Raw genomic sequence first — 67,196 nt, 5'->3', positions numbered from 1 at the left:
TCTCTAATTTTCTCCTTCTCTCTTTCTTTCTCTCGGAGGACCTGGGCCCTAGGACCATGCGTCGGGACTGCCGCCCGTGGTGACTCCTTGCTGTCCCCAGTCCGCCTGGCCTTGCTGCTATTCCAGTTTCAGCTGTTCTGCCTGCGGTTATGGAACCGCCACCTGTCCCAGACCTGTTGTTTTTCAACTCTTAATGATCAGCTATGAAAAGCCAACTGAAAATTATTCATGATTATTATTTGACCATGCTTGTCACTTATGAACATTTTTGAACATCTTGGCATAGTTCTGTTATAATCTCCACCCGGCACAGCCAGAAGAGGACTGGCCACCCCTCATAGCCTGGTTCCTCTCTAGGTTTCTTCCTAGGTTTTGGCCTTTCTAGGGAGTTTTTCCTAGCCACCGTGCTTCTACACCTGCATTCTAGCTGTTTGGGGTTTTAGGCTGGGTTTCTGTACAGCACTTCGAGATATTATCTGATGTACGAAGGGCTATATAAAATAAAATTGATTGATTGATTGATTGACTACCATAAAGACAGGCACAATAATAAAGACCACCATAAAGACTGTCATAATGAAGACCACCATAAAGACTGTCATAATAAAGACTACCATAAAGACTGTCATAATAAAGACTACCATAAAGACTGTTATAATAAAGACTACCATAAAGACAGTCACAATAATGAAGACTACCATGAAGACAGTCACCATAATAAAGATTACCATAAAGACAGTCACCATAATAAAGATTACCATAAAGACAGTCACAATAATAAAGACCACCATAAAGACAGTCACCATAATAAAGATTACCATAAAGACAGTCACCATAATAAAGATTACCATAAAGACAGTCACCATAATAAAGACTACCATAAATACAGTCACAATAATAAAGATTACCATAAATACAGTCACAATAATAAAGACCACCATAAAGACAGTCACAATAATAAAGACCACCATAAAGACAGTTATAGTAAAGACTACCATAAAGACAGTCACCATAATAAAGATTACCATAAAGACAGTCACCATAATAATGATTACCATAAATACAGTCACAATAATAAAGATTACCATAAATACAGTCACAATAATAAAGACTACCATAAAGACAGTCACAATAATAAAGACCACCATAAAGACAGTTATAGTAAAGACTACCATAAAGACAGTCACAATAATAAAGACTACCATAAAGACAGTCACCATAATAAAGATTACCATAAATACAGTCACAATAATAAAGATTACCATAAATACAGTCACAATAATAAAGACTACCATAAAGACAGTCACAATAATAAAGACCACCATAAAGACAGTTATAGTAAAGACTACCATAAAGACAGTCACAATAATAAAGACTACCATAAAGACAGTCACCATAATAAAGATTACCATAAATACAGTCACAATAATAAAGATTACCATAAAGACAGTCACAATAATAAAGGCCACCATAAAGACAGTTATAGTAAAGACTACCATAAAGACAGTTATAGTAAAGACTACCATAAAGACAGTCACAATAGTAAAGACTACCATAAAGACAGTTGTAATGAAGACTACCATAAAGACAGTCACAATAAAGGCTACCATAAAGACAGGCACAATAATAAAGACCACCATAAAGACAGTCACAATAATAAAGACCACCATAAAGACAGTTATAATAATAAAGACTACCATGTAAAACACATGGTGCAAATAAGAAGAGCATTGTGCCAAACAAAAGGTGAATTAAGAATATTGTGGGGAAATAAGAGAATCATCAAACCAGCAAATTACCACTTTAACATGGTACTGATCCATGATCCTCAAAACATGTTTCTTAACATGGTACTGATCCATGATCCTGAAAAACATGGACTTTAACATGGTACTGATCCATGATCCTCAAAACATGGACCTTAACATGGTACTGATCCATGATCCTGAAAACATGGACCTTAACATGGTACTGATCCATGATCCTGAAAACATGGTCCTTTAACATGGTACTGATCCATGATTCTGAAAACATGGTACTGATCCATGATCCTGAAAAACATGTTTCTTAACATGGTACTGATCCATGATCCTCAAAACATGGACCTTAACATGGTACTGATCCATGATCCTGAAAACATGGTCCTTAACATGGTACTGATCCATGATCCTCAAAAACATGGTCCTTTAACATGGTACTGATCCATGATCCTCAAAACATGGTCCTTTAACATGGTACTGATCCTGAAAACATGGTCCTTAACATGGTACTGATCCATGATCCTCAAAACATGGACCTTAACATAGTACTGATCCATGATCCTGAAAAACATGGTCCTTTAACATGTTACTGATCCATGATCCTGAAAACATGGACCTTAACATAGTACTGATCCATGATCCTGAAAAACATGGTCCTTTAACATGGTAGTGATCCATGATCCTGAAAAACATGGACCTTAACATGGTACTGATCCATGATCCTGAAAACATGGTCCTTTAACATAGTACTGATCCATGATCCTGAAAATATGGTCCTTTAACATGGTACTGATCCATGATCCTGAAAAACATGGACCGTAACATGTTACTGATCCATGATCCTCAAAACATGGTACTGATCCATGATCCTGAAAACATGGTACTGATCCATGATCTTGAAAAACATGGACCGTAACATGGTACTGATCCATGATCCTCAAAACATGGTCCTTTAACATGGTACTGATCCATGATCCTGAAAACATGGTACTGGTTCATGATTCTGAAAAACATGGACTTTAACATGGTACTGATCCATGATCCTCAAAACATGGTACTTTAACATGTTACTGATCCATAATCCTGAAAACATGGACCTTAACATAGTACTGATCCATGATCCTCAAAAAACATGGTCCTTTAACATGGTACTGATCCTGAAAACATGGTCCTTTAACATAGTACTGATCCATGATCCTGAAAAACATGGTCCTTTAACATGGTACTGATCCATGATCCTGAAAACATGGTCCTTTAACATAGTACTGATCCATGATCCTCAAAACATGGTACTTTAACATGTTACTGATCCATGATCCTGAAAAACATGTACCTTAACATGGTACTGATCCATGATCCTGAAAACATGGTCCTTTAACATAGTACTGATCCATGATCCTCAAAACATGGCACTTTAACATGTTACTGATCCATGATCCTGAAAACATGGACCTTAACATGGTACTGATCCTTGATCCTGAAAACATGGTACTTTAACATGGTACTGATCCATGATCCTCAAAACATGGTCCTTTAACATGGTACTGATCCATGATCCTGAAAACATGGTCCTTTAACATGGTACTGATCCTCAAAACATGGTCCTTTAACATCGTACTGATCCATGATCCTCAAAACATAGTACATTAACATGGTACTGATCCATGATCCGGAAAACATGGTCCTTTAACATGGTACTGATCCATGATCCTCAAAACATAGTACATTAACATGGTACTGATCCATGATCCTGAAAACATGGTACTTTAACATGGTACTGATCCATGATCCTCAAAACATGGTACTGATCCATGATCCTGAAAACATGGTACTGATCCATGATCCTGAAAAACATGGTACTGATCCATGATCTTGAAAAACATGTACCGTAACATGGTACTGATCCATGATCCTCAAAACATGGTCCTTTAACATGGTACTGATCCATGATCCTGAAAACATGGTACTGGTTTTTGATCCTGAAAACATGGTACTTTAACATGGTACTGATCAATGATCCTGAAAAACATGGACCTTAACATGGTACTGATCCATGATCCTGAAAACATGGACCTTAACATGGTACTGATCCATGATCCTGAAAAACATGGTCCTTTAACATGGTACTGATCCATGATCCTCAAAACATGGTACTGATCCATGATCCTGAAAACATGGACCTTAACATGGTACTGATCCATGATCCTCAAAACATGGTCCTTTAACATGGTACTGATCCATGATCCTGAAAACATGGTCCTTTAACATGGTAGTGATCCATGATCCTCAAAAACATGGACCTTAACATGGTACTGATCCATGATCCTGAAAACATGGTCCTTAACATGGTACTGATTCATGATCCTCAAAACATGGTCCTTTAACATGGTACTGATCCATGATCCTGAAAACATGGTCCTTTAACATGGTACTGATCCTCAAAACATGGTCCTTTAACATCGTACTGATCCATGATCCTGAAAAACATGGTACTGATCCATGATCTTGAAAAACATGGACCGTAACATGGTACTGATCCATGATCCTCAAAACATGGTCCTTTAACATGGTACTGATCCATGATCCTGAAAACATGGTACTGGTTTTTGATCCTGAAAACATGGTACTTTAACATGGTACTGATCCATGATCCTCAAAACATGGTACTTTAACATGGTACTGATCCATGATCCTCAAAAACTCTACTCTCCATCGTTCCTGCTTATCGGAGATAGTCAATCAGGCACTTGTGAGTGTGAGTTGGTGTGAGTGATGTTGGTGCTGAAGCTAATGACCCTGAAGTTCATGGAAAAAAGAAAAAAAATCCCAGACCAAAAGTTTTAAAAAATCATATAAACTGCTCAAAAAAATAAAGGGAACACTTAAACAACACAATGTAACTCCAAGTCAATCACACTTCTGTGAAATCAAACTGTCCACTTAGGAAGTAACACTGTTTGATAATACATTTCACATGCTGTTGTGCAAATAGAATAGACAAAAGGTGGAAATTATAGGCAATTAGCAAGACAACCCCAATAAAGGAGTGATTCTGCAGGTGGTGACCACAGACCACTTCTCAGTTCCTATGCTTCCTGGCTGATGGTTTGGTCACTTTTGAATGCTGGCGGTGCTCTCACTCTAGTGGTAGCATGAGACGGAGTCTACAACCCACACAAGTGGCTCAGGTAGTGCAGTTCATCCAGGATGGCACATCAATGCAAGCTGTGGCAAGAAGGTTTGCTGTGTCTGTCAGCGTAGTGTCCAGAGCATGGAGGCGCTACCAGGAGACAGGCCAGTACATCAGGAGACGTGGAGGAGGCCGTAGGAGGGCAACAACCCAGCAGCAGGACCGCTACCTCCGCCTTTGTGCAAGGAGGACTTCTAGGCAGAGTTGCAAAGAAAAAGCCATATCTCAGACTGGCCTATAAAAAGAAAAGATTAAGATTGGCAAAAGAACACAGACACTGGACAGAGGAACTCTGCCTGGATGGTCAGCATCCCGGAGTCGCCTCTTCACTGTTGACGTTGAGACTGGTGTTTTGTGGGTACTATTTAATGAAGCTGCTAGTTGAGGACTTGTGAGGCGTCTGTTTCTCAAACTAGACACTCTAATGTTCTTGTCCTCTTGCTCAGTTGTGCACCGGGGCCTCCCAACCGGGGCCTCCAACTCCTCTTTTTATTCTGGTTAGAGACAGTTTTCGCTGTTCTGTGTATGGAGTAGTACACAGTGTTGCATGAGATCTTCAGTTTCTTGACAATTTCTCACATGGAATAGCCTTCATTTCTCAGAACAAGAATAGACTGACAAGTTCCAGAAGAAAGGTCTTTGTTTCGGGCCATTTTGAGCCTGTAATCGAACCCACAAATGCTGATGCTCCAGATACTCAACTAGTCTATATAAGGCCAGTTTTATTGCTTCTTTATAATCAGAACAACAGTTTTCAGCTATGCTAACATAATTGCAAAAGGGTTTTCTAATGATCAATTAGCCTTTTAGAATTATAAACTTGGATTAGCTAACACAACGTGTCATTGGAACACAGGAGTGATGGTTGCTGATAATGGGCCTCTGTACGCCAATGTAGATATTGAATTAAAAATCAGCCGTTTCCAGTCATTTACAATATTAACAATGTCTACACTGTATTTCTGATCAATTTGATGTTATTTTAATGGACAAATAATTAGCTTTTCTTTCAAAAACAAGGACATTTCTAAGTGACCCCAAACTTTTGAACGGTAGTGTATCTATATAATGAACATCAACTAGTGGTGTTCCACATTTGATTTACATTCAGACAAAAATATGTAGTTTTTTTTTTTTTTACAATCAGCACCTGTGTTTTCTCTGACACGGTGGAATAATACTTTTGGGAACATTGATGAGGTAGTAAATGTTATTCATGTCAACAACTTACCTGACGTTTTCAGAACATCATATTTTCATACACCTTTAGCCTGAAGACTAGTACACAACTGAATTCAATGAAACAAAACGACTAAATTCGTGAGATTTCAAGGTTAGAATCAAGAATTAGGCTACGTGTTCTAGAATGTTAGCCCCATTCTAACCCCATTCTAACCCCGTATCAAAATATCAAAACCATATCATGAACATCTAAGCATTCAGACTTGTATTCAATCAATCAAAATACATAGTCAAAATAAAATACACATTTAAAATGTTAATCTGTTTTTAACAATAAATTCTTGAGAGGAAAAAATGAAAATAAGATTTCATACAAACAATATGATTTTATGTGGCATAAACAAAAAAGGCAAATTCTCAGACAAAAACAAAAGTCAGAACACAGCCTTTCTATTCTCTAATTTCAGGTCCTCTGTCCTGGAAAATGTCTTTCCACAATTAGGTTCAATAACCGGGTTCACTAACTGGGTTCACTAACTGGGTTCACTAACTGGGTAAAACTCTTTCCACACCTGGGGTGTATTCATTCCGCCTGAATGTTGGACAAACTTATTGGATGAATTCAAGTCCCTCCCCGTTTTCGTTCCTTTTGCTGCCGTTTTAAGAAACGTTTTGCAACAGAATCGGTGGAATGAATACACCCCATGGGTTGGAACCAAAATCATTTTATCCAATCGCCATTTGTTTGTTACATTCCACTGTTCCGAACAATGATGTGCATAAACCCTGGATGACTGAAAGGTGTATAAACCCTGGATGACTGAAAGGTGTATAAACCCTGGATGACTGAAAGGTGTATAAACCCTGGATGACTGAAAGGTGTATAAACCCTGGATGACTGAAAGGTGTATAAACCCTGGATGACTGAAAGGTGTATAAACCCTGGATGACTGAAAGGTGTATAAACCCTGGATGACTGAAAGGTGTATAAACCCTGGATGACTGAAAGGTGCATAAACCCTGGATGACTGAAAGGTGTATAAACTGTGGATGACTGAAAGGTGTATAAACCCTGGATGACTGAAAGGTGTATAAACCCTGGATGACTGAAAGGTGCATAAACCCTGGATGACTGAAAGGTGTATAAACCCTGGATGACTGAAAGGTGTATAAACTGTGGATGACTGAAAGGTGTATAAACCCTGGATGACTGAAAGGTGTATAAACCCTGGATGACTGAAAGGTGTATAAACCCTGGATGACTGAAAGGTGTATAAACCCTGGATGACTGAAAGGTGTATAAACCCTGGATGACTGAAAGGTGTATAAACCCTGGATGACAGAAAGGTGTATAAACCCTGGATAACTGAAAAGGGGGCGGGGCATCTTCGTGCCCCATGGGCAATATAGAAATACATGTATTAATGTCTACATTCATTTTGGACACATTTACAGACAAATTAATACTTTTAAATTCTATTGTGTGAGCTAAACATAAAATATATACACTGTTTATATACTGAGTGGACAAAGGTTTAAGAACACCTGCTCTTTCCAGGACATAGACTGACCAGGTGAATCCAAAGGTTTAAGAACACCTGCTCTTTCCAGGACATAGACTAACCAGGTGAATCCAGGTGAAAGCCAGGATCCCTTATTGTTAACTCCACTTCAAATCAGTATCGATGAAGGGGGCGGAGACAGTGGAGGCATGGATTGTGTGTGTGTGTGTGTGCCATGAATGGGCATGACAAAAGATGAAGTGCCTTTGATGAACGAGGTATGGTAGTAGGTGCCAGGCGCACCGGTTTGTGTCAAGAACTGCAACGCTGCTGTGTGCCATGAACGGGCATGACAAAAGATGAAGTGCCTTTGATGAACGAGGTATGGTAGTAGGTGCCAGGCGCACCGGTTTGTGTCAAGAACTGCAACGCTGCTGTGTGCCATGAACGGGCATGACAAAAGATGAAGTGCCTTTGATGAACGAGGTATGGTAGTAGGTGCCAGGCGCACCGGTTTGTGTCAAGAACTGCAACGCTGCTGTGTGCCATGAACGGGCATGACAAAAGATGAAGTGCCTTTGATGAACGAGGTATGGTAGTAGGTACCAGGCGCACCGGTTTGTGTCAAGAACTGCAACGCTGCTGTGTGCCATGAACGGGCATGACAAAAGATGAAGTGCCTTTGATGAACGAGGTATGGTAGTAGATGCCAGGCGCACCGGTTTGTGTCAAGAACTGCAACGCTGCTGTTTTTTTTTCCTTAATTACATGTAAGAATGTCCTTGAAAACATTTAATTGAAATACTGTAGGATTCCATTCATTCCTATGGAGGACTGCTCCTAATGGGGAGTGCCAATACGGCCGACCGGTGGCTTCAAAGCCTCTCATTGGCCGATACATAGCAATCCAGGGTTTATATACCTCATAGGTTCCGACCATCAAAATAAAGTTCTGAACTGGTTCGTACCGGTTTATATCGTTCCTTTCTGTTCCTTTTTTAACCTGTGAAAACACTTCTTTTTTTTTTTTACATGTAGCTCATTAAATGATTTCACCAGTCAGTGTGGACGGAGCAGCTATGGAGCAGACAAGCTAGTTATATGATGGACAGACAACAAGTGTAGGGCGCGAGATGCGACTGAGACGGGGAGAGAGCAAGTAGCTCTGGAGGAGGGAAGGGCAGGTAGGCTTTGCATAAAGCGCTTTATTGGCGATGTTTGTGGGACTGAAAAACAAATGGCCAGAATTTAAATTAAATTCCCAGTGTTTCCAGACTTCTATGAAACATGACCTATAATTAATTACAATATGAGTGAAATCGTTTTCCTTCAAATTTGTATTTATTAAGTATGTTAAAAAGCAGCTTTTCTGTGTTGTTATGGTGTGGGCGTATACCAGTCATTAGAATATTAATACAAGTAGACTACTGATTGGCCAGCTTATCCTCCTCAGGGAGATGACATCATGTTCTATGAGGAAATAGCAAGATTTTTAAAAAATGGTCTGTTTGGGGGTTTTGAAGTGTTTTTCTTCAATTTATGCTTTGTCCACAAACACACGTATAGGACACGTCAACAACATTTACATATGAGTTAACAGAATTAACTTTTAAAGTGAGATTTTCACTGGGCAGTTGCTTTAAAAGAAAGTTATTAACTGTTTACAACGCAATTAAAATAACGGTTCTGTTCCGGGAAAAGTAGAGATCCCTTTCTTTCCTGATTCTGTTTGTGCTTCTCAACTTTTTCCCAGTTTTTGGTTCTGGTCTCTGAGCCGGTTCCTGCTACACACTGGGCGTATTGGAAAGACTGTATGTACTCTCTCATGCCTTTTCAGGTTCCCTAACCGTGTAAAATTCTTTCCACACTGGGAACATTGGAAAGTCTTGTCTCCTGTGTGTATTCTTTCATGTTCCTTCAGATGCCCTAACCGTGTAAAACTCTTTCCACACTGGGAGCATTGGAAAGGTTTCTCTCCTGTGTGTATTCTTGTATGTTCCTTTAGGCTCCCTAACTTGGCAAAATCCTTTCCACACAAAGAGCAATGGTAAGATGTCTCCCCTGTGTGTGTTCTTTCATGCTCCTTCAGATTTCCTAACTGTGTAAAACCCTTTCCACACTGGGAGCATTGGAAAGGCTTCTCTCCTGTGTGTGTTCTGTCATGCATATTCAGGTTCCCTAACAAGGTAAAACCCTTTCCACACTGGGAGCATTGGAAAGGCTTCTCTCCTGTGTGTATTCTTTTATGTTCCTTCAGATGCCCTAACCCTGTAAAACCCTTTCCACACTGGGAGCATTGGAAAGGTTTCTCTCCCGTGTGTGATCTGTCATGCATATTCAGGTTCCCTAATCGTGTAAAACTCTTTCCACACTGGGAACATTGGAAAGGCTTCTCTCCCGTGTGTGTCTTCTCATGCCTTTTCAGGTTCCCTAACAGGGTAAATCTCTTTCCACACTGAGAACAGTGGTGTCGTCTCACTGGTATAGGCATCAATGGGACTGGATCCCCTGAAGTACTCTTCTCACAGTCAGAGTGAGAGTCTGGTCCCTCTCCTGCCAAAGACAAACAGAGTATTTGGTTAAACAGAGAGACCTGAATGAAACCTCCACATGGTTAAACTGAGGTTTAATCACATCAGTCACCAGCTAAATCAATAAGTGAATCGATGACGTCGTCCCCCACAGTGACTGTACGTACATACCCCAACCAGAAGCCATGGATTAAATGCAACATCCGCACTGACCTAAAGGCTAGAGCTGCCGCTTTCAAGGAGCGGGACTCTAACCCGGACGCTTATAAGAAATCCCGCTATGCCCTCCGGCGAACCATCAAACAGGTAAGGCGTCAATAAAGGACTAAGATTGAATCCTACTACACTGGTTAGTTGGATGTGGCAGGGCTTGCAAACTATTAATGACCACAAGGGAAAGCCCAGCTGCGAGCTGTCCAGTGACACGAGCCTACCAGATGACCTAACTTACTTCTACAGGCACTTTGAGGCAAGCAACACTGAAGCATGCATGAGAGCACCAGCTGTTCCGGACGACTGTGTGATCACGTTCTCCGTAGCCGATGTGAGTAAGACCTTTAAACAGGTCAACATTCATAAGGCCACAGAGCCAGACAGATTACCAAGAAGTGTACTCAGAGCATGCGTTGAACAACTGCCAAGTATCTTCACTGACATGTTCAACCTGTCCCTGACTGAGTCTGTAATACATGTTTTAAGCAGACCACCAAAGTCACTGTAACCAAGAACATCAAGGTAACCTGCCTAAATTACTACCAATTCGTAGCACTACAAACTACAGAGGCATTGAAGAAAAGGTTTAAGAGTAGGGTACATGGTGGTGGTTACAAACTACTAGTGTTTGGTATACTCCGTGTAGTGTTTGGTATACTCCGTGTCGTGTTTGGTATACTCAGTGTCGTGTTTGGTATACTCAGTGTCGTGTTTGGTATACTCAGGGTCGTGTTTTGTATACTCAGTGCAGTGCTGTAGTGTTTGATATACTCGGTGTAGTGTTTGGTAAACTCAGGGTAGTGTTTGGTATACTCAGTGTAGTGCTGTAGTGTTTGGTATACTCAGGGTAGTGTTTGGTATACTCAGTGTAGTGCTGTAGTGTTTGATATACTCAGTGTAGTGTTTGGTATACTCAGTGTAGTGTTGTAGTGTTTGGTATACTCAGTGTAGTGTTGTAGTGTTTGGTATACTCAGTGTAGTGCTGTAGTGTTTGGTATACTCAGTGTAGTGCTGTAGTATTTGATATACGCAGTGTAGTGTTTGGTATACTCAGTGTAGTGTTTGGTATACTCAGTGTAGTGCTGTAGTGTTTGATATACTCAGTGTAGTGTTTGGTATACTCAGTGTAGTGTTTGGGATACTCAGTGTAGTGTTTGGTATACTCAGTGTAGTGTTGTAGTGTTTGGTATACTCAGTGTAGTGTTTGGTATACTCAGTGTAGTGTTGTAGTGTTTGGTATACTCAGTGTAGTGTTGTAGTGTTTGGTATACTCAGTGTAGTGCTGTAGTGTTTGGTATACTCAGTGTAGTGCTGTAGTATTTGATATACGCAGTGTAGTGTTTGGTATACTCAGTGTAGTGTTTGGTATACTCAGTGTAGTGCTGTAGTGTTTGATATACTCAGTGTAGTGTTTGGTATACTCAGTGTAGTGTTTGGGATACTCAGTGTAGTTTTTGGTATACTCAGTGTAGTGTTGTAGTGTTTGGTATACTCAGTGTAGTGTTGTAGTGTTTGGTATACTCAGTGTAGTGTTGTAGTGTTTGGTATACTCAGTGTAGTGTTGTAGTGTTTGGTATACTCAGTGTAGTGTTTGGTATACTCAGTGTAGTGTTGTAGTGTTTGGTATACTCAGTGTAGTGTTGTAGTGTTTGGTATACTCAGTGTAGTGTTTGGTATACTCCCAACCCAGTTCAGGCTTTAACCCAGCTCAACCCAGTTCAGGCTTTAGCCCGGCTCAACCCGGTTCAGTCTTTAGCCCGGCTCAACCCGGTTCAGGCTTTAGCCCGGCTCAACCCAGTTCAGTCTTTAGCCCGGCTCAACCCGGTTCAGGCTTTAGACCAGCTCAACCTGGTTCAGTCCAGAGGTATTTAGAGGTTTGGGCCAAGTTTCTGCATTATGGTGCCTTTACATGACATTATGGAAGTCATGTTAGCTCCCTCATTATCAATACATATATACGACTGAAAGTCTGAACGTGACATTATAGCAGCCATGTTAGCTTCCCCATTAACAACTGGGAATATTTAAATTATATTATGTAACTGAATATCTAGAATTAGAACAATATTCAAAATGATCCAACATTCTTAATGCATAATAATAATTTATTACATGTCTATAGAGCTTTTCATAACAGTCTCATGTCTCAGGTTCAGCCTAATGGAACTACCTCCATGTTTTGAGGATATACAGTGTTTATTTACAATTACATTGTTTACAAACAAAGGAGTAAAACAAGCTTATATTTTGGGTTCTGATGGGGTACGACATTTGAACTAAGTTCAGTGGACATTTATTAGTTATATTCTCCCAGAATAAATGGCGAGGCCCAGAGCCATTTATTAAAACGATACATTAACTCAACAAGGGCAGTTTGTGACCCTGTTTTTAAGACGGTACTCACTGGTGTTAATCAGATCTTCAGTCTCCTCTTCATCTCCCAATACGTCTTCCTCCTCGTTTCTTAAGATAGCCTCCTCTTCCACTCTAAAAGGTTCTTCCTCTTCTTTCACTGTAACATCCTCCTCTTCCTCCTTTTTAATTCTGAAAGATTCTACCTCCTCTTCTTCCACTGTGACAGCCTCTATCCCCTCTTCATCTTTCACTCTAAAATGTTCTTTCTCTTCTTTCACTATAACATCCACCTCTTCTTCTTTCAATGTGACACCGATAGCCTCCGCTTCCATTCTGAAAGATTCTACCTCATCCTCTTCCACTGTGACAGTCTCTTTACCCTCTTCCTCGTCAAAATGTTCTTTCTCTTTTTTCACTGTAACATCCTCCTCCTTCTTTTTCATTCTGAAAGCTTATTTCTCTCTTTTCACTGTAATATTCTCCTCTTCTTCTTCTTTTACGATAATGTACAGCAGACCTCCTTTTCTTTGGCAGGAGGGGAGTAGTTTAATGAGCTCATGGTTGGCGATGTTAACTAGCTAAGTTAGTTAGTTAGGATAAACGACTAGCCCGGTGCTAAGCTAATTTAGCAAGCCAGCTCGCTACTAACCTGAATAACAACGTAAATATGAAATGAAATGGGTCAACTAGCTATACGAAATAAGTACGTTATATTTTAAAACAGAGGCAAAGATACAACGAAAGCGTCTTAAGAGCTCTAATGTCTCGGTAATGTTGGAAGCTACCGAGGGTGCTGAATAGCTACTGCTGCTGTTGTTGAAGAAGCGTCCCGTCCACTAGATTAAACGTCACACTGGCAGCATAGCCGGAAAGACACACATCGCCGTCTGCTGATTGGAGTGGGTAACGCAGGGCTGTTTTGTATTTTTTTTATTTATTTTTTTACAAAAAGTGTATATATATTTTTCTTTCATTATATAATAATATTAAATGGAGATGTACGAAGACCAGATCGAATCGTACTACAAAGGCTCCGACGCTCGGATGTGGCAGGGCTTGCAAACTATTACAGACTACAAAGAGAAGCACAGCCAAGAGCTGCCCAGTGACAGGAGCCTACCAGACGAGCTAAATTACTTCTATGCTCGCCTAGAGGCAAGTAACACTGAAACACGCATGAGAGCATCAGCTGTTCCGGACGACTGTGTGATCACGCTCTCCGCAGCCGATGTGAGTAAGACCTTTAAACAGGTCAACATTCACAAAGCCGCTGGGCCAGACCGATTAACAGGACGTGTACTCCAAGCATGTGCTGACCAACTGGCAGGTGTTTTCACTGACATTTTCAACCCCTGTCTGAGTCTGTAATACCAACATGGTTCAAGCAGACCATCATAGTCCCTGTGCCCACGAACACGAAGGTAACCTGCCTAAATGACTACAGATCCGTAGCACTCACGTCCATAGCCATGAAGTGCTTTGAAAGTCTGGTAATGGCTCACATCAACACCATTATCCCAGAAACCCTAGACACACTCCAATTTGCATAATGTCCCAACAGATCCACAGACGATGCAATCTCTATTGCACTCCACACTGCCCTTTCCCACCTGGACAAAAGGATGTGAGAATGCTATTCATCTGTGGTGCTATGTGAGAATGGTATTCATCTGTGGTGCTATGTGAGAATGCTATTCATCGGTGGTGCTATGTGAGAATGCTATGTGAGAATGCTATTCATCTGTGGTGCTATGTGAGAATGCTATTCATCGGTGGTGCTATGTGAGAATGCTATGTGAGAATGCTATTCATCGGTTGTGCTATGTGAGAATGCTATGTGAGAATGCTATTATTCTGTGGTGCAATGTGAGAATGTTATGTGAGAATGCTATTCTTCTGTGGTGCTATGTGAGAATGCTATGTGAGAATGCTATTCATCTGTGGTGCTATGTGAGAATGCTATGTGAGAATGCTATTCATCTGTGGTGCTATGTGAGAATGCTATTCATCTGTGGTGCTATGTGAGAATGCTATGTGAGAATGCTATTCATCTGTGGTGCTATGTGAGAATGCTATGTGAGAATTCTATTCATATGTGGTGCTATGTGAGAATGCTATGTGAGAATGCTATTCTTCTGTGGTGCAATGTGAGAATGTTATGTGAGAATGCTATTCTTCTGTGGTGCTATGTGAGAATGCTATGTGAGAATTCTATTCATCTGTGGTGCTCTGTGAGAATGCTATTCATCTGTGGTGCTATGTGAGAATGCTATGTGAGAATGCTATTCAACTGTGGTGCTATGTGAGAATGCTATGTGAGAATGCCATGTGAGAATGCTATTCAACTGTGGTGCTATGTGAGAATGCTATGTGAGAATGCTATGTGAGAATGCTATTCATCTGTGGTGCTCTGTGAGAATGCTATTCATCTGTGGTGCTATGTGAGAATGCTATGTGAGAATGCTATTCAACTGTGGTGCTATGTGAGAATGCTATGTGAGAATGCCATGTGAGAATGCTATTCAACTGTGGTGCTATGTGAGAATGCTATGTGAGAATGCTATGTGAGAATGCTATTCATCTGTGGTGCTATGTGAGAATGCTATGTGAGAATGCTATTCATCTGTGGTGCTATGTGAGAATGCTATTCATCTGTGGTGCTATGTGAGAATGCTATTCATCTGTGGTGCTATGTGAGAATGCTATTCATATGTGGTGCTATGTGAGAATGCTATTCATCTGTGGTGCTATGTGAGAATGCTATTAATCTGTGGTGCTATGTGAGAATGCTATTCAAGGCCTCCCGGGTGGCGCAGTGGTCTAGGGCACTGCATCGCAGTGCTAACTGCGCCACCAGAGTCTCTGGGTTCGCGCCCAGGCTCTGTCGCAGCCGGCCGCGACCGGGAGGTCCGTGGGGCGACGCACAATTGGCATAGCGTCGTCCGGGTTGGGGAGGGTTTGGCCGGTAGGGATATCCTTGTCTCATCGCGCTCCAGCGACTCCTGTGGCGGGCCGGGCACAGTGCGCGCCAACCAAGGGGGCCAGGTACACGGTGTTTCCTCCGACACATTGGTGCGGCTGGCTTCCGGGTTGAAGGCGCGCTGTGTTAAGAAGCAGTACGGCTGGTTGGGTTGTGCTTCGGAGGACGCATGGCTTTCGACCTTCGTCTCTCCCGAGCCCGTACGGGAGTTGTAGCGATGAGACAAGGTAGTAATTACTAGCGATTGGATACCACGAAAATTGGGGAGAAAATGGGATAAAAATTTTAAAAAATTAAAAAATAAAAAAATAAAAGAGAATGCTATTCTTCTGTGGTGCTATGTGAGAATGCTATTCATATGTGGTGCTATGTGAGAATGCTATTCATATGTGGTGCTATGTGAGAATGCTATTCATCTGTGGTGCTATGTGAGAATGCTATTCATATGTGGTGCTATGTGAGAATAGTATTCATCTGTGGTGCTATGTGAGAATGCTATTCATCTGTGGTGCTATGTGAGAATGCTATTCATCTGTGGTGCTATGTGAGAATAGTATTCATCTGTGGTGCTATGTGAGAATAGTATTCATCTGTGGTGCTATGTGAGAATGCTATTCATCTGTGGTGCTATGTGAGAATGCTATTCATCTGTGGTGCTATGTGAGAATGCTATTCATATGTGGTGCTATGTGAGAATAGTATTCATCTGTGGTGCTATGTGAGAATGCTATTCATCTGTGGTGCTATGTGAGAATGCTATTCATATGTGGTGCTATGTGAGAATAGTATTCATCTGTGGTGCTATGTGAGAATGCTATTCATCTGTGGTGCTATGTGAGAATGCTATTCATATGTGGTGCTATGTGAGAATGCTATTCATATGTGGTGCTATGTGAGAATGCTATGTGAGAATGCTATTCATCTGTTGTGCTATGTGAGAATGTTATGTGAGAATGCTATTCATCTGTGGTGCTATGTGAGAATGCTATGTGAGAATGCTATTCATCTGTGGTGCTATGTGAGAATGCTATGTGAGAATGCCATGTGAGAATGCTATTCATCTGTGGTGCTGGTATGGTATGGTCATTTCTTATCAAGAAAATTAATGTCTTAATCTGGACTGTCCATATTTGAAATGTGTAACTACATCAAGTCAATCTGGAGATGGCGTTATCTCCAGATTGCCACTATAACTCAAAAATAACAAACAAAAACGTATACTTATTTAGCTTCCAGTCAAATGTCTATAAATACGAAGGTGAGAGTCTGATCTTTCAGATACAATTGGAAAGGAGTTGATTATCCATAGCATTCCAGAGTTAAAAGACTGATGGCTCCGGTGCCCATACAGGTCATATCCTCTGGTGTCCATATAGGTCATATCCTCTGGTGACCATATCGGTCATATCCTCTGGTGCCCATACAGGTCATATACACCGGTGCCCATATAGGCCATATCCTCTGGTGTCCATATCGGTCATATCCTCTGGTGCCCATATAGGTCATATCCTCTGGTGTCCATATAGGTCATATCCTCTGGTGCCCATATAGGTCATATCCTCTGGTGTCCATATAGGTCATATCCTCTGGTGTCCATATAGGTCATATCCTCTGGTGCCCTTATAGGTCATATCCTCTGGTGCCCTTATAGGTCATATCCTCTGGTGCCCTTATAGGTCATATCCTCTGGTGTCCATATAGGTCATATAGGTCATATCCTCTGGTGCCCATATAGGTCATATAGGTCATATCCACTGGTGCCCATATAGGTCATATCCTCTGGTGCCCATATAGGTCATATCCTCTGGTGCCCATATAGGCCATATCCTCTGGTTCCCATATAGGCCATATCCTCTGGTTCCCATATAGGTCATATCCACTGGTGCCCATATAGGTCATATCCTCTGGTGCCCATATAGGTCATATAGGCCATATCCTCTGGTGCCCATATAGGTCATATAGGTCATATCCACTGGTGCCCATATAGGTCATATCCTCTGGTGCCCATATAGGTCATATCCTCTGGTGCCCATATAGGTCATATCCTCTGGTGCCCATATAGGTCATATCCTCTGGTGCCCATATAGGCCATATCCTCTGGTGTCCATATAGGTCATATCCACTGGTGTCCATATAGGTCATATCCTCTGGTGTCCATATAGGTCATATCCTCTGGTGCCCTTATAGGTCATATCCTCTGGTGCCCTTATAGGTCATATCCTCTGGTGTCCATATAGGTCATTTAGGTCATATCCTCTGGTGCCCACATAGGTCATATCCTCTGGTGCCCATATAGGTCATATAGGTCATATCCTCTGGTGCCCATATAGGTCATATACACTGGTGCCCATTGTTACGAATCCCTTTGGCCCGACAGTCTAGGGGGGATGGTAATGGGACCCGTAACACAACTCATGCAAATTATAGTAGTGAAAACGTAACAGTGAGAACAAATAACACAGACAACTTAATTACCGTCTAACACTAAATGTTTATTTATAAACACACGGTAAATGGGGGGGGGGGGGGGGGGGGGGCAGGAAAAGGGGCTGAGCGGGACCCAAGGAATGATAGAATAATAATTCAAAAACACCCCTAAGCTAGACTAGCCTACTCCACAAACAGCTAACTAACTAACCACAAACACCCCTAAGCTAGACTAGCCTACTTCACAAACAGCTAACTAACTAACCACAAACACCCCTAAGCTAGACTAGCCTACTTCACAAACAGCTAACTAACTAACCACAAACACCCCTAAGATAGACTAGCCTACTTCAACAACAGCTAACTAACTAACCACAAACACCCCTAAGCTAGACTAGCCTACTTCAACAACAGCTAACTAACTAACCACAAATACCCCTAAGCTAGACTAGCCTACTTCACAAACAGCTAACTAACTAACCAAAAATACAGGGGGTGGTCCGCCCAGTTCTAACTAGTGTTCTTAACAATGTTTAACTACGGGTAGTGTAGCCCAAGGGCGACTTGTCTGTTTACCCCCTTTTCCCACCATCAAACAAACACTCAAACACCATAACCAAAACAATACTCACAGGTGGGGACAAAGTGACATGTAGCTGCAAAACACACAAGCGATCTACAGACAGAAGGCATGTTACAAAGAGATTGAGCTGGGGAGACAACAACTGACAGGGGTTTTAAACCAAGGGAAAGGGACTGTGATTGGGTAAGAGAAAAGGAGCAGGTGTCTTCTGATTAGCGACTGATTGATGACTGATTGGGGAATGATTATTGTCACCTGTGAGTAGGGGAGAAGGAGAGAAAAGAAATACACACAGGATACACACAGAACACTTGTATCCGTAACACTCCCACCCTTAAAAGAGCAACCCTAGGGGGATTGCGAACACAGTATTTACAAAACATACAAACATCATAATTCTCACACACGAGACAAAGCATCTGCCAACACATTCTCAGAACCTTTTTTATGCTTTATCTCCAAATTATAATTCTGTACAATAAGGGCCCAACGCATTAGGCGCTGGTTCTGGTTGTACATGCGGTGGAGAAACACTAAGGGGTTGTGGTCCGTATATACAATCACTGGCAGTGCACTGGAACCAATGTACACCTCAAAGTGCTGCAGAGCCAACAACAAAGCAAGAGCTTCCTGTTCTATTGTGGCATAGTTTGTTTGACATTTATTAAACTTCCGAGAAAAATAACACACTGGATGATCCACTCCACTCTTGTCCTGCTGCAGTAGAACAGCACCAGCACCTCTGGCACTAGCATCTACCTCAAGTTGAAACGGTTTTTCAAAATCCGGAGCAGCAAGTACAGGGGTATTACACAAGAGGGCTTTCGCAGATTCAAAAGCTATTTTACAATCCGGAGACCACACAAATGATTTAGCCGGACTGAGCAAATCGGTCAATGGAGCAACTACCGCAGAGAAATTTTGACAGAAACTACGGTAGTAGCCAACCATCCCTAAAAAGCGGCGTAGCTGTCGTCTGGTGGTAGGTGCGGGAAATGCAGTTATAGCTAAGACCTTGGCATCAACAGGGCGCACCTGTCCATGGCCGACCTCTTTGCCAAAATAAGTAACAGTAGCTTTTCCAAACTCGCACTTTGCCAAGTTCAGGGTTAGCGAAGCAGCTGCCAACTGTTCACATACTACCCTGAGAGAGTCAACATGATCTGACCACTCAGACGAATAAATCACCAGATCATCAAGATAAGCACTACAGTTGGGTACTCCAGCTAATACGGAGTTAACCAGTCGTTGGAAAGTAGCTGGTGCATTTCGCATCCCAAAAGCCATGACTGAGTACTGTAGGAAGTTGTCTGGGGTTACAAAGGCCGAAATCTCCGAAGCACGTGAAGTTAACGGAACCTGCCAGTAACCTTTTAAGAGGTCCAACTTAGTAACATACTTAGCAGCTCCAATAGTGTCGATACAGTCGTCCAGTCTGGGTAACGGGAACGAATCTGGCATTGTGACAGAATTAACCTTTCGATAATCCGTACATAACCTGGACGTACCATCAGGTTTAGGAACCAGAATGCAAGGAGAACTCCAAGGGCTTGAACTTGGTGTAGCCAGGTCATTCTCCAACAAATATGTCACTTCATTCCTCATTATCTTCCTTTTGGAAGCGTTGATACGATAGGGGTGTTGCTTGATAGGTGTAGCATTTCCAACATTAATGTCATGTTCCAACACGTTTGTGCGAGTAGGAACGTCATTAAAGAGACATGGAAAACTGTGTAGTAGCCTCACAACATTGTCGGCCTGTCCGTCCGTTAAATGAACCAGACCTGACTGGATAGACAACAGCATTTCTGAGTTGGGCAATCTAACGCACTGCTGCTGAGTATTGCGAAACTCTAATCCATCTCCCTCAACATTATCAATATGACAGTCCACTATCATAGCAGTAGAAGCAGCGGAGACAGCCGTACCTTCCTCTGTTTTTGAACTATCCACTTGGGTGATGGGTCGGGTGTGGTATGCTTTTAACATGTTAATGTGGCACACACGAGATTGGCGTTTTCTATCAGGCGTTTGAAGCACATAATCAGTTTCACTTAATTTCTTCTCAATGAATTAAGGACCAGAGAAACGAGCTGACAGTGAAGATCCTGGAACAGGCAATAACACCAGTACTTGGTCACCTGGCTGTAGTGGACGAGAAACCGCCTCTTTATCATAGTGTCTTTTCATGCTCCTTTGGGAGGAAGACAGAGCTTCCTTTGCAAGAGCACAGGCTTGGTGTAGGCGCTCCCGAAAGCGACTAACGTAGTCCAACACATTTTCATCTCCTGTACACAACTCTTGGGACAAAAACTGTTCTTTAAGAACTTTCATTGGTCCTCTCACTGTGTGACCGAACACTAGTTCAGCCGGGCTGAAACCTAGGGACTCCTGTACAGTTTCACGAGCAGCAAACAAAACTAGAGGAACTCCCTCATCCCAATCTTTCTCAGATTCCAAACAATATTTACGTAGCATAGACTTCAGTGTCTGATGCCAACGTTCAAGCGCACCCTGAGACTCTGGGTGATAGGCGCTTGACACACGGTGCGTAATTGACAATGATTTTAACACCTGCTTGAAAAGCTTGGACAGGAAATTGGTACCTTGATCACTTTGTACCACCTTAGGTAATCCGAATGTCGTGAAGAATTTAATTAAGGCTTTACTCACTACCGGGGCTGTAATCCTTCGCAGAGGAATGGCCTCGGGGTATCTTGTTGCCATACACATAATTGTCAACAGAAACTGGTTACCCGATTTTGTCTTCGGTAACGGTCCAACACAATCAACCACCACATGTTCGAATGGTTCACCTACGACAGGTATTGGACAAAGAGGAGCGGGAGGAATAACCTGATTTGGTTTTCCTGTTATCTGACATGTGTGGCATTTACGACAGTACTGAGCCACATCTTGTTTTAAACCTGGCCAAAAGAAATGGCGAAGAACCCGATCATAAGTTTTTGTGATTCCTAAATGACCAGACCACTGGTGATCATGAGCAAGGGATAACACATTTTGTCGAAAGGCTGTAGGAATCCCTATTTGGTAAACAGCATTCCAATCTCCGCCCGCGTCATCATGGGATGTCCATTTACGCATGAGGAGATTACCATCAATGAAGTAAGCCACGTTTTTCTTCTTTACCTCTTCCAATGAGACAACACTAGAAAAACATTTAGCAAGCTTGGTGTCAACCTTTTGGTTCATTGGTTTTGCAAGAGGTCTGTTGATTGGTCGGTCATTGGGTTAATTTGTTTTTGCAATATGTTCAAATCAAATCAAGCTTTATTTATACAGCACATTTCAGACATAGATGCAACACAATGCGCTTCACAAGGAAAACTAATAAACACTATGAAAATAAAAACTTTCATATTTACTACACAACAAACATAAGAGGATAAAATACTAAAGAATAACAAACTGAAAGACTAGTGCGCATTCTAAGGAAATGACATTGATTAAAATAGTAAGAATAGAATGTAATATCCAACCAGAAATATAAGCTTGTTTTACTACATTGTTCGTAAACAACATAATTGTACCAAAAAAATTCAGTTGGTGGCAAAAATATTTATTTAATAAATTTTACATGAATTGTAAATATGCTGAAATATCAAAACAGAATGTACACCCCTTCGCTTCGCAATAATTAAGTTAATGGTGAGGCATGGAATAATAAAACATGTATCTTTTGTCAGGCTGAATGTTTGAAATATGAGTAGGTGATTTGAGTCATGCTTCTTCAGTAGTGGAATAAAGACAATTAGCACTTGAATGTTGCAAAGAAATACTGGAGCGATGTCAGATTGTTAATAAAATTGATTATAGACCAATTTATTATACTGCTTTCATGTGTGTATATACACAAACATCTGCAACAATTATCATATTACATGTATTTTTTTAAACAAGCAGCTTTTTCAACTTGTAGAAAACAGCTAGCTACATTTTGAAGTGCTGCATTTTGATTAAAGGGGGTCACCAACACAGTAAGTGTAACACAGCTCTTTTTTTGTTAGTCACTTTTTGTTAAATAATACTCTTTCAATTCAGAGCCTGGATTTCCCCCTGAGGCTAATATCCATATCATGCTGCAATCAATTGAACAGGGCAAAGGATAAGGTAGAACATCATTAAAATACTCCTACTACAACGTTAAAACACTCTACATTGTGACATCATTAAAATACTCCTTCTACAATGTTAAAACATTCTACATTGTGACATCATTAAAATACTCCTACTACAATGTTAAAACATTCTACATTGTGACATCATTAAAATACTCCTACTACAATGTTAAAACATTCTACATTCTGACATTATTTCATTGATATCATGAAACAACTTCTTCATGTATGCATTTTCTGATGTTTGATCAGATATCTTTTATCAGAGTATCTCTTGTCACATTGATCACAGCTAAAAGGTTTCTCTCCTGTGTGTGTTCTCTGGTGTTTTTTCAGGCTGCCATTTGTAGGAAAACTCTTCTCACAATGAGCACAGCTAAAAGGTTTCTCTCCTGTGTGTGTTCTCTGGTGTGTTTTCAGGCTGCCATATGTAGGAAAACTCTTCTCACAATGATCACAGCTATAAGGTTTCTCTCCTGTGTGTGTTCTCTGGTGTGTTTTCAGGCTGCCAGATTGACCAAAACTCTTCCCACATTGATCACAGCTATAAGGCTTCTCTCCTGTGTGTGTTCTCTGGTGTGCTTTTAACTGTGTTGATGAAACAAAACTCTTTCCACAGTCAGAGCAGTGGTAAGGTTTTTCTCCTGTATGGATTCTCTGATGTGTTTTAAGATCTGCTAAAAAGATGAATCTTTTCCCACAGTCAGAGCAGCAATGAGGTTTCTCTCCAGTGTGTATTCTCAGGTGTGCTATCAGGTTGCTTGAGTGAGAAAAATTCTTCCCACATTGATTACAGCTATAAGGCTTCTCTCCTGTGTGTGTTCTCTGGTGTGATGTTAAATTTCCCGGGACAACAAAACTCTTTCCACAGTCAGAGCAGTGGTAAGGTTTTTCTCCTGTGTGTATTCTCTGGTGTGCGGTCAGATGGCAAGATGTTGTAAAATTCTTCCCACACTGATTACAGCTATAGGGTCTGTAAGATTTCTCTCCAGTTTGTATTCTCTGGTGTATTTTTTGTGAATCTGATCTTAAATAACTTCTCCCACAGTCAGAGCAGCGGTGAGATTTCTTCCCTGTGGGTTTCCGCTGGTGTTTCTTCAGGTGTTTTGATGTTGAAAGACAGCTCTTCCCACATTGATCACAGCTATAAGGTTTCTCTGCAGTGTGTATTCTCTGGTGTGCTTTCAGATTACTTGACTGAGTAAAACTCTTCCCACATTGATCACAGCTATAGGGTTTCTCTGCGGTGTGTATTCTCTGGTGTGCTTTCAGATTACTTGTACGAGTAAAACTCTTCCCACATTGATCACAGCTATAAGGTTTCTCTCCTGTATGGATTCTCAAATGTTTTTTAAGGTCTGCTGAAGAGGTGAATCTCTTCCCACAGTCAGAGCAGCGGTGAGAATTTCCTCCTGTGTGAATTCTCAGGTGAAGTTGTAGTGAATCTGATCTTGAGTAACTCTTCCCACAGTCAGAGCAGCGGTGAGGTTTCTTCCCTGTGAGTCTGTGTTTTTTGAGACGTTCTGATGTGGAGAGACTCTTCTCTGCCTCAGCAGCTTCATGATGTAGTTGAGGCTCCCCAGAGGATCCACGATAGTCCCGTCTCTCTCCTGTGTGAACAACAAAAGTCAGACAGATGGTTAAAGGCTCACAACAGCAGAAACACACTGTTTATTTTAGCTAAAAGGTGATGCCCATGATGTTGTACAACAATTTACATCTGTAATGAATGTTTAAATGCTTTTACAAACTTAATTGACAATTGTCTTAACATGACAGTCAGTGATCAACAACAGTCATATTTAGTCTTGTTTTTTTCACAATAGTAGTATAGTGCATGATTCTAGGTTAGAAATAAGTTATTAAAGTTCCTGAAACCCTAAGCATTGTGCCAGATGAATTTCGGTTTGCAATATACGGCACTTTCTGTGTTTGCAAACATTGCCATAAGAGGGCGACGCGCATGTAATTTGGTTGCAGAAACTCCTCCATGCTAATGCAGAAACCACTAGTTATACCAATACCATATACCTACTGTAGGACCCATAACAACAACATAGACTTACTGTAGGACCCATAACTTCACCTAACAACAACATAGACCTACTGTAGGACCCATAACTTCACCGAACAATAACACAGACCTACTGTAGGACCCATAACTTCACCTAACAACAACATAAACCTACTGTAGGACCCATAACTTCACCTAACAATAACATAGACCTACTGTAGGACCCATAACTTCACCTAACAACAACATAGACCTACTGTAGGACCCATAACTTCACCTAACAACAACATATACCTACTGTAGGACCCATAACTTCACCTAACAATAACATAGACCTACTGTAGGACCCATAACTTCACCTAACAACAACATAGACCTACTGTAGGACCCATAACTTCACCTAACAATAACACAGACCTACTGTAGGACCCATAACAATAACATAGACCTACTGTAGGACCCATAACAACAACATAGACCTACTGTAGGACACATAACTTCACCTAACAATAACATAGACCTACTGTAGGACCCATAACTTCACCTAACAACAACATAGACCTACTGTAGGACCCATAACTTCACCTAACAACAACATAGACCTACTGTAGGACCCATAACTTCACCTAACAACATAGACCTACTGTAGGACCCATAACTTCACCTAACAATAACATAGACCTACTGTAGGACCAATAACTTCACCTAACAACAACATAGACCTACTGTAGGACCCATAACTTCACCTATCAACAACATAGACCTACTGTAGGAGCCATAACTTCACCTGATAACAACATAGACCTACTGTAGGACCCATAACTTCACCTAACAACAACATAGACCTACTGTAGGACCCATAACTTCACCTAACAACAACATAGACCTACTGTAGGACCCATAACTTCACCTAATAACAACATAGACCTACTGTAGGACCCATAACTTCACCTAACCATAACATAGACCTACTGTAGAACCCATAACTTCACCTAACAATAACATAGACCTACTGTAGAACCCATAACTTCACCTAACAACAACATAGACCTACTGTAGGACTCATAACAATAACATAATCCTACTGTAGGACCCATAACAACAACATAGACCTACTGTAGGACCCATAACAATAACATAGACCTACTGTAGGACCCATAACAACAACATAGACCTACTGTAGGACCCATAACAATAACATAGACCTACTGTAGGACCCATAACAATAACATAGACCTATCATCATCACCCATGAAGTTGTACAACAATTGCGTCTGTTAAATTATTTGACAATTACGACAGTCAAGTTAGCAACAATCATATTTTGTATTGTTTTCACATTAGTAGTAACATCTAAGCTTGTAGACTTGAAATAAGTTATTCGTGTTGTTGAAACTGTAAGCAGTGTGCCAGACGACTTTTGGTCTCCAATATAGGCCCCTTTCTGTGTTTAATACAATTGCAGCAGGAGGGCGATGCAAATGCAATTTGGTTGCAGCGGTCATCCTTGCACAAAGGCGGAGGTAGCGGTCCTGCTGCTGGGTTGTTGCCCTCCTACGGCCTCCTCCACGTCTCCTGATGTACTGGCCTGTCTCCTGGTAGCGCCTCCATGCTCTGGACACTACGCTGACAGACACAGCAAACCTTCTTGCCACAGCTCGCATTGATGTGCCATCCTGGATGAGCTGCACTACCTGAGCCACTTGTGTGGGTTGTAGACTCCGTCTCATGCTACCACTAGAGAGAGAGCACCGCCAGCATTCAAAAGTGACCAAAACATCAGCCAGGAGGCATAGGAACGAGAAGTGGTCTGTGGTCACCACCTGCAGAATCACTCCTTTATTGGGGGTGTCTTGCTAATTGCCTATAATTTCCACCTTTTGTCTATTCCATTTGCACAACAGCATGTGAAATGTATTGTCAATCAAGGTTGCTTCCTAAGTGGACAGTTTGATTTCACAGAAGTGTGATTGACTTAGAGTTACATTGTGTTGTTTAAGTGTACCCTTTATTTTTTTTGAGCAGTGTATATATATATATACGGTAGTGTGTGATATATACAAGATGGCGTAGCAGTGTAGACGTGTTTGTTAAGTCCTCTCGTGTACGTCTATCGTGTAATCTATCTCTTTTCGATTTTTAATTCGATTATACCTTCCGGTAACCTACCTCACCCAATGTGATACGGAATCGCTATTATTTTTTAACTTTGGAACACATTCAAGAACCCCCAGTAGCTAACCAGCTAATCAGCTACAAGCTATTTAGCCATTTTTAGCTGCTGCTAGCAGCTTTTATCTTCTGCACAGACACCAGCCCTGTTATTAGCCTGGATATTACTCACCAATTTACCAGCATCGGACTGTCTCTCGACAACAACGCCGGATTCCTGCCGTAATCCCTGGGCCACTACTTCTGATCCTCACAGCTAGCTTGCAGCTAGCGCAGCTAGCGCCACTGCCACGAAGCTAGCACCAGTTAGCAAACACAATTCTACAATCACAACCTCTCTTTCGCCATCGCCATCCGGCTTGGATTCTCTGTCGACACGACCACGTCTGGTCTGCAGACGAATACCCCATCCGCTGTGCCCTCAACCGGCCTCCGTCTGAGCAGACCCCCTCCGTCTGAGCAGACCACCCCCCCGGGCTACTAACTTTAAACGCCGCGTGCTAGCTTAGTGGCGGCTTCCCTGCTCCATCTACGGCTGCCCCCTGGACACTATGATCACTTGGCTACATAGCTGATGCCTGCCGGACTGTCCATTAATTCACGGTACTCCATTCTGTTTATTTGTGTTTTATCTGTCGGCTCTGTGTTTTAACTCAGGCTCTGTGTATAGTTAATCCGACCCTCTCTGCCTAGTCGTCGCCATTTTTACCTGCTGTTGCTGTGTTAGCTGACTAGCTGCTGTTATCTCACCTGTTGTTTTAGCTAGCTTTCCCAATCAAGACCTGCAATCACTTTATGCCTTACTGTATGTCTCTCTCAGATATCAATATGCCTTGTATACTGTTGTTCAGGCTAGTTATCATTGTTTTGGTTTGCAATGGACCCCGTAGTTCCACTCTCCGTACCTCTGATACCTCCTTTGTCCCACCTCCCACACATGCGGTGACCTCACCCATTGAGACCAGCATGTCCAGAGATACAACCTCTCTTATCATCACCCAGTGCCTGGGCTTGCCTCCGCTGTACCCGTGCCCCACCATACCCCTGTCTGCACATTATGCCCAGAATCTATTCTACCACGCCCATGAATCTGCTCCTTTTATTCCTTGTCCCCAACGCTCTAGGCGACCAGTTTTGATAGCCTTTAGCCGCACCCTCATCCTACTACTCCTCTGTTCCTCGGGTGATGTGGAGGTAAACCCAGGCCCTGCATGTCCCCAGGCACCCTCATTTGTTGACTTCTGTGATCGAAAAAGCCTTGGCCTCATGCATGTCAACATCAGAAGCCTCCTCCCTAAGTTTGTCTTACGCACCGCTTTAGCACACTCTGCCAACCCTGATGTCCTTGCCGTGTCTGAATCCTGGCTTAGGAAGGCCACCAAAAATTCTGAGATTTCCATACCCAACTATAACACTTTCCGTCAAGATAGCACTGCCAAAGGGGGAGGAGTTGCAATCTACTGCAGAGATAGCCTGCACAGTTCTGTCATACTTTCCAGGTTTATGACCAAACAGTTCGAACTTCTAATTTAAAAAATGATTCTCTCCAGAAATAAGTCCCTCACTGTTGCCGCCTGCTACCGACCCCCCTCAGCTCCCAGCTGTGCCCTGGACACCATCTGTGAATTGATCACTCCCCATCTAGCTTCAGAGTTTGTTCTGTTAGGTGACCTAAACTGGGATATGCTTAACACCCCGGCAGTCCTACAATCTAAGCTAGATGCCCTCAATCTCACACAAATCATCAAGGAACCCACCAGGTACAACCCTAAATCTGTAAACATGGGCACCCTAATAGACATTATCCTGACCAACTTGCCCTCCAAATACACCTCTGCTGTCTTCAATCAAGATCTCAGCGATCACTGCCTCATTGCCTGTATCCGCTACGGGTCCGCAGTCAAACGACCACCCCTCATCACTGTCAAACGCTCCATAAAACCCTTCTGCGAGCAGGCCTTTCTAATCGACCTGGCCCGGGTACCCTGGAAGGATATTGACCTCATCCCATCAGTTGAGGATGCCTGGTCATTCTTTAAAAGTTACTTCCTCACCATATTAGACAAGCATGCTCCGTTCAAAAAATGCAGAACTAAGAACAGATATAGCCCTTGGTTCACTCCAGACCTGACTGCCCTCGACCAGCACAAAAACATCCTGTGGCGAACTGCAATAGCATCGAAGAGCCCCCGCGATTAGCAACTGTTCAGGGAAGTCAGGAACCAATACACACAGTCAGTCAGGAAAGCAAAGGCCAGCTTTTTCAAGCAGAAATTTGCATCCTGTAGCTCTAACTCCAAAAAGTTCTGGGATACTGTAAAGTCCATGGAAAACAAGAGCACCTCCTCCCAGCTGCCCACTGCACTGAGGCTAGATAACACGGTCACCACCGATAAATCCGTGATAATCGAAAACTTCAACAAGCATTTCTCAATGGCTGGCCATGCCTTCCTCCTGGCGACTCCAACCTTGGCCAACAGCCCCGCCCCCCCCCCCGCTGCTACTCGCCCAAGCCCCCCCAGCTTCTCCTTTACCCAAATCCAGATAGCAGATGTTCTGAAAGAGCTGGAAAACCTGGACCCATACAAATCAGCTGGGCTTGACAATCTGGACCCCCTATTTCTGAAACTGTCCGCCGCCATTGTCGCACCCCCTATTACCAGCCTGTTCAACCTCTCTATATATATCAATGATGTTGCTCTTGCTGCGGGCGATTCCCTGATCCACCTCTACGCAGACGACACCATTCTGTATACTTCTGGCCCTTCCTTGGACACTGTGCTATCTAACCTCCAAACGAGCTTCAATGCCATACAACACTCCTTTCGTGGCCTCCAACTGCTTTAAACGCTAGTAAAACCAAATGCGTGCTTTTCAACCGTTCGCTGCCTGCACCCGCACGCCCGACTAGCATCACCACCCTGGACGGTTCCGACCTAGAATATGTGGACATCTATAAGTACCTAGGTGTCTGGCTAGACTGCAAACTCTCCTTCCAGACTCATATCAAACATCTCCAATCCAAAATCAAATCTAGAGTCGGCTTTCTATTTCGCAACAAAGCCTCCTTCACTCACGCCGCCAAACTTACCCTAGTAAAACTGACTATCCTACCGATCCTCGACTTCGGCGATGTCATCTACAAAATAGCTTCCAATACTCTACTCAGCAAACTGGATGCAGTTTATCACAATGCCATCCGTTTTGTTACTAAAGCACCTTATACGACCCACCACTGCGACCTGTATGCCCTAGTCGGCTGGCCCTCGCTACATGTTCGTCGTCAGACCCACTGGCTCCAGGTCATCTACAAGGCTATGCTAGGTAAAGTGCCGCCTTATCTCAGTTCACTGGTCACGATGGCTACACCCACCCGTAGCACGCGCTCCAGCAGGTGTATCTCACTGATCATCCCTAAAGCCTAAACCTCATTTGGACGCCTTTCCTTCCAGTTCTCTGCTGCCTGCGACTGGAACGAATTGCAAAAATCTCTGAAGTTGGACACTTTTATCTCCCTCAACAACTTTAAACATTTGCTATCCGAGCAGCTAACCGATCGCTGCAGCTGTACATAGTCCATCGGTATATAGCCCACCCAATTTACCCACCTCACCCCCAATACTGCTTTTATTTATTTACTTTTCTGCTCTTTTGCACACCAGTATCTCTACCTGCACATGATCATCTGATGATTTATCACTCGTGTTAATCTGCTAAATTGTAATTATTCGATTTATTGCCTACCTCCTCATGCCTTTTGCACACATTGTATATAGATTCTCTTTTTTTCTACCATGTTATTGACTTGTTTATTGTTTACTCCATGTGTAACTCTGTGTTGTTGTCTGTTCACACTGCTATGCTTTATCTTGGCCGGGTCGCAGTTGCAAATGAGAACTTGTTCTCAACTAGCCTACCTGGTTAAATAAAGGTGAAAAAAAAATATATATATGTATATATATGTACACTGCTCAAAAAAATAAAGGGAACACTTAAACACAATGTAACTCCAAGTCAATCACACTTCTGTGAAATCAAACTGTCCACTTAGGAAGCAACACTGATTGACAATAAATTTCACATGCTGTTGTGCAAATGGAATAGACAAAAGGTGGAAATTATAGGCAATTAGCAAGACACCCCCAAAAAAGGAGTGATTCTGCAGGTGGTGACCACAGACCACTTCTCAGTTCCTAGGCTTCCTGGCTGATGTTTTGGTCACTTTTGAATGTTGGCGGTGCTCTCACTCTAGTGGTAGCATGAGACAGAGTCTACAACCCACACAAGTGGCTCAGGTAGTGCAGTTCATCCAGGATGGCACATCCATGCGAGCTGTGGCAAAAAGGTTTGCTGTGTCTGTCAGCGTAGTGTCCAGAGCATGGAGGCGCTACCAGGAGACAGGCCAGTACATCAGGAGACGTGGAGGAGGCTGTAGGAGGGCAACAACCCAGCAGCAGGACCGCTACCTCCGCCTTTGTGCAAGGAGGTGCACTGCCAGCGCCCTGCAAAATGACCTCCAGCAGGCCACAAATGTGGAATATTCTTGGAATATATAGAAGGAACCACTGCGTAAGGTAAACTACCGTCCTGTTTACTTTAACCAGAGAATGAACTCTGTCGCACACAGCTCTAGCATGATGGCTGTTTGTCCTACAAACGGCGTTCACATACTGCTGGAAAGCCCAGCTTATTGGCTATCTAGCTAGTTATATTTCAAAAGGATAGGTGGTCATTGGACCAGGACACTGTCAATCAAGTGAACACCGCTCCTCTCATTGGTGCTTAATGATGGCTGACCTTCATGGTATAATTGACGTGTTGCGTAGCCAATACATAATGTATAATGATGAAACAAGTTTGGTTGTCTTCTAGAGTGTCTGCGGATTGCACAGAAACCAAACTTGACCAGGTTAAACTACGTTTTGCCGATTAGATTTCATATATTGTTTTGTTGCAAGTTGAAAGAGTCTGGAATTCATGCAAAACACTGTATACAAAAACGGATCGTGTTAGGATATAAAAACGGATTTTATCAAACAATTCGATCTACATTTTATCTCAGATCCTCAGGATGACAAATCAGAGCAAGATTACAGAATAGAAGTACATTATTTACCTTCAGAGCAGCAACTGTCCAGATTTCGGGACACTGATCCTGTAGAAGTAAAAAAAAAAAAGCCACAATCAACCAACCAATCAATCTGCAGTTCAAACCATAAAGATGTCATTCCGCTACTGTTTTGGTAATAAGATGATGGATGGAGAAATGTAACTACTCTCAAATTCCATCCACGATATCAACATTCTAGTTTAAACCATGTTTTGAGGCTATACAGTGTTGGTTTACATATACCACAAACCCTTGACATGCCTTATTGCTATTATAAACTGGTTACCAACGTCATTAGAACAGCAAAAATATAATGTTTTGTCATACCCGTGGTATACGGTCTGATATACCATGGCTGTCAGCCAATCAGCATTCAGGGCTGGAACCACACAGTTTAAAATCTTCAAGAATCAATGGCTAATAATAAATAATTTAAAAGCAACTTCAGATTTCCCTTTAACACCAAACATCAGTTCAACAACTGCAGAGTATATGCTTCTGTTTTTAAGACAGTACTTACTAGTGTTAATCAGGGCCCGGTTTCCCAAAAGCATCTCACAGCTAACTTCATCATTAGAACCATTGGATGCCTTAAGATAACTTTGGGAAACGGGGCCCAGATATCCAGTTTCCCCCTCTTCTTCCTCCTCCTCCTCCTTTTTCGACGTAACAGTCATCTCCCCTTCCTCCTCTTTCACTCCAAAAACTGTATCCTCCTCTTTCTCTTCCTCCTCTTTTACTGTAACATCCTCCACCTCTTTCACTCTGAACGCGTCTTCCTCTTCTTTCACTGTAACGTCTTTCTCTTCTTCTTTCACGGTAACAGCCTCACCCTCTACTTGTATTGTAACAGCCTCCTCTTCCTCTTCCTCTTTCACGAGAACCTCTTTCTCCGTCCAGCAGACCTCTTCTTTATCAGGAGGAGAGTAGCTTAGTGAACTCATGGTCGGAGATGTTAGCTAGCTAGGCTAATGCTAACTTAATCAGCCCTCTAGCTGACTAATAACAGCGTAAATATGAAATTAAATCGGATAACTAACTAGACGACAGACGTGGGTTTAAAACACAGTGGCTAATATACACTAAAGCGTCTAAAGAGCTTTATTGGTTCGTCTATTGTGTCTATATTTTGTATTTTGGCTAGCAAGCTACAGAGGTGTCTGGCTGACTATTGTTGCTGATGAAAGAAGCGTTCCGTCCACTAGTTTATACGTCACACTAGCAGCATTACCTTAAAGCCCCACATTGCTTTTTGCTGACTGGAGTGGGTAAACGCAGTTGAGTAAAATGCATATTTTATTTTCTGACAACACGTTGAAGGTTAGGAATATTGAGTTTTTACAAACAGTTATGTTTATCCGTTATTACATATTTATTAACTTATTTCCGGATATCTCCCAAACTACCTACAATGCAATATGTTCGAACTTCATATGGATCTACTCTGTACTACGAGTTCCTGTGAAACTCTCAGGCTTTCATCGGCAGCTTTTCCTGTTACGGACCTTAATTTTATTATTATTATTATTATTATTATTATTATTTTTTTTTTATAAGCATAATTTTATATATGTATATTATATATATTATATATGAAATAATAGGGACATGTTGTATGAAAATACTACTTTGTTTTTAGAATATTGGTTCCTAAATAATATCCTATTGGTGAGACAACTGGTGAATGCAGAGGGTCTTTTACTCAGTTATAAGGAAGTCTGATTACTTCACAAGGTCCCTGTAACACCTAAACAGGTTACAATCGTTTTAGATGCCATTCCCTCAGGTGTTGCTTTATAATTCAAGAACGTGTCAAGACCCTCAGGACATACCTACGATTACCCCTGTTGACTCATCAGTAGGAAATATTTGTTTCTCTTTTGGTCCATTCAACAACAATAGAACGATGCATGCCTTGTTTCAACAGGATGTTTTGTCTCTTCCTCATGTCATGTTGGTCCATTCAACAACAATAGATCTATAGGAACATTGTTTCAACAGGATGTTGTGTCTATACCTCATGTCATGTTGGTCCATTCAACAACAATAGATCTATACCTCATGTCATGTTGGTCCATTCAACAACAATAGATCTATAGGAACCTTGTTTCAACAGGATGTTGTATCTATACCTCATGTCATGCATTATTGGAATGGTTTCATTGATAACATCTGTTGGAAAACGTGTGGATGTTGCCACACACATACCTACTTATTAACAAAATTCAGGAAGTTTCTTTTAAATTATTCATAAATATTATCCTGTCAACCACTACATGAAGTTTTAAAAAACATACATTGAAATTGTACCTTTTGTAATGACCAGCCAGAAACAGTGTTGCATCTTCTTTTGCCTTGTATTCATGTCAGGAATCTGTGGAAAGACATCAGTAGATTTATAATTGAACACATTTATGAAGATGTTACACTATTATGGAGAGATGTATTGCTTGGATTCTTTACCTACGATAGAAATAAGTTGAAACAATTTAATGTAATTCATTTCATTATTCTTTTGACCAAATTTCATATTCACAAATGTAAATTTACAAACAAAACACCACATTTTATTACCTTGCAAAAAGAAATTGAAGTGTATTTTAAGACAATTAAATACTCTGCCTGTTTGAACGATAACTGTGTTTCTATACCTTAAGGTCCTTGTGTAATATGATATTGTACAGGGAGTACAAGTACAGAGTCAATGTGAGGAGGCTATATACAGGGGGTACAAGTACAGAGTCAATGTGAGGAGGCTATATACAGGGGGTACTGGTACAGAGTCAATGTGAGGAGGCTATATACAGGGGGTACTGGTACCTAGTCAATGTGAGGAGGCTATATACAGGAGGTACTGGTACAGAGTCAATGTGAGGAGGCTATATACAGGGGGTACAAGTACAGAGTCAATGTGAGGAGGCTATATACAGGGGGTACTGGTACAGAGGCAATGTGAGGAGGCTATATACAGGGGGTACCGGTACAGAGTCAATGTGAGGAGGCTATATACAGGGGGTACAAGTACAGAGTCAATGTGAGGAGGCTATATACAGGGGGTACCGGTTCAGTGTCAATGTGAGGAGGCTATATACAGGGGGTACCGGTTCAGTGTCAATGTGAGGAGGCTATATACAGGGGGTACTGGTACAGAGGCAATGTGAGGAGGCTATATACAGGGGGTACCGGTACAGAGTCAATGTGAGGAGGCTATATACAGGGGGTACAAGTACAGAGTCAATGTGAGGAGGCTATATACAGGGGGTACCGGTTCAGTGTCAATGTGAGGAGGCTATATACAGGGGGTACCGGTTCAGTGTCAATGTGAGGAGGCTATATACAGGGGGTACAAGTACAGAGTCAATGTGAGGAGGCTATATACAGGGGGTACCGGTACAGAGTCAATGTGAGGAGGCTATATACAGGGGGTACAAGTACAGAGTCAATGTGAGTAGGCTATATACAGGGGGTACTGGTACAGAGTCAATGTGAGGAGGCTATATACAGGGGGTACAAGTACAGAGGCAATGTGAGGAGGCTATATACAGGGGGTACTGGTACAGAGGCAATGTGAGGAGGCTATATACAGGGGGTACCGGTACAGAGTCAATGTGAGGAGGCTATATACAGGGGGTACAAGTACAGAGTCAATGTGAGGAGGCTATATACAGGGGGTACCGGTTCAGTGTCAATGTGAGGAGGCTATATACAGGGGGTACCGGTTCAGTGTCAATGTGAGGAGGCTATATACAGGGGGTACAAGTACAGAGTCAATGTGAGGAGGCTATATACAGGGGGTACCGGTACAGAGTCAATGTGAGGAGGCTATATACAGGGGGTACAAGTACAGAGTCAATGTGAGTAGGCTATATACAGGGGGTACCGGTTCAGTGTCAATGTGAGGAGGCTATATACAGGGGGTACCGGTTCAGTGTCAATGTGAGGAGGCTATATACAGGGGGTACTGGTACAGAGTCAATGTGAGGAGGCTATATACAGGGGGTACAAGTACAGAGTCAATGTGAGGAGGCTATATACAGGGGGTACCGGTACAGAGTCAACGTGCAGGGGTACAGGTTAGTCCAGGTAATTTGTGCATGTAGGTAGGGGTACAGGTTAGTCCAGGTAATTTGTGCATGTAGGTAGGGGTACAGGTTAGTCCAGGTAATTTGTGCATGTAGGTAGGGGTACAGGTTAGTCCAGGTAATTTGTGCATATAGGTAGGGGTAAAGTGACTATGCATAGATAATTAACAGCGAGTAGCGGCCGTGTAAAAACAAAGTACCTGAGCTTAATTTCGATTCTCATAACAAAGGGTTTGTATACTTACGTAAATAAGGTGTTTTTATTTTATTTTATTTTTGACCCATTTGCAAACATTTCTAAAAAGCTTTATTTTGTCATTATGGGGTATTGTGTGAAGATAGATGAGGAACAATTTAATTGAATATATTTTGGAATAAGGCTGTAAAGTAACAAAATGTTGAAATGATTGGTCCTGTTTGTGTGGGTCAAAACAGAAACACCCTGATGATTGGTTGACAATATAGCCTCCCCAATGCAGCCAACGGCTGTAAGTTACAGCTGGTTAGGAGTCGAGTCGACTTTATGATCTTTGATCAAATGGTTGTTGTAAAGTTTATGTAGTCGACATGTAGGACACTTTTTATCCCCAAAATGCATCACACTTTGAAAGGCGGTGACTTGACAACAGTGATCCACTTGTACAAGCCCATTGCTATAACATGTGCAAATACCTGTCCAGGCATTGTAAGCTCTGTCAGGTGTCAGCAACGTCTGAGCAGAGGAACACAGCCAAAGACTGCAGGTGGGGGCATTTAAAGAGATAGCCCCACCCCTTTCAGGTGAATGAGGTTACCTGAGGTGTGGCAACCAATAATGCTGTGTTCGTAACCAAGTGGGAGGTCGGGATTTTCCAGTTGTAAAGTCGTAAAATACCAGTTGGATTGGCCGATCATGTGGAGTTTTCCCAGTCGTATGTGGTAAATTCCCACTTGGTTATGAATGCAGCGTACCGATAACTAACCCCAGATGTATCATTGGCGTTGTTTCCAATGGGAGCAAAGTTGTATCGGGCCTCACATTCATCACACATGACATAGTTATCATCTTGCTCTTTCAGCAAATCATTCCCAAACTTCCCTTTTGTGACCCTCCCTTCTCTTTATTTTCAACTCTCCATTTCGCAGTTTTACTTAATAAACGAATAAACAATTATCTGTTCGTTTCACTGAATGACAAAATAGTAGGATAGTATGTTTTAAATTGTCATGACGTCTAATCAATCAACACCTGCTTGCTTCTCTTTATACATGTCAATATAAAATTAGTATTTTAGTTCTGAAGTTCTGAAAATAAAATAAACGTATGACACCAGTCGGCAGATGACGATGTGCCTCTTTGAGGCGACGCTACCAGCGTGACGTGTAATCTAGAGGACAGGACGCTTCTTCAACAACAGCAGCAGTCAGTCAGCCACCTCCTCGGTAGCTTACAACTGACATTATATTGTCAAGATTGGAGTTAATCCTTAACTAGGTCTTAATTTTGTTTAACATGTTATTCATTAAAGCAGACGCAGATCTACTTACATTAGTGTTTGCATACATTTTCGTACTAGTCCCCCGCGGGTATCAAACCAACAACCCTGGCGTTGCAAGCACAATGCTTTACCTACTGAGCTACACGGAACTATTCTACCATTATATATTCATAATGTACATATTCACATGTAGCTACAGGTCTGCATAGACGAAAGTATTGGCTGTAAGAAGTCAGACAAAACATATTTGCTCATCTTTAAATTAATAAACAATGTAGTGAATATTTTTCTAAACTGCGTTACCCATTCCAGTCAGCTGACTGCGATATGCGTCTTCAGCTGGTGACGTCATATCTAGTGGACCACACGACACCGGAAGCTGTTTCAACAACACGGATACTGATTCATTCAACCACCTCCGTAGCCTGGTAGCCAACATACAACCGAAAACAAGCTCTTTGGACCATTTTTGTGTATATTGATCTCGGTGTTTTTAACACAATCTTACGTATTTACTATTTAACTTCAAGTAATTTGCTTGTTAAATGTACAAATGTGTTGATTATACTGAGTCTAGCACTAAGCTTATCGCTAATGCTAGCTAGCCCGACCATGAGGTCACTAAGCTACTCTCCTCCTTCTAAAGAAGACGTGGTCTGCTGGACGGAGGAAGAAGCTCTGGGGCTGAACATTGTCATGAAAGAAGAGGAGGGGGATATTACAGTAAAAGGAGAGGAAGAAGTTTTCAGAATGAAAAAGGAGGAAGAGGAGGCCATAACATTGAAAGAAGAAGAGAAGGAACATTTTAGAGTGAAAGAGGAAGAGGGGATAGAGGCTGTCACAGTGGAAGAAGAGGAGGTAGAAGCTTTCAGAATGAAAAAGGAGGAAGAGGAGGCTGTAACATTGATAGAAGAAGAGGAGGATGTTTTGAGAGATGAAGGAGAGGAAGAGGAGACTGAAGATCTGATTAACACCAGTGAGTACTGTCTTAATAACACAGCCAGAAACTCTGCAGTTGTTGAACTAATGTGTAGTTTTAAAGCCAAAGGGGCATTGCACTGAAATGTGCTCCTCACCAGAACCCCAAATATAAGTTGTAAACCTCCGTTGTGTGTAAACAATGCAAATGTAAACAAACACTGTATTTGACTCAAAACGTGGTTAAAACGATCATTTTGATCTCATGGTGGATCCTTGCATCCACAGCTCTGTCTATGAATTAGAGTTGTTCCATTCCTTCAAGCCCTCCGCTACTCTCCCCTATCTGTTCATTAGGACAGTGGAGACTGAATTAGAGTTGTTCCATTCCTTCAAACCCTCAGCTACTCTCCCCTATCTGTTTATTAGGACAGTGGAGATAAACAACGTTTAAGTACAAATAAGGGGTATGATATTTATGGCTCTACCTTTCTCACTCATTGTTATTCATGATCCATTCATGATTATCCCCCAAAACTATTTTATTTAACCAGGCAAGTCAGTTAAGAACTGATTCTTATTTACAATGGCGGCCTACCGGTGAACAGGGCAGAACGACAGATTTTTAAATTGTCAGCTCGGGGATTCGACCCAGCAACATTTCGGTTACTGGCCCAAAGCTCTAACCACTAGGCTACCTACCGAACCCATGATGTTAGCATCCACAAAGTGTTCAGAAACATATTCTATTCTTGTGTGACTCGTATGACACAATACATTATTTACCGTTGTTAGGTTCTAATTCTCAGAGTTAAAACCCAACGGACAAAAGCTGAACCAGTTTATTCTTCCCAGAGGGTCAATCCAGCTGCATTAGACAAAAACTTTACTGCACTTTACTGGACACTAAATAATACGGGCCATACACTTTTCTTCCTCCCTTAACGTGACGTGACCTCGACCCCCCTTCATCACTAATCCATGGCTCTCTCCCCTTATCAATGCCTGCCCTGACCTCGACCCCCCTTCATCACTAATCCATGGCTCTCTCCCCTTATCAATGCCTGACCTCGACCCCCCTTCATCACTAATCCATGGCTCTCTCCCCTTATCAATGCCTGCCCTGACCTCGACCCCCCTTCATCACTAATCCATGGCTCTCTCCTCTTATCAATGCCTGCCCTGACCTCGACCCCCCTTCATCACTAATCCATGGCTCTCTCCCCTTATCAATGCCTGCCCTCAACCCCCCTTCATCACTAATCCATGGCTCTCTCCCCTTATCAATGCCTGACCTCGACCCCCCTTCATCACTAATCCGTGGCTCTCTCCCCTTATCAATGCCTGCCCTGACCTCGACCCCCCTTCATCACTAATCCATGGCTCTCTCCCCTTATCAATGCCTGACCTCGACCCCCCTTCATCACTAATCCATGGCTCTCTCCCCTTATGAATGCCTGCCCTGACCTCAACCCCCCTTCATCACTAATCCATGGCTCTCTCCTCTTATCAATGCCTGACCTCAACCCCCCTTCAACACTAATCCATGGCTCTCTCCCCTTATCAATGACTGCCCTGACCTCGACCCCCCTTCATCACTAATCCATGGCTCTCTCCCCTTATCAATGCCTGACCTCGACCCCCCTTCATCACTAATCCATGGCTCTCTCCCCTTATCAATGCCTGACCTCGACCCCCCTTCATCACTAATCCATGGCTCTCTCCCCTTATCAATGCCTGACCTGACCTCGACCCCCTCTTCATCACTAATCCATGGCTCTCTCCCCTTATCAATGCCTGCCCTGACCTCAGCCCCCCTTCATCACTAATCCATGGCTCTCTCCCCTTATCAATGCCTGCCCTGACCTCGACCCCCCTTCATCACTAATCCATGGCTCTCTCCCCTTATCAATGCCTGACCTCGACCCCCCTTCATCACTAATCCATGGCTCTCTCCCCTTATCAATGCCTGACCTGACCTCGACCCCCCTTCATCACTAATCCATGGCTCTCTCCCCTTATCAATGCCTGACCTCAACCCCCCTTCATCACTAATCCATGGCTCTCTCCCCTTATCAATGCCTGACCTCGACCCCCCTTCATCACTAATCCATGGCTCTCTCCCCTTATCAATGACTGCCCTGACCTCAACCCCCCTTCATCACTAATCCATGGCTCTCTCCCCTTATCAATGCCTGACCTCGACCCCCCTTCATCACTAATCCATGGCTCTCTCCCCTTATCAATGCCTGACCTCAACCCCCCTTCATCACTAATCCATGGCTCTCTCCTCTTATCAATGCCTGCCCTGACCTCGACCCCCCTTCATCACTAATCCATGTCTCTCTCCCCTTATCAATGCCTGACCTCGACCCCCCTTCATCACTAATCCATGGCTCTCTCCCCTTATCAATACCTGCCACATGTGATCTCTTTCAATAGGATCCCTGATATAATGTAAACGTCATACATTACCCTCTCTCCCTCATGTTCATGAATAAGTATATTTCATATTCTCAGAACCCAACACCGTTCATTTCTGTTGGGTTCAACATCATCTGAAACACAACCAAAACAAACTGAAAATGTATCCAACACGTTTGTAGAGTCACAAGCTTGATGTAGTTATTACGTTCTTGGAATATGGGACCAAATACTTTAATACACATATAAGTGAATTTGTCCAAATCCTCCATTCAAATGGGGGGACTAGATACATGAAGTGATTTTATTTCTAAATGGTAGAACAGATACCCTGAAAATACCCTCAAATAAAAGGTGACCTTCTGTTCCTTTGTCTCATATGAAACATTTGATCTCAAATCTAAAATGCTGGAGTACAGAGCCACAATAAACTGTTATCTTCCCTGTCCAGATAAATACGTACTGCCCCCTATCCCTAAGAAGTTTTAACCTGTCAGGAGAAGTAGCGGAGCAGGCCCTATTGTTGGGAGACGGCAAGGGGGGTAAACCATTCAATAAAATGACATGCTAAAAGTAGGCAACGTCAGTCCTGTAGGTGAAATTAAGATTGTAACAATGACAGTCCATGATACTTGTTCTCCCCACTGTATATATATCATTATTTAGACTTATTGAGGGAAAATCAAGGACTGAAGGGGGGCATGAATAAACAAAATGGCAGAGTAATATTTTAAATTCATGATGTGACTGGGGGACTAAACCTGATAGTATAACAATAGTAGTAATAATAATAATGATGTATTTTATACAACACTTTTCATCACAAAGACAATCTCAGACTGTAAAAACTAACAAAACACATGTAGAGATCTGGCAGGTCTAGGTGATGGTATTCCACAGCTTCAGATGATAAGGTGTTGTTTCAGCCAGGCAGTTCAGAAAGGCTGGGCAGTAGTTTAAAAGGAGGGAGCGGCGATGTCACGGAGGGAGCGGCGATGTCACAGAGGGAGCGGCGATGTCACAGAGGGAGCGGCGATGTCACAGAGGGAGCAGCGTCAGTCAGTTACTCAGACCGGAGCTCTTCACCAGGCTCCTCCTCTAACATGGAGCCAGTTTTATCATGTAGACGTTGATTCAGTTCTCTATTAAGTATTTAACTAAATAATCTGTTTGTCTTTGGCAGGAGAGAGACCAGACTCTCATTCTGACAGCGGAAAGAGTCCTTCAGGGGGACCAGAACCAGTGACACCCAAACCAGTGAGACAACACCACTGCTCCCAATGTGAAAAGAGATTTTCCCTATCATGGGACCTAAAACGGCATGAGAGGACACACACAGGAGAAAGGCCTTTCCAATGTTCCCAGTGTAGAAAGAGTTTTACTTTGTTAGGAAACCTGAGGGAGCATAAGAGAATACACTCTGGAGAGAAACCGTACAACTGTTCCCAGTGTGGGATGAGTTTCGCCAGGTTAAGGAGCCTAAAGCAGCATGAGACGATACACACAGGGGAAAAGCCTTTCCAATGTTCTCAGTGTGGAAAGTGTCTTACACGCTTAAGGAGCCTGAAGGAGCATGAGAGGATACACACAGGGGAAAAGCCTTTCCAATGTTCCCAGTGTGGAAAGCGTCTTACACGCTTAAGGAGCCTGAAGGAGCATGAGAGGATACACACAGGGGAAAAGCCTTTCCAATGTTATCTGTGTGGAAAGTGGTTTACCCAGTTAGGGAGCCTAAAAGAGCATGAGACAACACACACACAAGAAAAGCCCTACCAATGCTCCCTGTGTGGAAAGAGTTTTATCAATTTAAGACATCTGAATAAGCATGCAATAATACATACACAGGAGGAGAAGACATACCACTGCTCTCAGTGTGGAAAGACATTTTCCCAGTCAGACGACCTGAAATCACATGAGAGAATAGAGAGGCTGTGTTCTGACTTATGTTTTTGACCTGAGAATTTAGGTTTTTGTTCATGCCAAATGAAATCCTATTGTTTATATAAAATCATTAACAAAATAGACCTTTGTTTTAGTTTTCATCTGTAGACCTGATCATGTCTAAAATCAGATTAAATACAATTTGTATTCTGATTTGATTATGAACTGTAATGGATACAACTATAAACCATCTGTTGTTCATTACATTTTGGGGATATTATTATATAGATTAATGGAGTTTTGGATTTCTTGATTTTAACGTTTATCCTCTTGAATTTGATTTGATCTGACTTTTCACTAAATTAATTTGAATACATGATTTAGATATTGCACCATGTAAATTATTAAATGGATTAATAGAATGTGCATTTCTTGATTTTTGAACTTTGAAACCTCTTGAATTTAGTTGTTTTGTTTCATTGAGTTAATTTGTGTATTAGTCGTCCAGATAAAGGACTATGAAAATGTGATGGTGTTTTTATAATAAAGTGGTTGACATGAAAAACATGAGTGTTCCCATCAATGTTATTCCACTATGTAGAAGCAGTATAGAGCTAGTTGTTTATTTTGATATTATCTGTTGACTGAATGAATCAGAATTTGCATTGAATACAGTTGTGTAGTAGATGTGAAGTTTATTTTAAATTCTCACTAATCGATCAACAAAATCATATCTTTCTATGTCTCAATATAATATTACACATTTGAAAGAAATGAAAAATAAATTAAACAATTCCTGTACCCACTCCAGTCAGCAGATGGCGATGTGCGTCTTTCAGGTGATGCTTCTAGCGTGACATAATCTACTGGACGAGACGCTTCTTCTTTAAAAAAAATTAATTTTGCGCTTCTTGGTCTTAATTTAAGGTTAGTTAGACATAGACAGGTTAACTGACATGAGGAAAACGATGTGCGTCCACGGAGCAGAAGTCAGTGTGCTGTTATGATTCTGGATGGCCAGACACTACCACTATATCCCCTGTTGTGATTCTGGAAGGCCAGACACTACCACTATATCCCCTGTTGTGATTCTGGAAGGCCAGACACTACCACTATATCCCCTGTTGTGATTCTGGATGGCCAGACACTACCACTATATCCCCTGCTGTGATTCTGGATGGCCAGACACTACCACTATATCCCCTGTTGTGATTCTGGAAGGCCAGACACTACCACTATATCCCCTGTTGTGATTCTGGATGGCCAGACACTACCACTATATCCCCTGCTGTGATTCTGGATGGCCAGACACTACCACTATATCCCCTGTTGTGATTCTGGAAGGCCAGACACTACCACTATATCCCCTGTTGTGATTCTGGATGGCCAGACACTACCACTATATCCCCTGCTGTGATTCTGGATGGCCAGACACTACCACTATATCCCCTGTTGTGATTCTGGAAGGCCAGACACCACCACTATATCCCCTAATGTGATTCTGAGGCTAGACACTACCACTATATCCCCTGTTGCGATTCTGGATGGCCAGACGCTACCACTATATCCCCTGTTGTGATTCTGGAAGGCCAGACACTACCACTATATCCCCTGTTTTGATTCTGGAAGTTCAGACACTACCACTATATCCCCTGTTGTGATTCTGGAAGTTCAGACACTACCACTATATCCCCTGTTGTGATTCTGGAAGGCCAGACACTACCACTATATCCCCTGTTGTGATTCTGAGGCCAGACACTACCACTATATCCCCTGTTGTGATTCTGGAAGGCCAGGCACTACCACTATATCCCCTGTTGTGATTCTGGAAGGCCAGACACTACCACTATATCCCCTGTTGTGATTCTGAGGCCAGACACTACCACTATATCCCCTGTTGTGATTCTGGAAGGCCAGACACTACCACTATATCCCCTGTTGTGATTCTGGATGGCCAGACACTACCACTATATCCCCTGTTGTGATTCTGAGGCCAGACACTACCACTATATCCCCTGTTGTGATTCTGAGGCCAGACACTACCACTATATCCCCTGTTGTGATTCTGAGGCCAGACACTACCACTATATCCCCTGTATATTGAACATCCACGGGGCAGAAGTCAGTGCTGCTGTGATTCTGGATGGCCAGACACTGCCACTATATCCCCTGTATATTGACAGCAAAAACGTCTTCCTCTTCTTTCACTGTGACAGTAACCTCGTCCTCCTCTTTCACTCTGAGGGAATAATACTGATGGGAACATTCATCAGGTAGTGAATGTTGTTCTGTGATACGGGGAATAATACTGATGGGAACATTCATCAGGTAGTGAATGTTGTTCTGTGATACGGGGAATAATACTGATGGGAACATTCATCAGATAGTGAATGTTGTTCTGTGATACGGGGAATAATACTGATGGGAACATTCATCAGGTAGTGAATGTTGTTCTGTGATACGGGGAATAATACTGATGGGAACATTCATCAGGTAGTGAATGTTGTTCTGTGATACGGGGAATAATACTGATGGGAACATTCATCAGGTAGTGAATGTTGTTCATTTCAACAACGTATCAACGTTATCAGAACAACATCATCACATTAACCTTCAGCTTGAAGACAAAGGGTTCTATTAGAATCCGCATCGCGGAAGTTCAGCTTTACAGCGTTAATGAAATTTAAAGGCAATGTTACCGCTTTCGTGGAGACCGCAATCAAGGTAAACCCTGTTTATGTCGGCTCAATCCAAAATGACCTTTACATTTCTATAGCGGGATCTATAATGCTTCAGCTATACAGACTGACTAGAGTCTTAGTACACAAATTAATTAAATGAAACCAAAAGACTATAAATTCATGAGGTTAGAGTCCAGAAATACACTGAGTCCATAGTTGCGAACATAAACAACCGTTTAAATTTAAAACAGGTTCGCTGGCACAATTTATTTTAGTTTATTTACTTGCAGTTGACAGAACGCTAAATTGTAGCTGGTACCATTGGATAACATGGCGCACGATAATCCTATGCTCACCAGAACGAATTCTTCATCAGCCTATCAAAGACTTTGGACTTTACGTCCACCAACCAATGGCATTTCTTAAAATAGGTCAACTTTGGCTACTAGAGGGATATTTTAAACCTACAAATTCATTGGTCCGTACCAAAATGTTGTGTACCAATATTGCATTTATGCTTCCTTGACTAGACTACTAGCTACTACTAACATTAGACAACATTGTCACGTATATACAGTATGACTAAATCCTATGTTGTTGTTTCTGGTTGACACACATCCATGTGCTTCGAGGGGGGAAAAAAATATGAGGTTGTTACAACATGTACAATTTAGTGTTCTGTCAACTGCAAGTAAATCAACTATTTTAATTGGCTGATACCCATTTTGTGCTGGAGAACCTGTTTACATTTAAAATGGTTGCTTAGGGACCCATTATTCATCCATTTAATAATTTATATTGTAAAATATCTAAATCATATAATGAACATCTAAGGGTTTATAGATGAATTCAATCAGTCCAAATCCATAATAAAATTTAAAAAAAAAAGAGAAATGTTTTAAATGTAATCCGATTTTTAGACATGTTCATGTCTCAAGAGAAAAAATAAATACAAATGGGCCTATTTTTCAGTAAGATCTCATATAAACAACATGATTTAATGTAGCATAAAACAACAATCACACATCAGTCAGAATGCAGTCTCGATACCATCTACTGCATCTTGCCTATGCCGTTCTGTACCACCACTTATTCATATATCTTTATGTACATATTCTTTATCCCTTTACACTTGTGTGTATAAGGTAGTAGTTGTAGAATTGTTAGGTTAGATTACTCGTTGGTTATTACTGCATTGTCAGAACTAGAAGCACAAGCATTTTGCTACACTCGCATTAACATCTGCTAACCATGTGTATGTGACAAATAACATTTGATTTGATTTGAGAACACAGCCTGTCTATTCTGTCATGTGAATTCAGGTCCTCTGTCTGAGAAAATGTCTTTCCACAATTAGGTTCCCTAACTAAATCTCTTTCCAAACTGTGAGCTTATCTTATCTTCCCCTGTGTGTTTTCTCATGCCTTTTCAGGCTCCCTAACTGGGTAAAACTCTTTCCACACTGGGAACAGTGGTAAGGCTTCTCTCCAGAGTGTATTCTCTTATGTTTGTTCAGGTTCCCTAAATTCGAAAAACTCTTTCCACACTGGGAGCATTGGTAAGGCTTTTCTCCTGTGTGTTTCCTCTCATGCTCCTTTAGGTTCCTTAACTTGGTAAAACCCTTTCTACAGATGGAGCAATGGTAAGGTATCTCTCCTGTGTGTGTCCTCTCATGCTCCTTCCGATTATCTGACAACCTAATGTTCTTTCCACAATGGGAACATGGGTAAGGCTTCTCTCCAGAGTGTATTCTCTTATGTTTGTTCAGGTTCCCTAACTGGGTAAAACTCTTTCCACACTGAGAGCAGTGGTAAGGCTTCTCTCCTGAGTGTATTCCTTTATGCCTTTTCAGGCTCACTAACTGGGTATAACTTTTCCCACACTGGGAGCATTGGAAGGGCTTTTCTCCTGTGTGTGTTCTCTCATGCTCTTTAAGCTTCCATAACCATTTAAAACTCGTATTACACTGGGAGCAGTGGTGTTGTCTCGCTGGTTTGGGCGTCTCTGGGTCTGATTCCCCTGAAGGACTCTTCTTCCGTCTGTCAGAGTGAGAGTCTGGTCTCTCTCCTGCCAAAGACAAACGTAGTATTTAGTTAAACAGAGAGACCTGAATGAGAGATAGCGATTAGAACAGGTGATAGGAGTCTATTGGAAGATAGTTTTACTGTTCTTTACACAGTGCATTTCGAAAGTATTCAGACCCCCTTCCCTTTCCCCACATTTTGTTACGTTACATTATTCTAAAATTGATTCAATTATTTTTTTCCTCTCATCAGCACACAATACCCCATAATGACAAAGTGAAAACAGGTTTTTAGACATTTTTCTGCAAATTTATAAAAATTAAAAAGATATTATTTACATAAGTATTCAGACCCTTTGACATGAGACTCGAAATTGAGCTCAGGTGCATCATGTTTCCATTGATCATCATTGAGATGTTTCTACAACTTGATTGGAGTCCACCTGTGGTCAATTCAATTGATTGGACATGATTTGGAAAGGCACACACCTGTCTATATAAGGTCCCACAGTTGACAGTGCATGTCAGAGCAAAAACCAAGCCATGAGGTCAAAGGATTGTGATCCTGGGAAAGGTACAAAAAATGTCTGCAGCATTGAAGCTCCCCAAGAACACAGTGGCATCCATCATTCTTAAATGGAAGAAGTTTGGAACCACCAAGACTTTTCCTAGAGCTGGTCGCCCGGCCAAACTGAGCAATCGGGGGGAGAAGGGCATTGGTCAGGGAAGTGACCAAGAACCCGATGGTCACTCTGACAGAGCTCCAGAGTTCCTCTGTGGAGATGGGAGAACCTTCCAGAAGTCTGAATACTTTCCGAATACAATGTACATAGGGTGTTGACTTTCTGTAGAACCTTCTACAGTGCTGAGAGAAAGTTAGTGAACCCTATTCCTGGAGAGCTACTGTCCTATTCTGCCCTACCAAGCAAAAAGGTAGTAACTACCTGTTCCTGGAGAGCTACTGTCCTATACTGCCCTACCAAGCAAAAAGGTAGTAACTACCTGTTCCTGGAGAGCTACTGTCCTATTCTGCCCTACCAAGCAAAAAGGTACTAACTACCTGTTCCTGGAGAGCTACTGTCCTATACTGCCCTACCAAGCAAAAAGGTAGTAACTACCTGTTCCTGGAGAGCTACTGTGCTATACTGCCCTACCAAGCAAAAAGGTAGTAACTACCTGTTCCTGGAGAGCTACTGTCCTATTCTGCCCTACCAAGCAAAAAGGTAGTAACTACCTGATCCTGGAGAGCTACTGTCCTATTCTGCCCTACCAAGCAAAAAGGCACTAACTGCTCATAGCGTGGAACTGAGAAAAATGGCTTTTATTTACCTTAGTTTCGTCCTCTAATCTAGAACACCTGATTGGTATAGGGCAGTAAAACGTGTTCGTCCTCTAATCTAGAACACCTGATTCTAATAATCAGCTGGTTGATAAGATCAACCAGGTTAGTTCAAAATGGGGGTCGGAGCGGAAAAACCCTACAGTTGGTTAGCGCTCCAGGAAAACAGGGTTGGAGACACCTGCTTTAGAGTTTTCTGTATTTCTGCATGAATTTGACCTAAAAATGTGATCAGATTCATCTACAGTTGAAGTCGGAAGTTTACATATACACCTTAGCCAAATACAGTGGGGCAAAAAAGTATTTAGTCAGCCACCAATTGTGCAAGTTCTCCCACTTTAAAAGATGAGAGAGGCCTGTAATTTTTATCATAGGTCCACTTCAACTATGACAGACAAAATGAGAAAAAAAAATCCAGAAAATCACATTGTAGGATTTGTTATGAATTTAGTTGCAAATTATGGTGGAAAATAAGTATTGTCTCTAGGAGACAGAATGCGTCTCCTTCCTGAATGAATGATGAATAATGATTAGTGAGAAGCTTCCAGAAGCTACAACAACACATGCTAATATAGTCTCCATTGGGTTACCATTACCAATGACATGGGAGAAGACTGTACATGTTTTGTAGAAGAAGACTGTAAATTATGGCATTATGAGGATTCAATGAGAAGTGTTCAGAAAACATTTTGTTTTATTGAGCCAAGTTCTCTTTAGATTGTGGATTGTTTTTTCTCAATGGGGAAGTTTTTTTTCTGGAGCTTTTCCACATAAGTTAAGTTTTGGGAGCCACGGGCTGTCTGCACGGGCGCTCTGTGTGGATGGACGGCTCTCCGTGAGGATGGACGGCTCTCCGTGTGGATGGACGGCTCTCCGTGTGGATGGACGGCTCTCCGTGTGGATGGACGGCTCTCCGTGTGGATGGACGGCTCTCCGTGTGGATGGATGGACGGCTCTCCGTGTGGATGGACGGCTCTCCGTGTGGATGGACGGCTCTCCGTGTGGATGGACGGCTCTCCGTGTGGATGGATGGACGGCTCTCCGTGTGGATGGATGGACGGCTCTCCGTGTGGATGGATGGACGGCTCTCCGTGTGGATGGACGGCTCTCCGTGTGGATGGACGGCTCTCCGTGTGGACGGACGGCTCTCCGTGTGGATGGACGGCTCTCCGTGTGGATGGACGGCTCTCCGTGTGGATGGACGGCTCTCCGTGTGGATGGACGGCTCTCCGTGTGGATGGACGGCTCTCCGTGTGGATGGACGGCTCTCCGTGTGGATGGACGGCTCTCCGTGTGGATGGATGGACGGCTCTCCGTGTGGATGGACGGCTCTCCGTGTGGATGGACGGCTCTCCGTGTGGATGGATGGACGGCTCTCCGTGTGGATGGACGGCTCTCCGTGTGGATGGACGGCTCTCCGTGTGGATGGACGGCTCTCCGTGTGGATGGACGGCTCTCCGTGTGGATGGACGGCTCTCCGTGTGGATGGACGGCTCATTGAGTCTGTGGGGGGGGGGGGGGGGGTTATTTTATTTCTTGATTTTTTTTAGTGTGATATCCAATTGGTAGTTACAATCGTCTCATCGCTGCAACTCCCCAACGGGCTTGAGAGAGGTGAAGGTCTAGACAAGTATTCTCCGAAACTTCTGCTTCTGAACACACTGTTCTCTTATCAACCTGGAAGCACCAACGTGATGACCGAAGTCAGCTTGCAGGCGGACCGCCACAAGGAGTTGCTGGAACGCGATGAGCCAAGGAAAACCCCCCTGGGAGTTCTGGAAGCATCAGGACCTTATCTTTCATATCAGCAAGAAAAATGTATCTTTTTTTTTATGTTAAAAAGATACCACCTTTATAGGGTTAGTGTTCCCACAGGGCCATGTTACAGTGTTTACAGAACCCCAATGGAAGACAAGAGGCGACCACCTGCCTAAGTCTAACTCAGGAGGTGTAGCGAAGACTAGTTTAGTAGGATGGAGGATCCAAAGCTGTATGGATCTGTAACTGCTACAGTGTAGTTTAGTAGGATGGAGGCTCCATAGCTGTATGGATCTGTAACTGCTACAGTGTAGTTTAGTAGGATGGAGGCTGAATGGATCTGTAACTGCTACAGTGTAGTTTAGTAGGATGGAGGCTGTATGGATCTGTAACTGCTACAGTGTAGTTTAGTAGGATGGAGGCTCCATAGCTGTATGGATCTGTAACTGCTACAGTGTAGTTTAGTAGGATGGAGGCTCCATAGCTGTATGGATCTGTAACTGCTACAGTGTAGTAGGATGGAGGCTCCATAGCTGTATGGATCTGTAACTGCTACAGTGTAGTTTAGTAGGATGGAGGCTCCATAGCTGTATGGATCTGTAACTGCTACAGTGTAGTAGGATGGAGGCTCCATAGCTGTATGGATCTGTAACTGCTACAGTGTAGTTTAGTAGGATGGAGGCTCTATATCTGTATGGATCTGTAACTGCTACAGTGTAGTTTAGTAGGATGGAGGCTCCATAGCTGTATGGATCTGTAACTGCTACAGTGTAGTTTAGTAGGATGGAGGCTCCATAGCTGTATGGATCTGCTACAGTGTAGTTTAGTAGGATGGAGGCTCCATAGCTGTATGGATCTGTAACTGCTACAGTGTAGTTTAGTAGGATGGAGGCTCCATAGCTGTATGGATCTGTTACTGCTACAGTGTAGTTTAGTAGGATGGAGGCTCCTATAGCTGTATGGATCTGTAACTGCTACAGTGTAGTTTAGTAGGATGGAGGCTCTATATCTGTATGGATCTGTAACTGCTACAGTGTAGTTTAGTAGGATGGAGGCTCTATATCTGTATGGATCTGTAACTGCTACAGTGTAGTTTAGTAGGATGGAGGCTCCATAGCTGTATGGATCTGTAACTGCTACAGTGTAGTTTAGTAGGATGGAGGCTCCATAGCTGTATGGATCTGTAACTGCTACAGTGTAGTTTAGTAGGATGGAGGCTCCATAGCTGTATGGATCTGTAACTGCTACAGTGTAGTAGGATGGAGGCTCCATAGCTGTATGGATCTGTAACTGCTACAGTGTAGTTTAGTAGGATGGAGGCTCCATAGCTGTATGGATCTGTAACTGCTACAGTTTAGTAGGATGGAGGCTCCATAGCTGTATGGATCTGTAACTGCTACAGTAAGTGTATCTTTTTAATTTGAAGGATTCTTTCACGCTGCTTCAAAAGCCGTATCGCCAGCAATGATTGACAATGATTGACCACAGCCTGATCTCATAGACTAGACGTAACATAGTACATGCAAACTAATGGCTGAAATCTGTAGGGAGAATGCAGAATGCTGCCTAGAGTTCTCGAGAGCTAGCTGATGACATATCTTCCCAGAGGAATAAGAGGACGTCTTTATCAATTCCTACAGTACAGAAAAACATATCCAAGTGTAGAATGCCCTTTTAAAAATCACACATTAGTTCAACATCAGCAGAGTTTGTGCCCCTGTAAATAATTATAAGATAGTACTCACTGTATTTACTGGTGTTATTCAGATCTCCAGTCTTGTGTTCTCCTTCATCCTCCTCCAATGTGACAGTTATCCCCTTCACGCCAAAAACGTCTTCCTCTTCTTTCACTGTGACAGTAACCTCGTCCTCTTTCTCCTCTTCTTTCACTCTAACAGCCTCCTCTTTCACTCTGAACGTGTCTGCCTCCTCTTTCACTCTGAAAGATTCTTCTTCTTTCACTGTAACAGCCACATATTTCACTCTGAACGTGTCTTCCCTTTCTTTCACTGAAACAGCCTCCTCTTTCAATTTGAACGCGTCTTCCTCATCTTTCACCGTAACAGCCTTGCCCTTAACTTCTTTTTTAACGGTAACAGCCTCCTCTTCCTTCTCATCTTTCACGGGAGGTCCTTTCTCCGTCCACCAAACGTCTTCTTTAGCAGGAAGAGAGTAGCTTAGTAAACTCATGGTCGGGGATGTTAGCTAAACTAGCCAGCTGACTGACAACAACGTCAATATGAAATTAAATGGGGTAGCTAGTTGTTTCCACATAAGTATGTTTAAATCATAGTGGCAAATAAACCAGGAAATTGTCTAAAGAACTTGAATGTTCCGACTTTGTTGGCTAGCGAGCTACCGAGGTGGCTGCAGTTGTTGAAGAAGCGTTCCGTCCACTAGATTATACGTCACACTAGAAACATCGCCCGAAAGACACATATCGCCATCTGCTGACTGGAGGGAGTAAACGAAGTTGGGGGAATGTTTAATTTTTGTCTATTAAGTAAAATTATAGATATATATTAACAACACTTTTACAAATAAAAGCATTTGTTGATTGATTAGTTCAGATTTTTAAAGAGTGATAATTCAAAACAAACTTTACATCTGTTGCTAAGTGATAGATTAACATAGAGCTCCTTGGTGGGTTTAGAGTGTAAATGAGAATGCATGAGCACAAAAGAACCCCGTCCGTACCTGCTGTAAATTGATGCTGGATATTTGATGTTAGGGGGCTATTTTGCTTCCATTGATCCTGGGGCCCTTTGATTTCCTCACTGTTATTCTACAATATAGAAAATAGTAAATAAATAAAAACCCTTGAATGAGTAGGTATTCTTTTGACAGGTATATATGTACGTTACTCATTGGTAGCATTATCAGATTGCACAGCATAGATTTTCACTGCTACGCACAGACGATACACAACTTTACATTTCTGTGTCACCAGAGGATTTTAGCTCCACAGATAAATTATTAGACTGTAATAGGGATTTAAATACTTGGATACTTGGAAATACAACACAGCATTATCTCTACACAATGGTAGAGATGAACAGAACTGGGCTTGGGTCATTGATAAGTCCTTGTCTCAGTGCAGCCTTAAAATGCTGTGAAAGGATCAGGCTGTTGATTGTGGCCTGTGGAATATTGTCCCACTGCTTTTCAATGGCTGTGCGAAGTTGATGGATATTGGCGGGAACTGGAACACGCTGTCGTACATGTCGATCCAGAACATCCCAAACATGCTCAATGGGTGACATGTCTGGTGAGTCTGCAGGCCATGGAAAAACCGGGACATGTTCAGCTTCCAGGAATTGTGTACAGATCCTTGCGACATGGGGCTGTGCGATATCATGCTGAAACATGAGGTGATAGAGGCGGACGTATGTCACAACAATAGGATCTATGTCACAACAATAGGATCTATGTCACAACAATAGGATGTATGTCACAACAATAGGACGTATGTCACAACAATAGGACGTATGTCACAACAATAGGATGTATGTCACAACAATAGAACTCAGGTTCTCGTCACGGTGTTCAAATTGCCATCAATAAAATGCAATTGTCTTCGTAGCTTATGCCTGCCCATACCATAACCCCAAACGACACCATTGGACGTACTGCCAAATTCTCTAAAACTACGTTGGAGGCGGCTTATGGTAGAGAAATTAACATTCAATTCTCTGACAACAGCTCTGGTGGATATCCCATGCCAATTGCACACTCCCTCAAAATATGAGACATCTATGGCATTGTGTTGTGTGGCAAAACTGCACATTTCAGAGTGGCCTTATATTGTCCCCAGCACAAGGTACACCTGTGTAATGATAATGCTGTTTAATCAGATTCTTGATATACCACAACTGTTAGGTGGATTTGATTACCATTGCAAATGAGAAATGCTCACAAACAGGGATGTAAACAAATTTGAGCCCAACATTTTAGAGAAATAAGCTTTTTTCTACATATGGAACATTTCTGGGTCTTTTATATTTTGTTCAGTATAATATGACTAAATGTGTTTCTTTCTGTGTTTCAGGGGCAGTCAAGAAATAGAACAGCAAGGCCACAGAACATGACATAAGCAGAACTGTGGGAGACCACCTCAAGCCCCCGGTAGAGCCGGGGGTGGTGTTTACCACTCCACCAGCAGAACTGTGGGAGACCACCTCGAGCCCCCGGTAGAGCCGGGGGTGGTGTTTACCACTCCACCAGCAGAGCTGTGGGAGACCACCTCAAGCCCCCGGTAGAGCCGGGGGTGGTGTTTACCACTCCACCAGCAGAGCTGTGGGAGACCACCTAGAGCCCCTGGTAGAGCCGGGGGTGGTGTTTACCACTCCACCAGCAGAGCTGTGGGAGACCACCTCAAGCCCCCTGGTAGAGCCGGGGGTGGTGTTTACCACTCCACCAGCAGAGCTGTGGGAGACCACCTCAAGCCCCTGGTAGAGCCGGGGGTGGTGTTTACCACTCCACCACACCTTCAGCAGGCTGGAAAAGTGGGATTGATCTGTTTGATCCATTTGTTTGTTTCAGTTTTCAATAGTTGAATCCTTTGACGTATTATTGATTTTTCATTTTCAACAAAAATTGATACTAAACTTACATCTCATGCACAATTTTAACAGTGACTGCATTTAATCTGTTATTCACACTAAAGATGGACCAAAACAGTGACTGCATTTATACTGTTATTCACACTAAAGATGGACCAAGATGTTTTGTTGCCTTTGCACATATTTATTCATTGGTTTTGCAAGAGGTCTGTTGATTGGTCGGTCATTGGGTTCATTTGTTTTTGCAATATGTTCAAATCAAATCAAGCTTTATTTATACAGCACATTTCAGACATAGATGCAACACAATGCGCTTCACAAGGAAGACTAATAAACACTATGAAAATTAAAACTTTCATATTTACTACACAACAAACATAAGAGGATAAAATACTAAAGAATAACAAACTGAAAGACTAGTGAGCATTCTAAGGAAATTACATTGATTAAAATAGTAAGAATAGAATGTAATATCCAACCAGAAATATAAGCTTGTTTTACTACATTGTTAGTAAACAACATAATTGTACCCAAAAAAATTCAGTTTGTGGCAAAAATATTTATTTACTAAATTTTACATGAATTGTAAATATGCTGAAATATCAAAACAGAATGTACACCCCTTCGCTTCGCAATAATTAACTTAATGGTGAGGCATGGAATAATAAAACATGTATCTTTTGTCAGGCTGAATGTTTGAAATATGAGTCGGTGATTTGAGTCATGCTTCTTCAGTAGTTGAATAAAGACAATTAGCACTTGGATGTTGTCAAGAAATACTGGAGTGATGTCAGATTGTTAATAAAATTGATTATAGACCAATTTATTATACTGCTTTCATGTGTGTATATACACAAACATCTGCAACAATTATCATATTACATGTATTTTTTTAAACAAGCAGCTTTTTCAACTTGTAGAAAACAGCTAGCTACATTTTGAAGTGCTGCATTTTGATTAAAGTGGGTCACCAACACAGTAAGTGTAACACAGCTCTTTTTTTGTTAGTCACTTTTTGTTAAATAATACTCTTTCAATTCAGAGCCTGGATTTTCCCCTGAGGCTAATATCCATATCATACTGCAATCAATTGAACAGGGCAAAAGATAAGGTAGAACATCATTAAAATACTCATTCTACAATGTTAAAACATTCTACATTGTGACATCATTAAAATACTCCTTCTACAATGTTAAAACATTCTACATTGTGACATCATTAAAATACTCCCTACTACAATGTTAAAACATTCTACATTGTGACATCATTAAAATACTCCTACTACAATGTTAAAACATTCTACATTGTGACATCATTAAAATACTCCTTCTACAATGTTAAAACATTCTACATTGTGACATCATTTCATTGATATCATGAAACAACTTCTTCATGTATGCATTTTCTGATGTTTGATCAGACACCTTTTATCAGAGTATCTCTTGTCACATTGATCACAGCTATGAGGTTTCTCTCCTGTGTGTGTTCTCTGGTGTTTTTTCAGGCTGCCATATGCAACAAAACTCTTCCCACATTGATCACAGCTATAAGGCTTCTCTCCTGTGTGTGTTCTCTGGTGTGTTTTCAGGCTGCCATATGTAACAAAACTCTTCCCACATTGATCACAGCTATAAGGCTTCTCTCCTGTGTGTGTTCTCTGGTGTGTTTTCAGGCTGCTAGATGTAACAAAACTTTTCCCACATTGATCACAGCTATAAGGCTTCTCTCCTGTGTGTGTTCTCTGGTGTGCTTTTAACTGTCTTGATGAAACAAAACTCTTTCCACAGTCAGAGCAGTGGTAAGGTTTTTCTCCTGTATGGATTCTCTGATGTGTTTTAAGATCTGCTAAAAAGATGAATCTTTTCCCACAGTCAGAGCAGCAATGAGGTTTCTCTCCAGTGTGTATTCTCAGGTGTGTTATCAGGTTGCCTGAGCGAGAAAAATTCTTCCCACATTGATTACAGCTATAAGGCTTCTCTCCTGTGTGTGTTCTCTTGTGTGATATTAAATGTCCTGAGACAACAAAACTCTTTCCACAGTCAGAGCAGTGGTAAGGTCTCTCCCCTGTGTGTGTTCTCTGGTGTATAGTCAGCTTGCTAGATGTATTAAAACTCTTCCCACAGTGATCACAGCTATAAGGCTTCTCTCCTGTGTGTATTCTCTGGTGTATGGTCAGATGGCCAGATGTTGTAAAATTCTTCCCACACTGATAACAGCTGTAAGATTTCTCTCTAGTTTGTATTCTCTGGTGCACTTTCAGTGAATCTGATGTTGAGTAACTCTTTCCACAGTCAAAGCAGTGATGAGGTTTCTCTCCTGTGTGTATTCTCTGGTGTGAAGTCAGATGGCTAGACGAAGAAAAACTCTTCCCACATTGATCACAGCTATAGGGTTTCTCTGCGGTGTGTGTTCTCTGGTGTGCTTTCAGATTACTTGTACGAGAAAAACTCTTCCCACATTGATCACAACTATAGGGTTTCTCTGCGGTGTGTGTTCTCTGGTGTGCTTTCAGATTACTTGTACGAGAAAAACTCTTCCCACATTGATCACAGCTATAGGGTTTCTCTGCGGTGTGTATTCTCAAATGTTTTTTAAGGCCTGCTGAAGAGGTGAATCTCTTCCCACAGTCAGAGCAGCAGTGAGAATTCTCTCCTGTGTGAATTCTCAGGTGAAGTTGTAGTGAATCTGATCTTGAGTAACTCTTCCCACAGTCAGAGCAGCGGTGAGATTTCTTCCCTGTGAGACCCTGCCGGTGTTTTTTGAGACGTTCTGATCTGGAGAGACTCTTCCCTGCCTCAGCAGCTTCATGATGTTGTTGAGGCTCCCCAGAGGATCCACGATAGTCCCGTCTCTCTCCTGTGTGAACAACAAAGTCAGACAGATGGTTAAAGACCCACAACAGCAGAAATCCACTGTTTATTTTAGCTGAAAGGTGATGCCCATGATGCTGTACAACAATTTACATCTGTAATGAATGTTTAAATACTTTTACAAACTTATTTGACAATTGTCTTAACCTGTCTGACTCTGGGGTTCCGCTAGCGGAACTCCTCCCACATTCCACTGAAAAGCCAGAGCGCGAAATTCAAAAAATAATTTTTTGAAATATTTAACTTTCACACATTAACAAGTCCAATACAGCAAATGAAAGATACACATCTTGTGAATCCAGCCAACATGTCCGATTTTTAAAATGTTTTACAGCGAAAACACCACGTATATTTATGTTAGCTCACCACCAAATACAAAAAAAAGACAGACATTTTTCACAGCACAGGTAGCATGCACAAAAGCAACATAACTAACCAAGACCCAACCAAACTAACCTAGAAACAACTTCATCAGATGACAGTCCTATAACATGTTACACAATAAATCAATGTTTTGTTCGAAAAATGTGCATATTTGAGGTATAAATCAGTTTTACATTGCAGCTACCATCACAGCTACCGTCATAAATAGCACCGAAGCAGCCAGAGTAATTATAGAGACCAACGTGAATTACCTAAATACTCATCATAAAACATTTCTGAAAAATCGATGGTGTACAGCAAATTAAAGACAAACATCTTGTGAATCCAGCCAATATTTCCAATGTTTTAAGTGTTTTACAGCTAAAACACAATATAGCATTATATTAGCTTACTACAATAGCCTACCACACTACCGCATTCATTCATCAAGGCACGTTAGCGATAGCAATAGGCACGTTAGCGTTAGCGAATAAACCAGCAAAAGATATCAAATTTCACTAACCTTCATAAACCTTCCTCAGATGACAGTCCTATAACATCAGGTTATACATACACTTATGTTTTGTTCGAAAATGTGCATATTTAGAGCTGAAATCAGTGGTTATACAATGTGCTAACGTAGCATCTTTTTCCCAGAATGTGCGGATATTTCTATTAGACTCTCACCTATTCTGACCAAATAGCTATTCATAAACATTACAAAAAAATACATGTTGTATAGGAAACGATAGATCCATTAGTTCTTAATGCAATCGCAGTGTTAGAATTCTAAAAATATCTTCATTACGACATAAGACTTAGTTATGGTAAGGGAATGCCCAAAACCTGAGCGCAAAGCTACTAGTACACAGTTCGACAGATATATGAAATAGCATCCCAAAATGGTTCCTACCTTTGCTGATCTTCCATCAGAATGTTGTACAAGGGGTCCTTTGTCCAGAACCGTCTTTGTTTGGATTCAGAACGACCTCTTTCCCTCTTGAATTAGCAAGCACACTGGCCAAGTGGTGCTAAGCTCTCCTTCGTGAACAAAGTCAAACAACGCAACACGCCTAACGTCCCGAATAAATTTCAATAATCTAATAAAACTATATTGAAAAAACATACTTTACGATGATATTGTGACATGTATCAAATAAAATCAAAGCCGGAGATAGTATTCGCCTATAACGACAGTTTTTCAGAAGGCAATAACAGGTCCCTCCACGCGCCTTGCAGAAAACAGAAAATGGCGGACACGTCGTTCCAAGAGGATTCATTCCATCTCAGACCGAGATAATCAACTCATTTCTTCTCTCACTTCCTCTTGACATCTAGGGGAAGGTGTATGACGTGCACGTATAGTCATACGTATCATGCCCATTTATAGGCAGGTCCTTGAACAGAACATCGATTTCAGACTTTCCACTTCCTGGTCAGAAAGTGTGCTGCTAAATGAGTTCTGTTTTACCCACAGACAAAATTCAAACGGTTCTAGAAACTAGAGAGTGTTTTCTATCCAATAGTAATAATAATATGCATATTGTACGAGCAAGAATTGAGTACGAGGCCGTTTAAATTGGGCACGATTTTCCCCCAAAGTGAAAACAGCGCCCTCTGTCCTCATCAGGTTAACATGACAGTCAGTGATCAACAACAGTCATATTTAGTCTTATTTTTTTCACATTAGTAGTATAGTGTATGATTCTAGGTTAGAAATAAGTTATTAAAGTTCCTGAAACCCTAGGCATTGTGCCAGATGAGTTATTAGAGTTCCTGAAACCCTAAGCATTGTGCCAGATGAATTTCGGTTTCCAATATACGGCCCTTTCTGTGTTTGCAAACAACAAGAGGGAGATGCACATGCAATTTGGTTGCAGAAACTCCTCCATGCTAATGCAGAAACCACTAGTTATACCAATACCATATACCTACTGTAGGACCCATAACAACAACATAGACTTACTGTAGGACCCATAACTTCACCTAACAACAACACAGACCCACTGTAGGACCCATAACTTCACCTAACAACAACATAGACCTACTGTAGAACCCATAACTTCACCTAACAACATAGACCTACTGTAGGACCCATAACTTCACCTAACAACATAGACCTACTGTAGGACCCATAACTTCACCTAACAACAACATAGACCTACTGTAGGACCCATAACTTCACCTAACAACAACATAGACCTACTGTAGAACCCATAACTTCACCTAACAACAACATAGACCTACTGTAGAACCCATAACTTCACCTAACAACAACATAGACCTACTGTAGGACCCAAAACTTCACCTAACAACAACATAGACCTACTGTAGGACCCATAACAATAACATAGACCTACTGTAGAACCCATAACTTCACCTAACAACAACACAGACCTACTGTAGGACCCATAACAACAACATAGACCTACTGTAGAACCCATAACAGTAACATAGACCTACTGTAGAACCCATAACTTCACCTGTTTGTCCCGAAAATCTGTCTTCTCACGTAGACGTCTGTAGCGTCCTAACAGTTCTGATATGGTCTAAAACTTTTGACCGGTAGTGTGTGATATATATATATATATATACGGTAGTGTGTGATATATATATATATATATATATATATACGGTAGTGTGTGATATATATATATGGTAGTGTGTGATATATATATATATACGGTAGTGTGTGATATATATATATATATATAGAAATTTAGAACCAGGAACAGATATAGCCCTTGGTTCTCTCCTGACCTGACTGCCCTTAACCAACAGAAAAACATCCTATGGCGTTCTGCATTAGCATCGAACAGCCCCCGTGATATGCAACTTTTCAGGGAAGCCAGAAACCAATATACACAGGCAGTTAGAACAGCCAAGGCTAGCTTTTTCAAGCAGAAATTTGCTTCCTGCAACACAAATTCAAAAAAGTTCTGGGACACCGTAAAGTCCATGGAGAATAAGAACACCTCCTCCCAGCTTCCAACCGCTCTGAAGATAGGAAACACTGTCACCACCGACAAATCCACTATAATTGAGAATTTCAATAAGCATTTTTCTACGGCTGGCCATGCTTTCCACCTGGCTACCCCTACCCCGGACAACAGCACTGCCCTCCCCTCTGCTACTCGCCCAAGCCTTCCCCATTTCTCTTTCTCCCAAATACAGTCAGCTGATGTTCTAAATGAGCTGCAAAATCTGGACCCTTACAAATCAGCCGGGCTAGATAATCTGGACCCTTTCTTTCTAAAACTATCTGCTGAAATTGTTGCCACCCCTATTACTAGCCTCTTCAACCTCTCTTTCGTGTCGTCTGAGATCCCCAAAGATTGGAAAGCAGCTGCGGTTATCCCCCTCTTCAAAAAGCATGTAGAGGTCTGTAATTTTTATCATCGGTACACTTCAACTGTGAGAGACGGAATCTAAAACAAAAATCCAGAAAATCACATTGTATGATTTTTAAGTAATTCATTTGCATTTTATTGCATGACATAAGTATTTGATACATCCGAAAAGCAGAACTTTTAATATTTGGTACAGAAACCTTTGTTTGCAATTACAGAGATCATACGTTTCCTGTAGTTCTTGACCAGGTTTGCACACACTGCAGCAGGGATTTTGGCCCACTCCTCCCTACAGACCTTCTCCAGATCCTTCAGGTTTCTGGGCTGTCACTGGGCAATACGGACTTTCAGCTCCCTCCAAAGATTCTCTATTGGGTTCAGGTCTGGAGACTGGCTAGGCCACTCCAGGACCTTGAGATGCTTCTTACGGAGCCACTCCTTAGTTGCCCTGGCTGTGTGTTTCGGGTCGTTGTCATGCTGGAAGACCCAGCCACGACCCATCTTCAATGCTCTTACTGAGGGAAGGAGGTTGTTGGCCAAGATCTCGCGATACATGGCCCCATCCATCCTCCCCTCAATACGGTGCAGTCGTCCTGTCCCCTTTGCAGAAAAGCATCCCCAAAGAATGATGTTTCTACCTCCATGCTTCACGGTTGGGATGGTGTTCTTGGGGTTGTACTCATCCTTCTTCTTCCTCCAAACACGGCGAGTGGAGTTTAGACCAAAAAGCTCTATTTTTGTCTCATCAGACCACATGACCTTCTCCCATTCCTCCTCTGGATCATCCAGATGGTCATTGGCAAACTTCAGACGGGCCTGGTCATGCGCTGGCTTGAGCAGGGGGACCTTGCGTGCGCTGCAGGATTTTAATCCATGACGGCGTAGTGTGTTACTAATGGTTTTCTTTGAGACTGTGGTCCCAGCTCTCTTCAGGTCATTGACCAGGTCCTGCCGTGTAGTTCTGGGCTGATCCCTCACCTTCCTCATGATCATTTATGCCCCACGTGGTGAGATCTTCCATGGAGCCCCAGACCGAGGGTGATTGACCGTCATCTTGAACTTCTTCCATTTTCTAATAATTGCGCCAACAGTTGTTGCCTTCTCACCAAGCTGCTTGCCTATTGTCCTGTAGCCCATCCCAGCCTTGTGCAGGTCTACAATTTTATCCCTGATGTCCTTACACAGCTCTCTGGTCTTGGCCATTGTGGAGAGGTTGGAGTCTGTTTGATTGAGTGTGTGGACAGGTGTCTTTTATACAGGTAACGAGTTCAAACAGGTGCAGTTAATACAGGTAATGAGTGGAGAACAGGAGGGCTTCTAAAAGAAAAACTAACAGGTCTGTGAGAGCCGGAATTCTTACTGGTTGGTAGGTGATCAAATACTTATGTCATGCAATAAAATGCTAATTAATAACTTAAAAATTATACAATGTGATTTTCTGGATTTTTGTTTTAGATTCTGTCTCTCACAGTTGAAGTGTACCTATGATAAAAATTACAGACCTCTACATGCTTTGTAAGTAGGAAAACCTGCAAAATCGGCAGTGTATCAAATACTTGTTCTCCCCACTGTATATATATGGTAGTGTGTGATATATATATATATACGGTAGTGTGTGATATATATATATATATATACGGTAGTGTGTGATATATATATACACTGCTCAAAAAAATAAAGGGAACACTTAAACAACACAATGTAACTCCAAGTCAATCACACTTCTGTGAAATCAAACTGTCCACTTAGGAAGCAACACTGATTGACAATAAATTGCACATGCTGTTGTGCAAATGGAATAGACAAAAGGTGGAAATTATAGGCAATTAGCAAGACACCCCCAAAAAAAGGAGTGATTCTGCAGGTGGTGACCACAGACCACTTCTCAGTTCCTATGCTTCCTGGCTGATGTTTTGGTCACTTTTGAATGCTGGCGGTGCTCTCACTCTAGTGGTAGCATGAGACGGAGTCTACAACCCACACAAGTGGCTCAGGTAGTGCAGTTCATCCAGGATGGCAAATCAATGCGAGCTGTGGTAAAAAGGTTTGCTGTGTCTGTCAGCGTAGTGTCCAGAGCATGGAGGCGCTACCAGGAGACAGGCCAGTACATCAGGAGACGTGGAGGAGGCCGTAGGAGGGCAACAACCCAGCAGCAGGACCGCTACCTCCGCCTTTGTGCAAGGAGGTGCACTGCCAGCGCCCTGCAAAATGACCTCCAGCAGGCCACAAATGTGCAGGAACTGAGAAGTGGTCTGTGGTCACCACCTGCAGAATCACTCCTTTATTGAGGGTGTCTTGCTAATTGCCTATAATTTCCACCTTTTGTTTATTCCATTTGCACAACAGCATGTGAAATTTATTGTCAATCAGTGTTGCTTCCTAAGTGGACAGTTTGATTTCATTGAAGTGTGATTGACTTGGAGTTACATTGTGTTGTTTAAGTGTTCCCTTTATTTTTTTGAGCAGTGTATATATACGGTAGTGTGTGATATATATATATATATATACGGTAGTGTGTGATATATATATATATATATATATATATATACGGTAGTGTGTGATATATATATATATACATCCAGTGGCGAGAAAAAGTGTGTTTTGTATTCCTTTGGAATTACCAGGATTTCTGCTTAAATTGGTCAAACAATTGATCTGATCTTCATCTAAGTCACAATAATAGACAAACACAGTCTGCTTAAACTAATAACAAACAAACAATTATAAGTGTCCATGTCTTTATTGAACAGAAAGTGTAAACATTCACAGTGCAGGGTGGGAAAAGTATGTGAACTCTTGGATTTAATAACTGGTTGAGCCTCCTTTGGCAGCAATAACCTCAACCAAACATTTTCTGTAGTTGTGGATCAGACCTGCACAACGGTCAGGAGGAATTTTGGACCGTTCCTCTTTACAAAACTGTTTAAATTCAGGAATATTCTTGGAATATATAGAACGAACCACTGCGTAAGGTAAACTACCGTGCGTCCTGTTTACTTTAACCAGAGAATGAACTCTGTTGCACACAGCTCCAGCATGATGGCTGTTTGTCCTACAAACGGCGTTCACATACTGCTGGAAAGCCCAGCTCATTGGCTATCTAGCTAGGTTTCAAAACGATAGGTGGTCATTGGACCAGGACACTGTCAATCAAGTGAACACAGCTCGTATCATTGGTGCGTAATGATGGCTGACCTTCATGGTATAATTGACGTGTTGCGTAGCCAATACATAATGTAGAATGATGAAACAAGTTTGGTTGCCTTCTAGAGTGTCTGGGTATTGCACAGAAACCAAACTTGACCGGGTTAAACTACGTTTTGCCGATTAGATTTCATATATTGTTTTATTGCAAGTTGAAAGAGTCTGGAATTCATGCAAAACACTGTATACAAAAACGGATCGTGTTAGGATATAAAAACGGATTTTATCAAACAATTTGATCTACATTTTATCTCTGAGATCCTCAGGATGACAAATCAGAGCAAGATTACAGAATAGAAGTACATTATTTACCTTCAGAGCAGCAACTGTCCAGATTTCGGGACACTGATCCTGTAGAAGTAAAAAAAAAAAAAAAGCCACAATCAACCAACCAACCAACCAACCAACCAATCTGCAGTTCAAACCATAACAAAGATGTCATTCCGCTACTGTTTTGGTAATAAGATGATGGATGGAGAAATGTAACTACTCTCAAATTCCATCCACGATATCAACATTCTAGTTTAAACCACGTTTTGAGGCTATACAGTGTTGGTTTACATATACCACAAACCCTTGACATGCCTTATTGCTATTATAAACTGGTTACCAACGTCATTAGAACAGTAAAAATAAAATGTTTTGTCATACCCGTGGTATACGGTCTGATATACCATGGCTGTCAGCCAATCAGCATTCAGGGCTGGAACCACACAGTTTAAAATCTTCAAGAATCAATGGCTATTTATAAATCATTTAAAAGCAACTTCAGATTTCCCTTTAACACCAAACATCAGTTCAACAACTGCAGAGTATATGCTTCTGTTTTTAAGACAGTACTTACTAGTGTTAATCAGGGTCCGGTTTCCCAAAAGCATCTCACAGCTAACTTCATCGTTAGAACCATTGGATGCCTTAAGATAACTTTGGGAAACGGGGCCCAGATATCCAGTTTCCCCCTCTTCTTCCTCCTCCTCCTCCTTTTTCAACGTAACAGTCATCTCCCCTTCCTCCTCTTTCACTCCAAAAACTGTATCCTCCTCTTTCTCTTCCTCCTCTTCTTTCACTCTGAACGCGTCTTCCTCTTCTTTCACTGTAACGTCTTTCTCTTCTTCTTTCACGGTAACAGCCTCACCCTCTACTTGTATTGTAACAGCCTCCTCTTCCTCTTCCTCTTTCACGAGAACCTCTTTCTCCGTCCAGCAGAACTCTTCTTTATCAGGAGGAGAGTAGCTTAGTGAACTCATGGTCGGAGATGTTAGCTAGCTAGGCTAATCCTAACTTAATCAGCCCTCTAGCTGACTAATAACAGCGTAAATATGAAATTAAATCGGATAACTAACTAGACGACAGACGTGGGTTTAAAACACAGTGGCTAATATACACTAAAGCGTCTAAAGAGCTTTATTGGTTCGTCTATTGTGTCCAGCAAGCTACAGAGGTGTCTGGCTGACTATTGTTGCTGATGAAAGAAGCGTTCCGTCCACTAGTTTATACGTCACACTAGCAGCATTACCTTAAAGCCCCACATTGCTTTTTGCTGACTGGAGTGGGTAAACGCAGTTGAGTAAAATGCATATTTTATTTTCTGACAACACGTTGAAGGTTAGGAAGATTGAGTTTTTACAAACAGTTATGCTTATCCGTTATTACATATTTATTCACTTATTTCCGGATATCTCCCAAACTACCTACAATGCAATATGTTCGAACTTCATATGGATCTACTCTGTACTACGAGTTCCTGTGAAACTCAGGTTTTCATCGGCAGCTTTTCCTGTTACGGACCTTAATTTTATTATTATTATTATTATTTTTATTTTTTTTATTTTTTTATAAGCATAATTTTATATATGTATATTATATATATTATATATGAAATAATAGGGACATGTTGTATGAAAATACTTCTTTGTTTTTAGAATATTGGTTCCTAAATAATATCCTATTGGTGAGACAACTGGTGAATGCAGAGGGTCTTTTACTCAGTTATAAGGAAGTCTGATCACTTCACAAGGTCCCTGTAACACCTAAACAGGTTACAATCGTTTTAGATGCCATTCCCTCAGGTGTTGCTTTATTATTCAGGAACGTGTCAAGACCCT

The 67,196-nt window shown here is 41.9% G+C and overlaps 4 protein-coding genes across 4 annotated transcripts; 1 reads left to right on the top strand and 3 right to left on the bottom strand.

Annotated features, from left to right (window-relative positions):
• Positions 1-21,996: 21,996 nt before the first annotated feature.
• On the bottom strand, positions 21,997-33,651 carry LOC129839889 (zinc finger protein 883-like). Its single transcript, XM_055907594.1, has 3 exons — positions 32,679-33,651; positions 32,165-32,203; positions 21,997-24,472 (listed from the first exon to the last, which is right to left on the bottom strand). The coding sequence occupies exons 1-3, from the start codon at positions 33,100-33,102 to the stop codon at positions 23,085-23,087; spliced, it is 1,851 nt and encodes a 616-aa protein (XP_055763569.1). The 5' UTR covers positions 33,103-33,651; the 3' UTR covers positions 21,997-23,084.
• A 3,995-nt stretch (positions 33,652-37,646) lies between these two features.
• Positions 37,647-43,506, top strand: LOC129839919 (zinc finger protein 501-like). Its single transcript, XM_055907643.1, has 2 exons — positions 37,647-38,694; positions 42,244-43,506. The coding sequence occupies exons 1-2, from the start codon at positions 38,313-38,315 to the stop codon at positions 43,011-43,013; spliced, it is 1,152 nt and encodes a 383-aa protein (XP_055763618.1). The 5' UTR covers positions 37,647-38,312; the 3' UTR covers positions 43,014-43,506.
• A 5-nt stretch (positions 43,507-43,511) lies between these two features.
• On the bottom strand, positions 43,512-53,143 carry LOC129839923 (zinc finger protein 239-like). The gene is made up of 2 exons (XM_055907647.1): positions 52,488-53,143; positions 43,512-47,689 (listed from the first exon to the last, which is right to left on the bottom strand). The coding sequence occupies exons 1-2, from the start codon at positions 52,930-52,932 to the stop codon at positions 47,019-47,021; spliced, it is 1,116 nt and encodes a 371-aa protein (XP_055763622.1). The 5' UTR covers positions 52,933-53,143; the 3' UTR covers positions 43,512-47,018.
• A 2,954-nt stretch (positions 53,144-56,097) lies between these two features.
• Positions 56,098-66,937, bottom strand: LOC129839884 (zinc finger protein 883-like). The gene is made up of 3 exons (XM_055907590.1): positions 65,936-66,937; positions 65,404-65,442; positions 56,098-58,160 (listed from the first exon to the last, which is right to left on the bottom strand). The coding sequence occupies exons 1-3, from the start codon at positions 66,336-66,338 to the stop codon at positions 56,695-56,697; spliced, it is 1,908 nt and encodes a 635-aa protein (XP_055763565.1). The 5' UTR covers positions 66,339-66,937; the 3' UTR covers positions 56,098-56,694.
• Between the last annotated feature and the right edge of the window lie 259 nt (positions 66,938-67,196).

This window comes from Salvelinus fontinalis, chromosome 40, assembly GCF_029448725.1.
Source record: "Salvelinus fontinalis isolate EN_2023a chromosome 40, ASM2944872v1, whole genome shotgun sequence".
NCBI classification, from domain to species: Eukaryota; Metazoa; Chordata; class Actinopteri; order Salmoniformes; family Salmonidae; genus Salvelinus; species Salvelinus fontinalis.
Note: the sequence above shows the minus strand (reverse complement) of the source record. Positions and strands in the feature narration are given on the sequence as shown.

Coding starts and splice junctions, on each gene's coding strand:
- LOC129839889 (XM_055907594.1), bottom strand. CDS start 33,102: ATGAGTTCACTAAGCTACTCTCCTCCTGATAAAGAAGAGGTCTGCTGG. Junction 32,204..32,678: donor CCGGGCCCTGATTAACACTA/GTAAGTACTGTC, acceptor TTACTTCTACAG/GATCAGTGTCCCGAAATCTG. Junction 24,473..32,164: donor GGACAGTTGCTGCTCTGAAG/GTAAATAATGTA, acceptor TTGTTCACACAG/GAGAGAGACGGGACTATCGT.
- LOC129839919 (XM_055907643.1), top strand. CDS start 38,313: ATGCTAGCTAGCCCGACCATGAGGTCACTAAGCTACTCTCCTCCTTCT. Junction 38,695..42,243: donor TGAAGATCTGATTAACACCA/GTGAGTACTGTC, acceptor TGTCTTTGGCAG/GAGAGAGACCAGACTCTCAT.
- LOC129839923 (XM_055907647.1), bottom strand. CDS start 52,932: ATGAGTTTACTAAGCTACTCTCTTCCTGCTAAAGAAGACGTTTGGTGG. Junction 47,690..52,487: donor GAATAACACCAGTAAATACA/GTGAGTACTATC, acceptor TGTCTTTGGCAG/GAGAGAGACCAGACTCTCAC.
- LOC129839884 (XM_055907590.1), bottom strand. CDS start 66,338: ATGAGTTCACTAAGCTACTCTCCTCCTGATAAAGAAGAGTTCTGCTGG. Junction 65,443..65,935: donor CCGGACCCTGATTAACACTA/GTAAGTACTGTC, acceptor TTACTTCTACAG/GATCAGTGTCCCGAAATCTG. Junction 58,161..65,403: donor GGACAGTTGCTGCTCTGAAG/GTAAATAATGTA, acceptor TTGTTCACACAG/GAGAGAGACGGGACTATCGT.